The 64,190-nt window shown below is 43.4% G+C and overlaps 2 protein-coding genes and 1 pseudogene across 4 annotated transcripts; 2 read left to right on the forward strand and 1 right to left on the reverse strand.

The window, feature by feature from the left end:
- The first annotated feature begins 3,867 nt into the window (after positions 1 to 3,867).
- Positions 3,868 to 25,914, forward strand: SPATA5L1 (spermatogenesis associated 5 like 1). 3 transcript variants are annotated; one of them, XM_027572838.1, is made up of 8 exons: positions 3,868 to 5,304; positions 6,790 to 6,975; positions 12,538 to 12,696; positions 15,761 to 15,970; positions 16,690 to 16,882; positions 21,586 to 21,716; positions 22,919 to 23,044; positions 25,550 to 25,914. In XM_027572838.1, exons 1-8 carry the CDS (start codon positions 4,210 to 4,212, stop codon positions 25,715 to 25,717), a joined length of 2,268 nt encoding a protein of 755 aa, XP_027428639.1. In that variant the 5' UTR covers positions 3,868 to 4,209; the 3' UTR covers positions 25,718 to 25,914. The 3 variants fall into 3 exon arrangements, 2 of the variants coding, with proteins under 2 accessions (XP_027428639.1, XP_027428640.1); XM_027572839.2 differs by having other exon boundaries at positions 4,100 to 5,304; positions 15,761 to 15,868; positions 25,550 to 25,855; XR_003516088.1 differs by lacking the exon at positions 25,550 to 25,914 and having other exon boundaries at positions 4,083 to 5,304; positions 16,690 to 16,914.
- A 6,770-nt stretch (positions 25,915 to 32,684) lies between these two features.
- Positions 32,685 to 36,388, forward strand: C6H15orf48 (chromosome 6 C15orf48 homolog). Its single transcript, XM_027570906.1, has 5 exons — positions 32,685 to 32,776; positions 32,893 to 32,954; positions 33,127 to 33,212; positions 34,168 to 34,228; positions 35,983 to 36,388. The coding sequence occupies exons 2-5, from the start codon at positions 32,919 to 32,921 to the stop codon at positions 36,049 to 36,051; spliced, it is 252 nt and encodes an 83-aa protein (XP_027426707.1). The 5' UTR covers positions 32,685 to 32,776; positions 32,893 to 32,918; the 3' UTR covers positions 36,052 to 36,388.
- A 6,109-nt stretch (positions 36,389 to 42,497) lies between these two features.
- LOC113910514 lies at positions 42,498 to 43,180 on the reverse strand (annotated as a pseudogene).
- Positions 43,181 to 64,190: the final 21,010 nt, after the last annotated feature.

Genomic DNA, 64,190 nt, shown 5'->3' on the forward strand with positions numbered 1-64,190 from the left:
AGTCTGAGTTTGGAGTCTTTGTTCTCCAAAGAGAACAGAAGGAAATAAGATTGAGAGAAAGAAGAAAATGGTATGTAATGGGTGACTTACCCAGGTCAGAACCTCCCCCTACTATGCTATTTCCTGATTCCTTTTAAGATGTTCCAGCACTGGAGCTGGAAACATACAGCAGAAACCAGATTAAGTGAATGTGGAATCCAGAGGTCAGGCATAGTGTCTGCCCTGAGGTTTGAGTAGAGTAAGGGGAACTGGCATTGGTCTTAAGATCCCAGATCTCACAATACTTTCTATTGACTTAAGCACTCTGTCTGCAATCTCAATTTTGTAATCACATAAATTTGGGTTGCAATGAAGTGGGAAAAATAGAGGTAGAGAGATGTGCATAAGATAAAAACAAGGCATATTTTTTTTTAAAGACTTTATTTATTTATTTGACAGAGAGAGACACAGCGAGAGAGGGAACACAAGCAGGGGGAGTGGGAGAGGGAGAAGCAGGCTTCCTGCCGAGCAGGGAGCCCGATGCGGGGCTCGATGCAGGGCTCGATGTGGGGCTTGATGCGGGGCTCGATGTGGGGCTCGATTCCAGGGCCCTGGGATCATGACCTGAGCTTAAGGCAGATGCTTAATGACTGAGCCACCCAGGTGCCCCAACAAGGCACATTTTCTTGACTTTGAAGGTCTGGAACTCTTTTTGCTGAGCAGAATTAAAAAGGATAGGAAATGTATTCCAGCTGATACAGAGGAAGAGTAATCCTCTAGAACAAATATTGTTAAAATGTCTATACTACCCAAAGCAATCTACAGATTTAATGCAATTCCTATCAAAATACCAACAGCATTTTTTCACAGAACTAGACCAAACAATCCTAAAATTTGTATGGAACCACAAAAGACCCTTAGTAGCCAAAGCAACCTTAAAAAAGAAAAACAAAAGGGTGCATGGGTGGCTCATTCGGTTAAGCATCTGCCTTCAGCTCAGGTCATGATCCCGGAGTCCTGGAATCAAGTCCCACATAGGGTTCCCTGCTCAGTGGGGAGTCTGCTTCTCCCTCTACCCCTCCCCCCTACTAGGGATCTCTCTCTCTCTCATGCTCTCTCTCTCAAATAAATAAATAAAATCTTTAAAAAAAAAGAAAAAATAAAGATGGAGGCATCACAATTCCAGATTTCAAGTTATATTACAAAGCTATAGTAACCAAAACAGTATGGTACAGTCATAAAAATAGACACATAGATCAACAACAGAATAGAAAGCCCAGAAACAAAGGTACAATTATATGGTCAATTAATCTTCGACAAAGGAGGCAAGAATATGCAATGGGAAAAAGTATCTTCAACAAATGGTGTTGGGAAAACTGGACCACTTTCTTAAACCATACACAAAAATAAACTCAAAATGGATTAAGGACCTCAATGTGAGACCTGAAACCATAAAAATCCCTTAAGAGAGCACAGGTAGTAATTTCTCTGACACCTGCCATAACAACATCTTTCTTGTCTCCTGAGGCAAGGGAATTAAAAAGCAAAAATAGACTATTGGGACTACCTCAAAATAAAAACTTCTGCACAGCAAAGGAAATAATCAACAAAACTAAAAGACAACCTACTGAATGGGAGAAGATATTTGCTAGTAACGTTTCCAATAAGGGGTTAGTATCCCAAATATGTAAAGAACTTATACAACTCAACACACACAAAAAAACAACCCAAAAATCCAATTAAAAAATGGGCAGAAGACACGAACAGACATTTCTCCAAAGAAGACCTACAGATGGATACATGAAAAGATGCTCAGTATCACTCATCATCAGGGAAATGCAAATCAAAACCACAATGATCTATCACTCAGACCTGTCAGAATGGCTAAAATTAAAACCACAAGAAACAAGTATTAACAAGGATGAGAGGAAAAAGGAATCCTTGTGCACTCCTGGTGGGAATGCAAACTGGTGCAGCCACTGTGGAAAGCAGTATGAAGGCTCTTTAAAAAAATTAAAAAGAAAACTACCCTATGATCCTGTAATCATACTCCTGGATATTTACCCAAAGAATATGAAAACACTAATTTGAAAGGATATATGAAATATTGTAAATAATGCAACATTATTTTCAATAGACAAATTATGGAAGCAGCCCAAGTGTCCATCAACAGATGAATGGATAAAGAAGATATGGTATAGATACACAATGGAATATTATTCAGCCATAAAAAGTTAAAATCCTGCCATTTGCAACAACATGGATGAGCTAGAGAGTATAATGCTAAGCAAAATAAAAACAGCCACAGAAAGACAAATACCATATGATTTCACTCATATGTGGGATTTAAAAAACAAATGAACAAAAGAGAGAGAGAGAGAGAGACAACCCAAAATACAGACTCTTTTTTTTTAAAAGATTTTATTTATCTATTTGAGAGAGAGAATGAGAGAGAGCACGAGAGAGAAGAGGGTCAGAGGGAGAAGCAGACTCCCCGCTGAGCAGGGAGCCCGATGTGGGACTCGATCCCAGGACTCCAGGATCATGACCTGAGCCGAAGGCAGTCGCTTAACCAACTGAGCCACCCAGGCGCCCCCAAAATACAGACTCTTAACTATAGAGAACAAACAGATGGTTACCAGAGGGGGGGTAGGTGGGGGGATGGGTGACATAGATGAAGGGGATTAAGAGTACATTTATCATGATGAGCACTGAGTAATGTATAGAATTGTTGAATAACTATATTGTACACCTGAAACTAATATAACACTGTATGTTAACTATACTGGAATTAAAATAAACTTACAAAATTTTTTTAAGTTAAAAAAAAAAAAGTGTAATCCCCAGTGGGGAAGGGAGAAGAAAGGCAGAAAGAGAATAGCAGGCAGTAGTCTTAATAATGTCGTCAGGCATCGCCTCTGATACAGGCCTGTGTACCAAATAGGCAATAAGCACTTATCAGATGAACAGAAGAGGTTATGATTAAGTTGTTGTCAAAGAACATGCAGAGAAGTGTAGGGAAGGAAAAAGTCTCTCTCTGCCCTTCAAGGTCTCTCAGCTGGAGTAAGAATTAAATTTACACAAGACAGATTAAGAGGAAAACCCCAAAGTTGTATTATTAGGGGCTCAGAGGCCCAATAATGAAATTGAGACCAAAGAAATGACCAAGGCAGGCAGTTTTTACGCTTTTTAGACAAAAAGACAATAAATCTGTGAGGAATTGACAGGATAAAATAAAATAGATGTTTGGGAGCTTTAATTAGTAAGGATTAGTGGGAAAGAAAAGTGGAATTTGGGCCGAGGTAGTAGATTAGTAAAAAAGGCACAAGGTTTGTTTCTACAGCTGTCTCAGCTTTAAAGTTCCTATCTCTGGTGATAAGGACGTCTTCTTCTTACTTCTTAGTACAGAGAGGGTACCTTTCACATGGGAGGTTTCTTTCTTGCTTTCCGGGGACAGTGGAGAGTCTGAGTGCCCTTGAACCAGCTGTTCCCCAGGCAGCTTCAATTCCAAATAATATGCCATTGTGGTAGTTTGGCCCGCCTGCTAGTGGCCCCTACAGGAGTAAAGAATCTGAGCAGAATATATTGGTGTGCCACTAAATGTCAGATGGCCTGGTTTTCCTTCTCTTCTCTCTCCCAGGGATTGAAAATGCTACACTGTGCTTTTCTCTTGGCAATGCTGGTGATTTGCTATAGGAAAGGCATGCCTGGACCTTCTGAACATGTTAGAACCCAGATCCATGGGAGGCGCCAAGGCTGTATTTCTTAGCTACTCCAAGTCACCTTAGATATTAGCACCACAGCACTCCAAAATATTGTGCCCACAGAGACAGCTTAAATTCGTTCACAAAGCGCTGGTGGTGATGCTCAAGTCTGAGAGCCAGGGAGAGTATGCTATGCGGGGGACTCTCTATATCACCTATGTATATGCTTAATGACCTCCTGAAGCTCGTTTATGAGGCCTCCCAGACACCCGTAACTAAGGCCTTTACCATACAGCCCTGGAATGGGCCACTGGGTTTCGTCAAATCCGACACCACAACACCAACTGCCTGAGCATCATCTAACTTTCCGATTGGCCCTTTCAGCCTTCACTCCTGGGCTAGCAACTGAGTCATCCCTGGCGCATGCGCGTCACCTGCTTCCGGCCGGGGACCGCGGTGTACCTGATTTTCCCGCCCGGGTGGAATTCCTGCCCTACTTTCCTCGGCTTGGGCTTCTGTGTGTGCAATGGCTCCAGACTCGGGTTCCTTTCCCGAAGAGCCGCTCTTAAAGGTGCTACCCTTAGACGCTAGGGACCGGGGCACGCAGCGCTGTCGCCTGGGCCCGGCCGCCTTCCGCGCCTTGGGCGCACACTTGGGCTCGGCGGTGAAGATCTCTCTGCCCGACGGCGGCTCCTGTGTCTGCGCCGCCTGGCTGCGACGGGACGGAGCAGACGGCTTTGTGCAACTGGATCCGCAGTGTGCGAGCCCCGGGACGGCTGTGGGGGCTTCGGGGTTCCGGGGGAGTCTCAGTTTACGCAGCCTCCGCCTGGTGTCCTGCCCCTCCCTGCGGCTCCTCACCGTGTGGCCGGTGTTGCGGGAGCGGGCGGGCGCACCCGGTGCCCTGAATCCAGCCGCGGTGCTGGAGGCGGCGCAGGAGCTTCTGAGGAACCGACCGGTCTCCCGGGGCCACGTGGTGGCCGCTCCACCGGGGGCTCCCGGGCCCGTGGCCGCGCTGCACATCGTCAGCGGGGCGCCCAGCCCGGACCCGGCCGGGCTGGTCACCCCTCGCACCCGCATCAGTCTCAGCGGGGTGCCTCCGTCCGAAGCGGAGCCGCAGCCCGAGGTGCCCTTGGGGGGCCTTTCGGAGGCGGCCGACTCGCTGCGGGAGCTCCTCCGCCTCCCGCTCCGCTACCCCCGCACCTTGGCGGCCCTGGGGCTAGCAGTGCCTCGCGGGGTGCTCTTGGCGGGTCCCCCCGGCGTGGGCAAGACTCAGCTAGTGCGGGCCGTGGTCCGGGAAGCCGGCGCGGAGCTGCTGGCAGTGAGCGCCCCCGCGCTCCAGGGCGCGCGGCCCGGGGAGACCGAGGAGAACGTGAGGCAGGTCTTCGAGCGCGCGCGGGAGCTGGCCAGCCGCAGACCCACCCTCCTCTTCCTGGACGAGGTGGACGCACTGTGTCCCCGTCGGGGCGGCCCACACCGAGCCGCCGAGAGCCGCGCGGTGGCCCAGGTGTTGACGCTGCTGGACGGCATCAGTGGGGACCGCGAGGTGGTGGTTGTGGCGTCCACCAACCGGCCAGACGCTCTAGACCCAGCGCTGCGCCGACCGGGGAGATTTGACCGAGAGGTAAGTAGGCCCGGGCTGCCAGCCCCTTGTCCCTGGAACCAAGGCCTCTTCTGGCTTTGGCTGGCTGCCCTGAGGGTTTTGCCACTTAGGTTTGGCAGTCGGGCTGGAGTCAGGGGCTTTTTGTAATGCAGAGAACACGTTCTCTGCCCTTGTGCGATCTGTGAGCCAGGACCTGTTTTAGCCCAGAGTCAAATTGTCCCGAGAAGCAAGGTGGCCTTTAGGGATTAATTGTGTTGTGCAGGTCCTGAAGATGAGTACAGTCAGTGACGTTAGTTTTTAAGGGAACTAGGTCAGCTGTAAGCATAGTAATTAAACTCTTGTGGATTTGGAATAAGGATTTAAAGTAGGATAGCCTCAAGAAATAAGTTTATGGAAATAAAAAGAAGGACGGAAAGAACTAAATCAAAGCAGGCATTAACTGTTCTGAATTTATTCATTCCTTGTGGGGACACCAGCATCCTGTCCCACAAGTGAGAAATTACCCACAATTGCTCCCTGAGTTGCCGGGAAGATTGAGTATTCAAAGCTGCCCTCTATTTTATAAACTTTAGTCTCAAATTGATTCTTGATTAAATAGTTTGAATAGTGATTAATTTAAGTGATGTTTGAACTTTGTGTCAGGATTCTAAAGAGATGGATAATAATTGCACACTGTTAGCTTAATCTTTGCAGAACTTGAGCAGATTTCTTTTTTGCACTATCTGGTACTTGTCTCCTGAATAAAATCCTTAAGGGCAAGGATCTAGACTATCTGGTTTACTGTTGCATCCCTGGCTCGCAGAACTTGGTAGGTTCTAAAAAATAACAAAATGTTGTTAAATGAATTACAGAGGGCCCCCAATTTAAAATGATTCGACTTAATGGTTTTTCAACTTTATGATGATCTGAAAGCCATACGCATTCAGTAGAAAACAGGCTAGCGATATGCAGTAAGATGCTCTCTTATGCTGCTGGACAGCCACGAGATAATGAGGGTAAACAATCAACATATTGACCACCATTTTATACCCATACAAACATTCTGTTTTTCACTTTCAGTACAGTATTTAATAAGTTTTATGAAATATTCAAAACTGTTATAAAATAGGCTTTGTGCTAGATGATTTTGACCAACCGTAGGCTAATGTAAATACTCTGAGCGCATTTAAGTTGGCAAGGCTAAGCTGTGATATTTAGTAGGTTAGGTATATTAAATGCATTATCCACTTACTGTAATTCCAACTTAACGATGAATTTATTGGGACGTAACCCCATCTTAAGTTGAGGAAGATCTATATGTAATTTTCATCGTGCAACTGTCTAGCTATTGTTACTCGTCTGGAAAATTAGGATTTTAATATATTCAGAATCTGTGGTATGCTTAAGGGTACATAGTTCTGCTTCCAAATTTGTTTTCTAAGTTATACACATTTGAGAGGATAAAAATACTACATAATATTTTAAACTGTGGAAACTTTAATTTTTCTTTTTTTGCTTTGCATACAGGTTGTCATTGGGACTCCCACACTTAAACAAAGAAAGGCAATACTCCAAGTGATTACCTCAAAGATGCCCATTTCCAGTCAAGTCGATTTGAGCCTCCTTGCAGAAATGACAGTTGGCTATGTTGGTGCAGACCTGACTGCACTTTGTAGGGAGGCTGCCCTGCATGCGCTCCTTCATAGTGAGAAGGTAGGAAGTATTGATGTGTGACCCTGTATGTTGATCTTTTCATTACTATAACAGACTAATTTAGGGATTAAACAAGTGGTAAGTACATTTTCTTGGAACTTTAAATACCTTTCACAGCTGGTTCTTACATATATTTTTACATCTCATCTCCCCGGGACTAGCATATGACTGAAAGTGGGGATGGAGGGCTGAGTCTTCCAGGTCTACTAGGGCATGTTCCCTCATTCCCATAGTAACTCCCTAGTGCCAAAGCTCAGAGCAGCCAGGAAAAAGACAGTGTGGCCCCAGAAGAGTCAAACATATTTCTTTTTAATTTTTCTTTATTTTGAAGCAATTTCAGACTTAGAGAAAAGTGGCAAAAATAGTACAAAGAATTTCTGTATAACTTTACCCAGATTCTCCAAATGTAGCATTTTACCAGTTTTACTTTATCTTTTCCTCTTCATCTGTGTTTTTATATATATTTACATATAGGTATATTTCTCTTATATATATATACACACACACACACACACACATACATGTATATAATGTGAGACATTTGAGAATATACTGCAGCCATGATGGCCCATTAACCTTAAAATCTTATGTGTATATTTTCTACAAACAAAGACTTTAACCACAGTACAGTTATCAAGATGAGGAAATTAATACTGACATACTTTTACCTAATATCTATAGACCTTATCCAAATTTCACTATCTGTCCCATAATTTCCTTTATAGCAGAAATTTTAAAAGAAAATAGTAATCCAAGACTACACATTGTATCTAGTTATCATGATTTCTTAGTGTTTTTTTTTTTTTTTTTTAAGATTTTATTTATTTATTTTTGAAAGAGAGAGAGAGACAGCATGAGCAGGAGGGGCAGAGGGAGAAGGAGAGAGAGAATCTCAAGCAGATTCCCTGGAGTCTGACACGGGGCTCAATTCCAGGACCCTGAGATCATGACCTGAGCTGAAACCCAAGAGTCAGATGCTTAATCAGCTACACCACCCAGGCTCCCCAGTAATCTTTAATCTAGAAACACTCTTTAATCTTTCTTTTATGGCTACCTTTTTAATTTTAATTTTTAATTTTTTTAAAGATTTTATTTGTTTATTTGAGAGAGTGCGAGAGAGTGCGTGCGAGCTGGGGGAGGAGCAGAAGGAGAGGGACAAGCAGACTCTGTGCCTGGTGTGGGGCCCAGTGTGGGGCTGGATCCCACAACCTTGAGATCATGACCTGAGCTGAAACCAAGAGTTGGTTGTTTAATCGACTGAGCCACCCAGAGATACAGCTAATTTTTTAAGACTACAGGTCGTTTATTCTGTAAACTATTCCTTAGTTTGGGTTTGACTGATGTTTCCTCATGATTTGATTCAGCTTTGCATTTTGGGCAGGAGGATCACAGAAATACTGTGTTCTTGTTGCATCTGTTTTTCCTTTCTTATTAATAAATCAATATTTTGTGGGTAAGATAACCTTTTCTAACCCAGGAGAAGATTGGGCGCCTGGAATTTTTATTTAAATTTATCTTTGAGGGGCCCCTGGGTGGCTCAGTCGGTTAAGTGCCTGCCTTCAGCTCAGGTCATGATCCCAGCATCTTGGAATCGAGCCCCGTGTCGGGTTCCCCATGCTTCTCCGTCTCCTCCCTGCTCGTGCTCTTTCTTGCTATCTCTGTCGCTATCTCTGTCTCTCTCAAATAAATAAATAAAATCTTTAACTTTGTCCTTGATATTGAAATCTTTAATTCATGACTACCTTTCTTAGAAATATTTAGGATGTTAGCTTAAATATAATAGTTTTCAACACTATGCATTGGAAAATCTCTTCACCCTATATGTAATAAGTAATCCGTAATCCCTAAACCCCTTCAGAAAAAAATTAATTTCAGTACCCTGAGGATTCTGAGATGAAGTTTTCAATCTCTGTTGTAACTATTACAACATTAAAATTGTCCTTTGATCTTGTAATTTTAAAAACCAGTTTGAGTTTGTTTAAATTATAAAAGGATGATTTATCATCCAAAGTTTTAAGAACCTTTTTACCTACATAATTTACATCCTTCCTCATTTCCATTTATTTTTACACGTACAATGAAGGTGGGGAAGGAGTTATGTGAACTTGTAAGTTCTCTTCTGGGTTTAGAATCAAAGCTGCTTGAACATTGAATGACACTTCTCATGCGTAGAGGTGTGAGACTCTATGCCTTATGAAGGGAGGAGGAGAGTACCAGGGGCTGGGAAGGGAGATTTACATGTAGGATTCCCTCTGCTTTGAGGTTCCAGGTTTGACCTTAAGCACCCTGGCTTAGGTGGACCAGCCAGCTGCTACTTGAGGAGGGGCCTGCCCAGCCATATTTACAAGTGATGACTGAGTTCATAAACAACTAAGGGAAGTGGAAGGAAGAAGGGACAGGAATCTGGGAAGGTACTGGCTTCATCTTTTTCTTCTTTGCCCCTCAGGCAGATGAGGGGCTGTTGCTACCAGGGCAGACAAGGAATGTGTTCAAGAATTTGATATGAGAGTAAATCTTAAATATAATACAGATATTATAAATGTAAGCAGTTTTTAACAAAACATCTGCTTCACTAGAATGATCAAAGAAATTACAAGAAAGATTCTCTATAATCTTAAAGTGAAGATGACTTTTTTTTTTAAAGATTTATTTATTTATTTTAGAGAGAGTCTTAAGCAGACTCCATGCTGAGCTTGGAGCCCAAGGCGGGGCTGGATCTCACAACCCTGATTTCAAGACCTGAGCCAAAACCAAGAGTCCTGTGCTTAACCAACTGCGCCACCCAGGCGCCCCAAACACAGCCTTTCTAAGCATAACATAAAACCTATTGGTCAAAAAGGAAATGATTTATTAATTTGATCATTTGGGGATGGCAAAACAATACATAAACAAAGACGAGACAGACTGGGAAAAATACTTTTGGGCTATGACAAAAGGACCAATTACCTTGATATAGAAAGAATTCTCACAAATCAGTAAGACCAACAATCCAAGGAAAAATGGGTAATAAGATAAGAACAGGTAGTAGACAGTAAAAGGATTACAAATAGCCAGTAAACATGAAAATCCTCAACTTTACTTTCTTTAAAATATCTTTCAGGGGCACCTTGGTAGCAGAGTCGGTTTACCGTCCAACTCTTGGTATTGGCGCAGGTCTTAATCTCAGGGTCGTGAGATCAAGCCCCTCCTCGGGTGTGCTCAGTGCAGAGTATGCTTGAGATTCTCTCTCCCTCTCCGACATGCACTCTGTCTCACTCTCTCTCTAAAATAAATCAATAAACCTTAGTTATATGTGCTGCCAAAGTGAACAATAAATTTTTTTAAAAAATTAATCTTTTTTTTAACTCTTTATTTTGAAATAGTTAAAAAGTTTAGGGAAAGTTGCAAAATAGAGAAGTCCTGCTAAACCCTCCATCCAGATTCATCAATTTTTAACATTTTGCCAAATCAGCTTTATCATTCTCTCTCTCTGTCTCTAAATGTATATGTATACACATATTACTTACTTTTTCTGAATCAATTGAGGATGGGTTGCATACATCATAACCCATTCATTATCCATTTCCTAAGAAAAAATATGTCCCCATATGAGACCATAGTGTGGTTATGTATAATCATTATACTCAGGAAATTTAACACAGAAAACATCATCAGATCTACAGCCCGTACTCTGATTTTGGTAGTTGTCTTGGTCTTTTTAGCATTATTTTTCCCTCTAGTACAAGATCTAGTTCGTTGTGTTTAGTTTTTAGTTTCTTTTAATCTACAATTCTCCTTTAGCTTTTTTTTTTTTAAGAGGGAGAGAAAGTATGTGGGGTGGAGTGCAGAGGGGGAAGAGAATCCTAAGCAGGCTCCTGTCCAGCGTAGAGCCTGACACGGCTTGATCTCACAGCCCTGAGATTGTGACCTGAGCCGAAACCAAGAGTTGAAAGCTTAACTGACTGTGCCACCCAGGCGCCCCAGCTTTTTTTTTTAAGATTTTATTTATTCATGAGAGAGAGAGAGAGAGAGGCAGAGACAGAGGGAAAAGCAGGCTCCCCATGGAGCAGGGAGCCCAAAGTGGGACTCGATCCCAGGACCCTGGGATCATGACCTGAGCCAAAGGCAGCCGCTTAACCAACTGAGCCACCCAGGCACCCCAGCTTTTTTTTTTTTTTTAATGAGATATTTTACATTGACAGTTTTTAAGGATGCAGGTCAGTGATTTTATAAAATGTCTCTCAATTTGGGTTTGTCTAATATTTTTTCATAGATTCAGGTTACATATGCCAGTTTGGAATACTCCGTAAGTGATGGTGTGTCCTTCCTAAGGTATCACATGTGAAAGGACAAGATGTCTCCCTGCCTCTCATTGGTGATGTCCCTACTTAGTGATTGATATGATCAACCAGTCAGGGTTTTGTCCAGTTTCTCCACTGTATAGCTGCTATTTTTCCCTTTGCAACTAATAAGAAATCTATGAGGAGGCCCTTTGAGGTCACGTTCCTTGTCACACTTCCCCTTCCCTTGTTTTGCATCCATGAATTATTCTTGCCCCGATCAGTCTTTACTATATGTGATTGTAAAAACGCTGATTTTCTAATTCCATATTCCCTCTACCTCACTCTTCAGATTGAAGAAATTAACACAATAGTGAGTACCATTTCCTCTGTCACACTGGCAGAAATTTAAAAGTTTGGTAATGCTCTCAGTGCTGGAGAGGTATGGGAAGAAGAGCTTTATATTAGCGGTGCAGCTTTGAGGGCAGTGTGGTAATACCTGTCACAATTGTAAATGTGCATTCTACTTGGAGGAAATACTATATAAAATACTTGAACATGTGCACAAACATTTTCAGCTGTAGCTTTGTTTTTAATAACAAAAGACTGGAAACAATCTAATATTCAACAGAAGGATGCTGTTAAATTATGGTACCCTTATACAATGGTGTCTTTTGCAGTTGTCAAAAAGAGTGAGGTTGAACTGTATTAATTGATAAGAGAAGATTTCTAATATAAGTGAAAAATGCAGGATAGGGCGCCTGGGTGGCTCAGATGGTTAGGCGTCTGCCTTCAACTCAGGTCATGATCCCAGGGTCCTGGGATCAGGTCCCACATCGGGCTCCCTGCTCCTTGGGAGCCTGCTTCTCCCTCTGCCTCTCTCTCTCTCTCTCTCTGTCTCTCATGAATAAATAAATAAAATCTTAAAAAAAAAAAAAAAGAGTTGCAGGCTCTGCCACCAGAGCCAGAAAAAAAAAATGCAGGTTAATTGGTACAGTAGGGTCCCACTTATGTATCTGTTTGAAAGGATGTATATATCCGGACTGTCGTAAAACATACTGCTGGAGTACATAGGAAACGGTTGCCATCCTCTAGAGATGCACAGTGGAGAAAGCTGGGGGAGGAGACATTTAATTCTTTTGTCTTGTGTATGAAAGATTTTTTATAATGATAAAATAGATTTATAAATTCAAAGGAAGGTTTTTTGTGTTTTTTTTTTTTTTTTAAATTGTGCTCCTATACCACAAAAAAGGCCCACATAATTTTTGGTCTTGATTTTGTTTTTGGGGGCATATTTCTTCAGAACAAGGACAACCCAGCTGTTGATGAAGCAGACTTCCTTGAAGCTTTTAAAAAGATTCAACCCTCATCATTTCGAAGTATCGTTGGACTGATGGACATCAAGCCTGTTGGCTGGGAGCAGATTGGTGGCCTCGAAGATGTCAAACTGAAGTTAAAACAGGTGATCGAGAGAGATTGCTTACGCCAGTAGAATGGTAGGATTTAAGTGTGCCACTTTTGTGATGAAGACAAATCGCAGTTGCCGAGACTATCTTGGCTGCCATCAGTCATGCCATCCTAACGTCACAATGCAAGGGGCCCTTTTTAGTCCTGGTTTAACTGGCCTTCTATAGGCATCAAATACCATTTTTCATACTTTCCTACCTCACCTTCCTTCTGTTTGTTTTTGCTTTACAGGCTTTATCATCTGAATGGGATCAGCAGACTTCTCTGTAGAGGGCCAGAGAGTAAATATTTTAGGCTTTGTGGGCCATCCAGTCTCTATTGCAACCACTCAGCTCTGTCTTCATGGCACGGGGGCAGCGGCAGCCATAGATAATTCGTAATCATTACTTGTGTTCTGGTAACTTTATTTATGGACACTGAAATCATGTAATTTTCACGTCACGATATATTCTTTTGATTTTTTTTCCCGAGCATTTAAAAATATAAAAATGGTTCTTAGTTTGTGGGTGGTAAAATATAGATTTTTAGTTTGTAGGCCTGAGTTTGCCCTGGGACTGGTAAAAGCACAAAATTATAATACAAGTATGGCCTGGGGGCCTACTGGTTCTCACTGTGGATGCTGAGGGACACAGCTTTCCAGAGGCTCTCACTTGCATTTCAGTTTCAGAAGTTAATTTTGTTAATTTACCTTCAGGTGATCCTGCTATAAAGAACTAGGTTTCTCTAACTGCACATACAAAAGACTGACTTATAAATATCACTATAATTTATTCATCTTAACTAGAAGCTATTTCTGCATTGAATCGTAGAATCCTTGTGTCCGTGGATCAGTGCATTTATGATATTCCCTAATTTTTTACATGCATTGTCTCATTTACTCTTCATGAAGTACATGAGAGATTAGCTACACCTTCCTGTTGCAAACACTCTTTCTTTAGCTTTGAGATGGTAAGCTTTCCTGCCTTTCTGAACACTCCTTTCCCATACTTTAAATGTTAGTGTCCCAAGCTCCTGGGAGGCCTCTTGTTGCATTCTGTGAGTCCACGATCTCGATATCCAGGGCTTCAACTGTCCCCTGAAAACTGTTAACTCGAAAATCTTTATATCCAGTGCAGGTAGTTCTTTTGATCATCAGAATTGGTTAGGTGCTTGCCTACCAGGTAACTTACAGGGATCTCAAACTCAGCATGTCTAAAACTCAGCTAAGGAGTCCCACCACCATACCTGGATTCTCTACCTTTGTGAATACAGCCAGCCACCGATGTCATAAGTCAGAAACCCGTCTTCTAGGGGTGATTGGGTGGCTCAGTTGGTTGAGCGTCTGACTCTTCGTTTCAGCTCAGGTCATGATCTCAGGGTCATGGGATCGAGCCCCATGTTGGACTCTGTGCTCAGTGCAGAGTCTGCTTCAGATTTTTTCTCCCTCTCCCTCTGCTCTTTCTCCTCCCCGCTCATGCTCTCGCTCTCTCAAATAAATAAAAGCTTAAAAAAAAGAAAAACCCATCTTCTAAATGCCTGGGTCCTGTTATATGTATATGTAACTTCCCCTCTGGATTTAGAACATAGCCCCTACATAAAAGAGTTAACATTTTATGTTTCAGGTCCATCCCTTTGACACCATTGCCACTGCTTGTGACACATCAGGCTTTATTATTTTTGTAGTCTGGGTCATTCCAAGAGACTTCTAACTGGTCTCCCTCCTCTGGTTTTATTTCTTTCCAGTCCATTCCCCATACTGCTTCCTCAATGTTGACTGAAACTTTCAAGGTGCAGCACAGTCTGACTCCTTCCACTTCCAACTCTATTGTTCCTTGCTTCCCCTATTCTCCCCCTCTGTTCCTGCTTACTGATGAGATGAATTAGAGTTTCATGTGTCTCTGTGTGTACTGTTCTTCTCTGTGGAATGCCCTTTACTGGCCTCATTGTTAGTTTACCGGTCTGTCTCCGCAACTAAAATCTGGGTTCCCTTGGTACAGGGATCTCATCTTTTGTTGTAGAAAAGCAATACATCAGTAGTTAAGAGTTTGTACTTCTTGATCTACGCTGCCTGGGGTCAGTCTCAGTTCTGCTTGCCTCACTAGAAATAAGACCTGGGCAAGTTACTTAACTTTTGTAAGCCTGAGCTTCTGCATCTGTAAAATTATGATGATAATAAAATCACCTACCTCGGGCGCCTGGGTGGCTCAGTTGGTTAAGCGACTGCCTTCGGCTCAGGTCATGATCCAGGAGTCCCTGGATCGAGTCCCGCATCAGGCTCCCTGCTCCGCGGAGAGTCTGCTTCTCCCTCTGACCCTCCCCCCTCTCATGTGCTCTCTCTCTCTCTCTCTCATTCTCTCTGTCTCAAATAAATAAATAATAAATAAATAAATAAATAAATAAATAAATAAATAAAATAAAATCACCTACCTCAGAGGTAAAGGGGACTTGTTTACTATTTAGTTAACATTTGTGGAGTGCCAACTTTGTGAAGGTGTCATTCTATGTATGGCTATTTAGAGGTCAACTTTATTTACATTCTAGCAGGAGCAGAATGACAAAATCAACATGGAAAAATTGTTTCAGATAGTGAATGAGTAAGTGCTCTCAAAGTAAAAGATGGGCAGTAGCGTAGAGTGGCTGGGGGGTGGGGGTGGGTGTACTGCTTTAGAGTGGTTAGGGAAGACCTCTCCAAGGAAATGACATTTGAGCTGAGACTGAATGATGACGGATGGCCACATAGAGAACTTGAAGGAGTGTTCAGATAGAGAATAGCAAATAAAGGCCCTAAGATGGGAACAGAAAGGGTGTTTGGGAAATAGGCTATGTAAAGCCTTATAATGACTGGCAGGAAGGATTTGGATTTTATTCTAATTCTGTTGGGAGGTCATTGAAGAATTTTAAGCAGGAAATGATATGACCTGACTTAGGTTATAAGATCACTGGTTGGTGCATGGAGAATGGACTGCATTTCCAGCTTATAACAGATACCTAAGAATTATTGAGTGGACAAATGAATTTACTGAATTATTTGATGTTTTATCATTACACTAAAATAACTGTCTCTTTTTGTGTACCTACAGAGTATCGAGTGGCCTCTAAAATTCCCTCAGGAATTTGTCCGGATGGGCCTGACACAACCAAAGGGAGTTCTCCTGTACGGTCCCCCTGGATGTGCTAAAACCACCCTGGTGAGGGCGCTGGCCACAAGCTGTCATTGTTCTTTTGTTTCCGTGAGCGGTGCTGATCTCTTTTCTCCTTTTGTTGGAGACTCAGAAAAAGTCTTGTCTCAGGTTTGTTCATTTTCCCCCATGTAGTTAAGTGTCCTTTTGAATTTTCATGGCATGCTTTAAGGATAAACCTTAGTTATTAAAAATATTACTGGCCTTTTTATTAATTAGAAAAGTTATATAGATTATAGAAAATTTAGAAAATGTAGGAAAGTGTTAGATAAATTCTTTGTAAACTCTCTACCTACTGTTAACATTTTGGTGAATTTGCTTTATTTTTTTTGTTTTTCTTTTAGAATTGAGGGTAAATTATGTCTTTTTTTTTTCTTTTTTTAAAGATTTTATTTATTTATTTGAGAGAGAGAATGAGAGATAGAGAGCATGAGAGGGAAGAGGGTCAGAGGGAGAAGCAGACTCCCCACTGAGCAGGGAGCCCGATGTGGGACTCGATCCCGGGACTCCAGGATCATGACCTGAGCCCAAGGCAGTCGCTTAACCAACTGAGGCACCCAGGCGCCCTAAATTATGTCTTTATCATGATTTTTTGATCATTATCACTTTTAAAACTCCATAGTTTAAGTATTTTTTGAAAATATGATTTTTAATCTGTATGTAATACTGAGTTGTTTCTTGTTCTATGTATTCATTCCTCAATTCTTAGACACTTAGCATCTTTCTCTTTTTATATTTTAAAAGTTATAAGTAGTAATACAGAAAGCATATATTCACTGGAATATTAAATAATGTGTGGCTTTTCAATAATTTCATTTTCCTAAACAAAGGTATTTCGACAAGCAAGAGCAAATACTCCAGCAATTGTGTTTTTGGATGAGATTGATTCAATCTTGGGCTCTCGATCCATCAGCAAAACAGAATGTAATGTTCAAGAACGTGTTCTTTCTGTTCTTCTAAATGAATTAGATGGTGTGGGACTGAAGACTATAGAGAGAAGAGGAAGTAAATCCGATCAACAGGGTAAATACAAGGAGCTGAAAAAAAATGAAGAGGTATTTATTAGTCAGAATATACCAAAAACCCAGGCCAGCATTAAATACATTGCATATACACTAGCTTTTCCTATGCTGGATGCATCTCATAGAACGAATTATATAATTTCAGTTTGACTCTGTTAGGATTTCTGCAGGCCTGCTAAAAATTGTGATTTGGCTAGGAAGGAGGTAAATTTTATAATAAGTTATCTTAAATATATATGAATGTGAATTTTATTTTTCCTAAGATTTAGAAACATAACTTTACATATTGCTAATAGAAAAGGGAGTTTATTCTTATTTTTATATCCTGAAGAACCAGTGTTCATCCCTTTCTAAAAATTTTTATATGAAACAAAACAAAACATTGTAATTACTAATGATCTTAGTAATTTAAAAACTTCCAATTTTCTTGAGTAATGGGTTTCCTTAGTTATAATGAAATGAAAATGACCTTTGGAAGTCCCTTCCTCCCTTTCTGAGTCTCTTTCTAAATAGAGTTTGATATCCTTAAGTTATCCAATGGATAATTTTTCTTTTATTCTTTCATTGTTTTTAACCTTGTTTCCCATTTGAAAAATCATTCCATGGAAGGAGAGTCTTACAGCTCTTAAGAACATATGACACTAGAATTTGAGGGGACCCGTGAGGTATTCTAATGAAATTTTCTCATAATGCAGGAATTCCTTCTATAATATCTGACCAGTATTTAGTCAGCCTCTGCTAAAATACATGGAGATATAGGGAACTCACTACTTTGAGAGATCACATTACTGGGGAACCACTCTGATTATTCAGTTCAATTTAAAAGAAATTTTTTTTTAATTCCAGTGTAGTTAACATACAGTATTATATTAGTTTCAGGTGTACAATACAGTGATTCCACAATTCCATATATTACTCAGTGCTCATCGAGATAAGTGTACTCTTTAATCCCCATCACCTATTTCCCCCATCGCCCACCACCTCCCCTCCCCTCTGTTTGTTCTCTATAGTTAAGAGTCTGTTTTTTGTTTTGTCTCTCTTTTTTTTCCTTTGTCTGTTTGTTTTGTTTCTTAAATTCCACATATGAGTGAGATTATATGGTATTTGTCTTTCTCTGACTGGCTTATTTCACTTAGCATTATTCTACACTCTCTAGAGCCATCCATGTTGTTGCAAATGGCAGGACTTTATTCTTTTTTATGTTTGAATAATATTCCTGTGTGTGTGTACACCACATCTTCATTGATGGACACTTGGGCTGCTTCCATAATTTGGCTATTATAAATAATGCTGTAGTAAACATGGGTTTGCATATATCCCTTCGAATTAGTTTTCATAGTCTGGGTAAATACACAGTAGTATGAGTACTGGATCATAGGGTAGTTCTGTTTTTAATTTTTTGAGGACCCTCCATACTGTTTTCCACAGTAGCTGCACCAGTTTGCATTTCCACCAGCAGTGCACAAGGGTTCCTTTTTTTCTATAACGCTTGTTGTTTCTTGTGTTCTTGATTTTACCTATTCTTACAGGTGTGAGGTGAGATCTCATTGTGGTTTTGATTTGCATTTCCCTGATAATGAGTGATATTGAGCTTCTTTTCATGTATCTGTTAGCCATCTGTATATCTTTTTTTTTTTTTAAGATTTTATTTATTTGAGAGAGAGAGAATGAGAGACAGAGAGCACAAGAGGGAAGAGGGTCAGAGGGAGAAGCAGACTCCCCACTGAGCAGGGAGCCTGATATGGGACTCGATCCTGGGACTCCAGGATCATGACCTGAGCCGAAGGCAGTCACTTAACCAACTGAGCCACCCAGGTGCCCCGCCATCTGTTTGTCTTTAGAGAGATGGTCTGTTCATGTCTTTTGTCCATTTTTAAATTGGATTATTTGTGTGTATGTTATGTAAGTTCTTTATATATTTTGGGTAATAATCCTTTATTGAATATGTCATTTGTAAAAATCTTCTCCCATACAGTAGGTTGTCTTTTAGTTTTGTTGATTATTTCCTTTGCTGTGCAGAAGCTTTTTATTTTGATGTAGTCCCAATAGTTTATTTTCACTTTTAATTCCCTTGCATCAGGAGACAAGAAAGATGTTGCTATGGCTGGTGTCAGAGAAATTACTACCTGTGCTCTCTTCAAGGATTTTTATGGTTTCAGGTCTCACATTGAGGTCCTTAATCCATTTTGAGTTTATTTTTGTGTATGGTTTAAGAAAATGGTCCAGTTTCAGGGTGCCTGGGTGGCTCAGTCAGTTAGGCGTCCAACTCTTGATTTTGGCTCAGGTCATGGTGTCCGGGTCTTGAGATTGAGCCCTGCGTTGGGCTCTGAGCTCTGCTTAAGATTCTTTCCTTCTCCCTTTCCCTCTGCCTCTCTCCCTGCTCATATGCTCTCTCTCTCTCTCTTCCTCCCTTTCTCTCAAATAAATAAATACATCTTTTTTTAAAAGAGCAAGAAAGTGGTCCAGTTTCATTCTTTTCCATGTTGCTGTCTGGTTTTCCCAACACCATTTGTTGAAGAGCCTTTTTCTCACTGCATATTCTTACCTCCTTTGTCAAAGATTTGTTGGCCGTGTAATCATGGGCTGATTTCTGGCCTTATTTCTGGGCTTTCTGTTTTGTTCTATTGATTTATGTGTCTGTTTTTGTGCCAGTACCACACTGTTTTGATCACTACAGCTTTGTGTAATATAACTTGAAATCTGGAATTGTGATGCCTCCAGCTTTGTTTTTCTTTTTCAAGGTTGCTTTGGCTATTTGGGGTCTTTTCTGGTTCCATACAAATTTTAGGATTGTTTGTTCTAATTCTGTGAAAAAGGCTATTGGTATTTTTATATGGATTGTGTTAAATCTATAGATTGCTGTGGGTAGTATGGGCATGTTAACAATATTTGTTCTTCAAATCCATGAGCATGGACTCTCTCTCTATTTGTATCATCTTCAGTTTCTTTCATCACTGTTTTATAGTTTTCACAATACAGGTCTTTCACCTCCTTGGTTAAGTTTATTCCTAGGTATTTTATTATTATTGGTATAATTGTAAGTGGGATTATTTTCTTAATTTCTCTTTCTGCTGCTTCATTATTAATGTATAGAAATGCAACAGATTTCTGTACATTGATTTTGTATCCTGTGACCTGAATTCATTTCTCAGTTCTGGTAGTTTTTTGGTAGAGTCTTTAGGGTTTTCTATATAGAGTATCATCTCATCTGCAAATAGTGGAAGTTTGACTTCTTTCTTGCTGTTTTGGATGTCTTTATTTCTTTTTGTTGTCTGATTGCTGTGGCTAGGAGTTCCAGTACTATGTTGAATAAAAGCGGTGGGGTGGACATCCTTGTCTTGTTCCTGACCTTAGGGAAAAAGCTCTCAGTTTTTTTACCATCGACTATGATGTTACCTGTGGGGTTTTTTTTATATGGCCTCTATTATGCTGAGGTATGTTCCCTCTAAACCTACTTTGTTGAGGGCGCCTGGGTGGCTCAGTTGGTTAAGCGGCTGCCTTCGGCTCAGGTCATGATTCTGGAGTCCCTGGATTGGGTCCCGCATCGGGCTCCCTGCTCGGCAGGGAGTCTGCTTCTCCCTCTGACCCTCCCTCCCTCATGTGCTCTCTCTCTCTCTCTCTCATTCTCTCTCTCTCAAATAAATAAAATCTTAAAAATAAATAAATAAAAATAAACCTACTTTGTTGAGAGTTTTTATCATGAATGGATGTTGTACTTTGTTAAATGCTTTTCCTGCATCTGTTGAAATGATCATATGGTTCTTGTTCTTTCTCTTATTGATGTATCATGTTGATTGATCTGTGAATATTGAACCACGCTTGCATCCCAGGAATAAATCCCATTTGATCATGGTGAATGATTTTTATAATGTATTGTTGAATTTGGTTTGCTAGTATTTTGTTGAGGATTTTTGCATCTAATGTTCATCAGAGATACTGGCCTTTAGTTCTCTTTTTTCGTAGTATTTTTATCTGGTTTTGGGGTCAGGGTAATGCTGGCCTCATAGAATGATTTTGAAAGTTTTCCTTCCTCTTCTGTTTTTTGGGATAGGTTGAGAATAGGTTTTAACTCTTCTTTAAATGTTTGGTAGAATTCACCTAGAAGCCATCTGGTCCTGGACTTTTGTTCGTTGGTAGTTCAACAAACAATTTTGAATGCTTAGCATGTGTAAGGTTTTGCTCTGGCTGCTTTTCTGTATTTCTTATCTTTATCTAGGATTTATATATCTGCAGCTTATGTCATCATATTCCTACCTCTAGAAAGCAAAATAAAAAGCAAAGTAAATCTCTTGCAGGACATGAGAGCCAGAGTGATTCATAGCCATACGTCTTCACCTGTTAGTCACATGCTTTGTCTTTTCAAATCATCCACTTAGGTTATAATCATTCTTTGGGGCTCAGGTGCATTCAGTAGGTGTTCTCTGCTGTGGTATAAGGTTTTCCATTGGTTCTCATATCTCCCAGAGAGATGTCCCTCAGGACTGGCCAGTCCCTTCACCACACACAAAGTAGTTCTTTGATTAATAATTTGTTTTAGCATATGTTGATATCAAGAAGGTAGTCTGGATAGGAGATATAAACATTCCAGCCCCAAGGAAAGGATATGCTTATTTAAAAATAAATGGACCGTCTGATTTATAATTTCTTAAAAATTTAACAATTAACAGCTTACTGACATTAGTTTGTGTTGGTGTTTTCCCTCAGAGTTTCAAGAAGTTTTTAATAGAAATGTCATGATTGTTGCTGCAACAAATAGACCTGATGTATTAGATGATGCCTTGTTACGACCTGGAAGATTAGATAAGATTATCTATATACCACCTCCAGATGAAAAGGTAATCATTGTACGTGTTTAGTCTATGTGGGGATTCTTAACACATCAATGTCTGAGCTCTAAGGAGCCTAGCAGAATTGAATCCCAAACTAGATATATATGTATGTGGTACGTGTCTCATACCGAGTTCTGCAGTCTTCCCTTGCCTAGTGGGCCTTCATAAAAATCATAATTTTGATCTGCTTTTGCTGGATACTCTAGGCCTATTTTCAGAGAAACATAAGCCTATAAGTAAAGTAGTTCTACCTTATTTCATTGTTGTGGCAGACTCAAAATACCGAGTTTGTTAAGTATAATCACCATTGTTTTACAACTAGAATGGAGGAATCCTAAAGGGTTTAAAACATTTTGGAGATAATTTGCATCAGTATCCTTATTTTACAGTGGGAAAGTCTGAGATTAGAGAGATTACACAGTGTATCCATAGTCGAAGAATCAGTAAATCTTTGCCCTTAACATCCATAGCCACTGACAGGGAATGGTTAAAGACAAAGAATGAATTTTTTCCTTCCTTCCTTAAAAAAAAATTAAATGTCTATTTATTTTTAAATTGTGTCTAGATAATTCATGTTTTTGCTTTTTTTATAAAGATTTTATTTATTTGAGAGAGAATGCCTTAAAAAAATTAAATGTCTATTTATTTTTAAATTGTGTCTAGATAATTCATGTTTTTGCTTTTTTTATAAACATTTTATTTATTTATTTGAGAGAGAGAGAGAGAGAGAGAGCGCATGATGGGGGGAGGGTCAGAGGGAGAAGCAGACTCCCTGCCGAACAGGGAGCCCGCTGCGGGACTCGATCCCGGGACTCCAGGATCATGACCTGAGCCGAAGGCAGTTGCTTAACCAACTGAGCCACCCAGGCGCCCATGTTTCTTAAACCATGTCTGATAACACTGTTTGTACCCAGAACAGGGACTCATCATGTCTCTTAAAGAAATTTAGCTACAGTTGGCTATTTTAAAAATTATTATAAAAGTATTAAAAGTTTATCATGTCATTGTTTTTACCATCATCATATGAGCCATTGATGAGTTATTCTTTCTTACCTCTTCAGAAGTGATTCTTATTGTTTATTAAATAAATATATATACTTCCTCTGTAGTATGACAGGAAACACTAACTTAAGATATTTTAATAAAGTTTTGTGTGAGACGTAAATGTTATAAGATTATAAACATATTGTTTTTAATTTTTCTTCCAGGGCAGGCTTTCTATTTTGAAAGTCTGTACAAAAAACATGCCAGTGGGGCCTGATGTTTCCTTAGAAAACTTAGCAGCAGAAACCTGTTTTTTCTCTGGTGCTGATCTTGGAAACCTTTGCAAAGAAGTAAGTTAATTAGATCTTCATTCACTTGGCAGCATTTACTAAAAGATTCCTATGTGGCAAGCACTATGTAAGGTGAAACAGACAGCTAGGACCCCTCCCCTCCCCTCCCCTCCCCTCCCCTCCCCTCCCCTCCCCTCCCCTCCCCTCCCCGCCCCGCCCCGCCCCGCCCCGCCCCGCCCCGCCCCGCCCCGCCCCGCCTGGAGCACCTGGGAAGGACATCGACCCAGACTTGGGGACATCAGAGAAGGCTTTGTGAGAGAGGGCATGTGTAAAGTAAAATTGGAAGGATGATGAGAGAGTTGACAAGGCTAAGGGAGGGACGCGGAGGGTGGTGTTGAGGCGGAGGGAACAAAATGTGTGGACAACTGGAGTGAGAGATAACATGACATTGAAGAGCTGGACAGTGGCCAGATCACACAGGTCCTTGTAAGCCACTTTAAGGGATTTAGACTTTATTTTGAGAACAAAAGAAGCCATCATAGATGTTTCTCTTTCCATAAAATTTTATTAAATATACTATTCAGAAAAATGTACAGATCATTAGGATATAGTTCATTGAATTAAAATAAAATGAACACACTTGTATAACTAGAGAGAGAACATTATCAGTGCCCTGGAAGCTTCTCTTGGGGCTTTCCCAGTCTCCCTCCCAAAAGGGAACCACACTCCTGACTTCCAGCACTGGAGATTAGTTTTGTCTGCTTTTGAACTTTATATAAATAGGACCATATATACTTTTATGTTTGCTTCTTTTTTTTTAAGATTTTTATTTATTTATTTGACAGAGAGAGCGAGCGAGAGCAGGAACACAAGCAGTGGGAGTGAGAGAGGGAGAAGCAGGCTCCCCACTGAGCAGGGAGCCTGATGTGGGGCTCGATCCCAGGACCCCGGGATCATGACCTGAGCTGAAGGCAGACGCTTAACGACCAAGCCACCCAGGCGCCCTATGCTTGCTTTTTAATTCAAGATTATGTTTGTGAAATTCATCTATGGTTTTGCATATAGTGGTAGTTTTTGCATTTCCATCGCTTTGTAATATTCTGGTTTATGAATATACTGCATTTATTCATCCATCTTTTTGAACATTTGGGCTACTACTTTTTTGTTATAAATTATGCTGCTATGGGCCGCCATCATGAACAACACAGTAACTATTCGGACCAGGAAGTTCATGACTAACCGACTACTTCAGTGGAAACAGATGGTCATTGATGTTCTTCACCCTGGAAAGGCAACAGTACCTAAGACAGAAATTCGGGAAAAACTAGGCAAAATGTACAAGACCACACCAGATGTCATATTTGTGTTTGGATTCAGAACCCATTTTGGTGGTGGCAAGACAACCGGCTTTGGCATGATTTATGATTCCTTGGATTATGCAAAGAAAAATGAACCCAAACACAGACTTGCAAGACATGGCCTGTATGAGAAGAAAAAGACATCGAGGAAACAGCGAAAGGAACGCAAGAACAGAGTGAAGAAAGTCAGGGGGACTGCAAAAGCCAATGTTGGTGCTGGCAAAAAGTGAGCTGGAGATTGGACAGCAGAAGGAGTAAAGATGCTGCAGTGGCTTTATCTGTGGTGGTTGTGCAGATTTTTCATGAGAGGATCAATAAACTAAGAATGTTAAAAAAAAAAAAAATTATTCTGCTATGGCGCCTGGGTGGCTCAGTTGGTAAGCAACTGCCTTCGGCTCAGGTCATGATACTGGAGTCCTGGGATGGAGTCCTGCATCAGGCTCCCTGCTCATCGGGGAATCTGCTTCTCCCTCTGACCCTCCCCCACTCTCCTGTGCTCTCTCATTCTTTTTCTCTCAAATAAATAAAATCTTTAAAAAAAAATTATGCTGCTATGAACAATCTTGCATGTGTCTGTTAGTACATACGTGTAGATATGTCTGTTTTATATATGTATATACCTACAAAGAAAATTGCTGTGTCATAGAGTATATGTTTGATCTTTTCCTTTATGATTAGTGCTGTGTCCTGTTTAAAAACTCCCTACTGTGAGACCAGGAAGATAGTCTCTCATCTTTAAATATGTAAATGGGCTCACAGTTTATATATTTTGCTGCAACTTGCTTTTTCTTTTTTTCCATTTAAGGCTAGAATTTAACGTAGAAGAAATAATGGTCTGTTAAGACAACTTTTAATCATCTTATTTAACTTTTTAATATTTTTAATGTCATGAATATTGGAATTCTAAGAAATGGGACTGAGGTTTTTACCCTCAGATTTTGAACTATTACCATAAATTGTGGGAGCGCCTAGGTGGCTCAGTCAGTTAAGCCTCTGCCTTCGGCTCAGGTCATGATCTCAGGGTCCTGGGATGGAGCCCCATGTTGGGGATCCCTGCTTCTCCCTCTGCCTCAGCCCCTCCTCCCTGTTTGTGCTCTCTCTCTCAAATAAATAAAATCTTTAAAAAAAATTTCTTTAAAGTGTTACCATAATTTGTAAAAAAAAAAATGAAGCGTATTAATTATTTCCTATTGTTTGTTTCTTATAGGCTGCCTTGCTGGCTCTGCAAGAAAATGGACTAGAAGCAACCACCGTGAAACAAGAGCACTTTCTAAAATCACTGAAGACTGTAAAGCCATCCTTAAGTCACAAGGACTTGACTTTATATGAGAACTTATTTCAGGAACAAGGATTTTCTAACTTAGAGGATATTTAAAAACTATGTTACATCCCTGACCAAGGATTAATTTAAGTGTAAATTTGCCCTGTAGTTTGCAGCTTCGCACTTTTAGAGTTTGTGTGTTATTTCATGTAAATAAAAAACTTCGTACCTGATAAGCTAAAGTTCATCTTATTTCTAAAAAGTATATTAAAATACCATAATTTGGGAAGAAAGTATATGTAGACTTTTTTTTAAAGACTTTATTTGTCAGAGAGAGCACAAGCAAGGGGAGCGGCAGGCGGAGGGAGAAGCAGGCTCCCCGCTGAGCAGGGAGCCTGATGCGGGGCTCGATCCTAGGACCCTGGGATCATGACCTGAACCGAAGGCAGATGCTTAACTGTCTGAGCCACCCAGGTGCCCCTGATTTTTTTTTTTTTAAGATTTTATTTTTAAGTAATCTCTACACCCGATGTGGAGCTCAAATTTATAACCCCGAGATCAAGAGTGCATATTCTACCAACTGAGCCAGCCAGGCACCCCTGTATGTTGATTTTTATAGTGGGAATGGTGGTTGCTTTTGTTTGTTTTGGGTTGATTGCTTTTTTTAACTGTATTTTGAAATAATTTCATACTTACAGAAAAGTCGCCAAGAATAATACAAAGAACTCTTATGTGCTCTTAAACCAGGTTCACCAATTTTTAACCTTTTGCCATATTTGCTTTCTCTCTCCTTTTTTATATATACATACACACACATATACATATACACACATGGTATTTTTCAGAACTATTTTTTTTTTAAAGATTTATTTATTTATTTATTTGAGAGAGAGAGAATGAGAGGTAGCACGAGAGGGAAAGAGGGTCAGAGGGAGAAGCAGGCTTCCCGCCGAGCAAGAAGCCTGATGTGGGGCTCGATCCCAGAACCCCCGGGATCATGACCCGAGCCGAAGGCAGTCGCTTAACCAACTGAGCCACCCAGGCGCCCCAGAACTATTTAAGAATAGATTTTATGCATCATGCCCCTTTACCCCTCAATACTTCAGGGTTTATTTCTTTTCTTTTTCCCTTGAGATGTTATTTTTAAGTAATCTCTACATCCATTGTGGGGCTTGAACTCACAACCCTGAGAAAAAGAGTTGCATGCTCCACTAACTGAGCCAGCCAGGCACCCCTTCCGTATATATTTCTTATAAGGGTGGTTATTTTCTTATATAACCATGGTACATTAAACTCAGGAAATTTAACATTGGTAGAATATTTTAATCTATCCAATGAATTTCATCTATTGTCCCAACAGCAATTTTTGTCCAGTTATGGGATCCAGTCTAGGATCATACATTGCATTTAGTTCTCATGTGTCTTTAGATTTGAAATGGTTCCTCAGTCTTGACCTTGACATTTTTTAAAGAGGACAGACCAAATGTCTACAATAGCCAAACTGGAAAGAGCTCAGATGTCCATTGACAGACGAATGGATAAAGAAGATGTGGTACATATACAATGGAATATTACTCAGCCATCAGAAAGGATGAATACTTACCATTTATATTGATGTGGTTGGAACTAGAGGGTATTATGCTAAATGAAATAAGCCAATCAGAGAAAGACAATTATATGATCTCACTGATACGTGGAATTTAAGAAACAAGGTAGAGGACCATAAGGGAAGAGAAGAAAAAATGAAACGATGAAATCAGAGAAGGAGACAAACCGTAAGAGACTCTTAATCTTAGGAAACAAACTAAGGGTTTCTGGAGGGGAGGGGGTGGGGGGATGAGGTGGGGCTGGGTGATGGACTCTGGGGAGGGTATATACTGTAATGAGCACTGGGTATTATGTAAGACTGATGAATCACAGGTCTGTACCCCTGAAACAAATAATACATTATAGGTTAATTAATAGAATTTAAATTAAAAAAAATAAAGAGTACAGACCCAACTATTTTATAGAACGACTGGCTTCTGATTTGTGTTTGTCTGATTCTGCATCATGATGGATTCAGGTTATGCATGACCAGTGGAGCACTACATAAGTGCCATGTTCTCAGAGATCACTGCTGGGGACACATGAGGCTACCCATATCGATGATGCTAATTTTGATCACTTCTTCACAGGATTGTCCAATTCCTCTACATATAGCTATTATTTTTCCTTTTGTAATTATATGCAACTTTTAAGGAGATAGATTATATGTATGTTTTTATTTCCTTTTAAAACAAAAGTAATTAAAATGTTAGAAAATACAGATAAACACAAAGAAAATACTTAGGTATATCATCTTTTAGTCCCTTATGCACGTATAGATCATTTTCTAAAAACCAGAAATGCATGGCACTATGGAGCTCTTGACTTGTTTTTCTCACCTAACCAAGTCTGGTAAGCACCTTACTGAGCCTTTCTTCGCTCAAGAGGCACCATACTAGGTGCTGGGCTGTAAATGGAGGAGACAAAGTACCCTACAGGCCACCTGGGAGCACAGACCTCAGACAAATCATGGTGAATTACATAAAACAAAGATATGTGCTTCAAAAGAAACGCGGGGTACTATGAGAGCATAGTGAACAACATATATGGAATTATAAATATTACACGGTTGTTGGAAAGTTTCCTATTTCTGACTGGAGCCAGGGCTGTTGATTATTTTGCTTGTTTATTTTTTATTTTTTATTATGTTATGTTAATCACCATACATTGCATCATTACCACCCTGAACGTGCCCGATCTTGTCTGATCTCCGAAGCTACGCAGGGTCGGGCCTGGTTAGTACTTGGATGGGAGGGCTGTTGATTAAGCAAAACCTCACTATTTGGGTGATAATTAAAGAAAAGACCTGTTTTACTTATAGGGATAAAATATAATTCAATTAAAATTTTTCTAACAAACTGACCCTTTTTGAATAGTAGGGAAAACACCTAGAAACCCGATTAGAATTCTGACAATTTTTATTCATGTTCTCTATCAATTATTGATCTTATAGGACAAGGCGGCCATTAGGGCTTCACCACCCCTAGCCCTGCAGCACGCTGGCCTGAACCCTTTAACTCAGACTCTGGCTGTGGACCTGTTGTTTTTCCCCAGAAAAATTTTCTAGTGCTCAGACTGGAAATTTAGTACCCGCACTTTGTTTAGAGGCTGAAAATGTCTTTTTAAATTGTAATGATAACTTTTTTTTATCATGTTCAGTTAGCCACTGTATAGTACATCATCAGTTTTTGATGTAGTGTTCAATGATGTAATGATAACTTCTCAACAAAACTTTGGAAGCCCCCTGAGAACAAAAACCATGTGTCTCCTCTCATTGAAAAACAATAAATAATGTAGTCAGATCAAGGATATCTTTGGCTCAGTTTTAGCCTGGTGATGGGTATTAAAGAGGGCACATTCTGCGTGGAGCACTGGGTGTTATGCACAAACAATGAATCATGGAACACTACATCAAAAACTAATGATGTAATGTGTGGTGATTAACATAACAATAAAAATTATTTTAAAAAAAGGATATCTTTGGCTCAGTTTTAATGGGATATAGAGACGCTCTGGGCAACTTGTGAAACCGGTGTTCTTAATCAGTGACAAAAGAACACTTCAGCTGCTAAGCACCTTAGAAATGCGAACAGCTTTCCCTATTCACTGTGCTCAAACTCCTTTCTGGGCCACATTGGCAGCCATAAGCAATATAGTGCACCCCAGACATTCCAAAATTTAACAAATCCAGTTTTTGCCAAACCTGATAACTAGGTAGTCACTGAAGGCTGGGCAGAAAGAATTTCAACAAAAAAATAGTATTTTATTGTATTTTATTTTATTTTATTATTTAGTGGTGGGCAGCAAAGCAAAGTTTGAGTAATAATAGTACAAAGCTCCCAAAGAGGGAGGGGATCTGAGAGGGTTGCCCCCAAAATAGTATTTTAAAGAATATTTTTCTTATAAAAATTGAGCTGGATTTTTAAAATCTAAGGTGAAATTCTTAGAGTGGGGGCCAAACAGCCATAGTTCGATGCCCCTGCAAGCCTGGCTGGCAGCAGCTAGAGAAGGTTCTAGGGTTACCAGCAATTGGAGTGGGATGGGGAGGCTCCCCCAGTGGATTATAGGCTTTGGAGCAGACGAGGAGAGTGATGCTGGTGAGTATTCTGAGTGGGTTCTTTAAAAAGGTTGCCAGAGTTTGAAGAGTGGGAGCTGTGCCTACAAATAATCCTGGGAAAAAACAAACTACATATTGACCTTGCATCTCCCACAAGGTCAGTAAACGTGGGCATTAACTTAAAGAAAGGAAAGTGTGGCTGTCTGGGTCTAATTCTCATTTCTGTGAGGAGAAATAAGCAGATCTTAAAGGTTATATGGGCACATTATATCTGTATATATAATTTGTGAATTTTTAAAACATTTTATTCTGAACATTTTCAAGCGTAAAATAGAGTACTGTAACAAATTCCCACATACTTATCACCTAGGCTGAATAATCATTAATATTTTGCTTCATTTACTTCTTTTGTTTTTTAGCAGAAGGTTGTTTTTTCTGTTTTTGTTTTTTGTTCTTTTTGTTTGTTGTTTTTTAGCAGAAGTATTTTAAAGTAAATCTCAGTCATCATATTTCTTCCTTAAGGGGCACCTGGTTGGCTCAGCTGGAAAAGCATGCAACTGTTGATCTCGGGGTTGTGAATTCAGGTCCCATGTTGGGCCTAGAGCTAACTTTAAAAAAAATTTCCCCCTTAAATATTCCCATATACAATCTCTAAAAGGGGGGGGGAATTTTTTCCATAAATATAATACCATTATCACACCTAACAAAATGAACAACACTTCTTTAATATTCTCTCATGTCTGGTCTGCATTTGGTTTCCCTAATTGCCCCCCAATAAATACCCTTACCTTTTGTAAGTTTTCTCAGACTCCCTTAGTCAGAATTAATCACCTGTCTTTGGTGCCAGATCATGCCTGGGGTTATTCACAGGCACTAAATTGTATGAATCTTGAAGTAAGGGACTCCTATCTTATTAATCTTTTAAATTTACTGTGCCCTGTCTCCAGGTTAAGGCCTAGACTACTACAAAACTGTACTGCATTTTGAAAAGAAAGGACATTGGCAAAACAGGGCTCTGAGTTTAAAGTCATCAGTGTGCAAGGGCTACACATTCATTTTAATCTGGGGACATGATAGAGTCCTGAAAATGTCTTTCTTCCTTCCTCTTTCCCCTTCTCTCTCCCTTCCTTTTTTCCTCCCTTCCTTCCTGGAAACATTTATCTTTGATTGTTAAAAAAAATGAGGCCTTTAAAAGAAACTTCTGACAAAAGTAGTTTTAGAAATCCTGCAGAAGGAGCATTAAAAGGCTCCTTTGATTCTATACAATATAAATCACAGAGAATTAATGTTGAGTTTTCTTTGATGTACTGATTAATGAACCTAACCAACCAGAAAATGTCTCCAGTTACAGCTCTGAGGTTACACAGTAAAGAATGCTTATCAGAATAAGTGGGTGTGAAGCTACATTTATGATCTGCCTTACATAAAACAAAACAAATCTTTGCAAATAATAATTACTATTTATCGAATGTCTACTACAAGCAAGGCAGAATGCCACTCACTTTACATACATTCTAACATTTTTTCCAAACCCCTCCTATGCTAGGTTTGTCCCCATCTTACAGATTTATAAACAGACTCACAAGGTTAAGTAGTTTCCTCGAAGTCATTCAGCTGATAAAGTGTGGCAGGGTAGGCTCCGAACTCAGGTCTGTTTCCCTGCAAAGCCCATGACTAGAACTAAAATGGGGTTGAAAACAGATCTGGGACTGGTCCTCTCCAGAGGACATGAAGATGTTTCCCTTTTTTTGGTTTTGTTTTTAAGATTTTTTAATCTATTTATTTGTCAGAGAGACAGCACAAGCAGGGGAAGGTGCGGGCGGATGGAGAAGCAGGCTCCCTGCTGAGCAGGAAGCCCAATGCAGGAGCCGAAGGCAGACGCTCAACGGAATGAGCCGCACTGAGCCTCATCCCACGTTTCCGTTTTAACCTTAACTCATAGCTTGAACTTCAAACAGTTTTAAATTAATTGTTTTTAAATAACTATTTTAAAATAACCGAGCTAGTGCTTTTGGGTTAATTGCAGTAGCTAAGAGCGTGGTGCAGGAAGAACAGCGGTGTTGGGGCCAGACAGACCTGGGTTCTAATGACATCTCCGCCACTTACCAGTTTCATGACTTGAACATCTCTGAGCCTAAATAACATGCTCACCTTGCAAAAACGCCGGGAAGATTCCGACACAGAGTCTGACACATGGCCCTGGTTTAATGGAAGAGTTAGCATTATTTCCGTGCTTTTGCAGCCTCCTGCATGCTCTGTGCACGGCAAGGCTGCTAGTTTAGGGGCAAGAGAAAAGGAGACCTCAAAACGAAGGCAAAGACTGTGTCGTCTCCGAGATGGAAACCTTTCCAAAGCTGATTGTTTCTTCTCCCCTCACCTCCTGATTTTTTCCATTTAAAGAATGGGGGAAGGGGGAGAATGGAAATTAAAATCTTTTAATGGAACAAATCAGGACACCATGGGAGTCCTTCTGAAATGAATTTTACAATTTAATTTTAATTATCTCCATATGTGCGCTGCATCACATTTTGGAACTTTTAATGTGATTGGATTGATTTCAATTTACCTGCCTGCACCCGGGAGCCCCACCGTCCCCCCGCCCCCCCGGCTCTGCGGCTCCTTTTCTGGACCGCCTTTTAGACGGCTCGGTTTTCACCCAGGCTTTGGCCATAGGGGCTCCGCTTTTTCTAGCGCCGACCCCCTTGCAGGCGCTGGGCCTGGTCCCGAGCGCCAACGGCCAGCCTCAGCTCTCGGCGGGCGGCAGGTAGGGACCACGCCCGGCGACAGGGGGCGCCAGTGCCCGCGTTCGGCTGCTTCGCGTCCGCGGGCAGGACCTCCTGCAGGGGGCGCCCGGGAGCCCGGCTCCGAGCCGGGAAAGCGGCCCCGCACGCCCCCGGCCCGGTCCGCGTGACCAGAGTGCTTTGGCCCGGCCCATCGTTTGTGATCCGTATATAAGTGCGGACACCGGGACCCCATTCGGTTCTGGGCGTTTGCATCGTCCGCGCGTGTCGCCCGGCCCCGCCTCCCAGGTGAGCCGCCGGAGGCTGTCTTGGGGAGTACGTTGGCCGGTTGGTCCTCACCAGGTTGGGTCCTAGTGACTGAAGTTTTGATCAATATCTTGGATTTTTTTTTTTTTTAATTCTAGATTTGGCATTCTACAGTGAAGTCATCATGAACATTTTCCAACTCCTGAGGAAAAAGAAGGAAGTAAGTTTTTAAGACCGTTGAAATTCTTGACTTAGAATAACTACTTTTTTAAAGATGAAAAGGTGGTGCGTATTTTGAAGAAAGTATAAAATGATATCTAGCTCTTCTGTTATATTTCATATGTTTCACTTGGAAACATCGGAATATTTACCCTCAACCTGTTCTTTGTTAGCTTATTCCTTTGGTGCTGATCATGACCGCAGCAGCGGGTGGAGCTTCGTCCTTTGCTGTATACTCCCTTCAAAAAAGTGATGTGATGTAAGTAGGCATCGTTTGTAGAAACGTTTTTAGCAGTGTTAGGTTAACCTCAGTAATGAACTGCATGGTATCAGTTTCCTAGTTTCACCCCAGGGTAAGAATATCAAATTGTGAAGTTGGAGTTGGGACTAGAAAGCTCCCTGATACCAGGAGACTGTTAAATTATGATACTAATAAAATGAGTTTGTTCTTTGTATCTCAATATCCTTTCATCCATTGGCCTTCTTCCACTTCTGCAGCAAAGTTTAATTTTTTTTAACTTAAGTTTTGAAACTTAAAGTTTTTAAATGATCTTTTGGGATATTTGTCATCAAACTTAAATCATTAGTTTAACGAAATTTTAAAATTCCAATTTATTAGAAAGATCTCTCCTAATGCGGTAGAGTTTATAGATTCAGTTGTCTACAGTGAACCTAATCTCAGCTCTAGGTAAGAAGATAAAATACCACAGTTGTGAGAAGATAAAATACCATGTGTCCTGGAATATGAGGAAGAGAAAAACTTGAAACCGATCTTGGCCTAGGGCAGGGCTGGAAAGGGGGGTAAAGCCAGGCTCTGGCAGAGGGGACTCGCTTGGTGCAGTTCACCACCTGCAGGGTTCAAGCCCAGCCCTCTGCCTGTCCCAGAAACCAGAGCAAGAATATATTTTGCTTGCTCATACCCTTTCACTTCCACCCCCATTTCTATTCAGTTTATGGGAGCATTCTCCCATCCAGGCCAACAAAGGGAACACAGAGCTTCTACCCTGCAGAGGAATTAATTGGTCCTCAATGTTTGAGCCAAACCCTGGGGTTCCCTTACCTAACCTTCCATGAGTGTCAGTGAACTAATAGATGAATGCCTGTTTATCAGTCTGGATCTGTCCCATGATGTCCCAGCATGTTTATAGACCCAATGTCAGAGTAGGTTTAAATTCACTTACTTTAGTGTTTAATCAGCTTTCTTTTATTTCTAGCATTGATCGGAAAAGAAATCCAGAACCTTGGGAAACTGTGGATCCTAATGTACCTAGAAAGGTATTACTACATTAAAAAGTGGTTTACGGGGCGCCTGGGTGGCTCAGTGGTTAAGTGTCTGACTTTTGATTTTGCTAAGGTCATGATCTCAGGGTCGTGAGATCAAGCCCCCATGTTGGGCTCCGTGCTCAGCACAGAGTCTGCTTGAATTTCTCTCCCTCTGCCCCTTCCCCAGCTTGTACTCTCTCTAAAATATTAAAAAAAAAAAAAAAAGTGGTTTACATTTAACCTGAGCTTGAGCATCCTAGTCAGCAAAACGGATTTAATACCTTTCACATTACCTTACACTAATGTAGTGGAAAAGGGAGTGCTATGGAGTTCTGGAGGTCTAGTTCAAATCCCTGTTCCATTATTCACAGGTGATTTGGGACAATCTGGCCTTTCTGAGGCTGTCAGAACCTCTAAAATGGGCTCAATAATAGGGCTGTACCTCAGAGTGAAGAGGATCAAAGAATGTGAAATACATAGAACCCTTTAGCATAGTGGCTGGCCCAGAGTACCTACTCAAATATTAACTTTCATCATTATTGTAATATATTATCTCCTTGTATCCATTATTTATCTAAAGTTTACATAAGGTCTGTTGGGATAAATAACAGAAGCTCTGGGAAACAGGAGTGGCCTTTTCTTTAAGCAAAATCAGCAAATAATCACTCATTCTTTGAAGACTATAGCAAAGATTTTTTAACATTTTAAATATTTTGGAAGTAAGAAACATTGAGTCTGTTGGAACTAACACTACTTAGGTCTGTCAGGAAATCTTTTTTTTTTTTTAACAAAACTTTCAAATAGCAGAGTTTGACCTAATGAAGGACATTTAGAGTCTTTAAAACTACCTGCGTCTCTAAGCAAAATAAGTCAGAGCAAGACAAATTCCATATGATTTCACTCATGTGGAATTTAAGAAACAAAACAATGAGCAAAGGAGAAAAAAGAGGCGAACCAAGAAACAGACTCTTAACTATAGAGAACAAACTGGTGGTTACCAGAGGGAACTGGGTGGGGGATGGGGGAAATAGGTGATGGGGATTAAGGAGTGAACTTGTCGTAAGTACTGAGTAATGAATAGAGTTGCTGAATCATGAGCACCGAGTAATGTATGGAATTGTTGTACGCCTGAAACTACTGTAACGTTGTATGTTAATGATACTGTAATTCAATTAAAAAAATTTTTTTTAATTGAAAAAAAAAAGAAAAAAACCTACCTATATATCCTAGATCCTGGGGCAGTAGAAAACTTGTGAGGATAAAGGAGAATCTCTCAATTTGAGTTTTTTGGAAGTCAAGGACTGTCCACAGCTCTGCCCCTTTTCCCTGATTGCATAACTTAGATCATTTGTACCTTTGTTGAGTATTACAATGAGGAAGTTTGTTTAAGAGCCTACTCTGTACCAAGCCCCTGTGCTAGAGCATTATACATCGACTCACTGGGGGCAGACACACTTTTTGAACTTAGAGTTCACATAAAACTGTGGGAAACTTAGAAATCTAGAACCTGTTACATGAAAATGGGCAAATATATATGACCTTTCTTTCTGATCCTATAACACTCAGGAACCCAAAGGCTCTTTAGAGCCCATATTACTGTTTTGTCCATGTTTTTAGAGACGGGGAGAGATGGTTCTTTGACTACAAATATTATGGTGATGCTCTTTCCAAAGGGGAGTGTGGACAAATCCCAAAAAGGGACGTGAGGATGAAGGACAGATCTTAAAAAACATTTGTGTTTTCCTTCTTTTTTTTTTTTCCCCAAGCTTCTAACAATCAACCAACAGTGGAAGCCCATTGAAGAGTTGCAGAAAGTCCAAAGGGCCACCAAATGAACAGCCCTTGTTTCTTTCTTCCAAAGAATACTCTATGAATCTAGTGGAAACATTGCTGCACAAACTAGATTATGGATACCAGTGTGCGGAAATGCTTCTGCTACATTTTTAGGGCTTGACTACATTTTCGGACTCTGGATAGGAATTATAAAGGTAGTGTAGCAGTAACCACATAGTGCAAAAATAAGTTCGTGCTTATTTTCTCGTTGTAACTTTAATTTTGCATATTGAAATTTTTATGTTTATGATGCCGGATTGTTTTCCTTAAAGTGTATAAAGATTTGTAAACTAAACTGTCTATAATAAAATACTATGTGTGTGAGATTTCTTAAAAATACATATTTAAAGTCTTTTTATGGGAGAAAAACACATTTTGAAGCATGGAGCTTCATTTTTAAAATAATACACAGTACAAATTTCTGTGTAAACTCTTCTTGCAAGTGTACTCATTCACCAGAAATTTATTGGGTCCCTGCTGTTAGCTGTGCACCGTTCTTGGGCCGATGAGATAAAGCAATGAATAAAACCAAATTTTGAAGGGAGATGAATAAAAAGTGGTGAGCACAATGAGGAAAATGAAGAAGCGATAGGGGCTGAGACTTGCATGACAGTTGGTCTTGGAAGGAAGCGCTGGGATTATGGTGATGAGTAGGAATGTGGGGCATGCTGAAATGGGCCCTGCAGATGCCAGGGCTAACAGAGGTGCTCCCTCGAGGGCTGGGGAGGGGGGAATGGAGAGCTTTGCCCGAACTCTGTAGGATGGGGGCCACTTCACTCTGGCCAATGGTGACTTGAAAACTGAAGGTGCAACCACACCCAGCATGCCCTTGGGCTCCCCGTTGACTGTTCTTAAAAATGGGACCAAGTAGGAATTGCTTTCCATTACTTTTTTTTTAATTAAGATATAATTCACATGCCATAGTATTCATCGATGTAAAGTACACACTTTAGTGGTTTTTAGTAGTTTTACAATCATCTCCACCATCTGACTCCAGAATATTTTCATTCCCCCAAAGAGAACCCTGTACCCATTGGGGTCATTCCCCCATTCCTGACCCCCCTGCTCTCAGCCCCAGGCAAACTCTGATAAACTTAGTTTTTATGGATTCGCCCATTCTGGACATTTCATATAAATGAAATCATATATTACATAACCTTTGTGTCTAGCTCCTTTGATTAGTGTAATGTTTTCAAGATTCATCCATGTTGTGCCATGTATGCATATTTTGTTCCTTTTTATGACTAATTTTCCACTGTATGGCTATACCACATTTTGTTTACCCATCCAGTTGATGGACATTTGGACTGTTTCCACTTTTTGGCTGTAACATGGGTAATATTGCTGTGAATCGCCATGTCCAAGTTTTTGTGGAGCCATATATTTTCAGTTCTCTTAGGTATATACCTAAGTTCATCAACTCTTTTAAGATTTTTTTTTTTTTTTTTTTGACAGAGAGAGACAGCAAGAGAGGGAACACAGCAGGGGGAGTGGGAGAGGGAGAAGCAGGCTTCCCGCGGAGCAGGGAGCCCGATGCGGGGCTCGATCCCAGGACCCTGGGATTGTGACCTGAGCCGGAGGCAGACGGTTAACAACTGAGCCACCCAGGCGCCCCAACTCTTTTAGATAAAGATGATAAATACCTTTTAAAAATTTCTGTCTGAATATAATAGAAATTTAAGAGAAGGGCTACCGTATACCCTTCTTGGCAATAAAAAATAACTAGTTCTTACTAGAGACTTTAATCCTCTGGAGGATTAAAGCAAGACTACTCCTTCAACCTTAGTGATTCCTTATCACTTCAAGTTTTCCCAGATCAAAAGCTCCCACGGTTGATCTCAAGGTATTACATGCACCGGTTAGGAAGCACAGTTTTATTTGCTTAGGTTTTTAAAGTGCAATATGGTGCCATTTAGGCAAATAAAAATGAACAGCCTTGTGAAGGCCAACAAGGAGAGCAAACTGTAGAGTGTTTTGTGAGGGGTAACAGTGCCTTGCAACTAAAACACAAACTTGATTGAAATGCAGTGGCTTTAAGGGGTGAGCATGGCAATGGAAGGTACCAGGCAACAGATTTGGGCGGGAGAAACCCCAAGAGCAATATTAATACTTAAATTTCAGAAGATTTATTGATTTTATTTTTGTCTGTGTTCTTAGCATTTGCCCCAAATGTTTTATTTTGAAAATTTTCAGGTATGCAGAGAAGTTGGCAAATTAGTACAAAGAATACTCATACTTTTTATTGAACATTTTGCCACATTTGCTGTATCTCTCTGTATATTCTCCTTTAAAATGAACTCTTTGAGAGGCACCTGGGTGGCTCAGTCAGTTAAGCATCCAACTCTTGATTTTGGCTCAGGTCATGAGATCGAGTCCCATGTCGGGCTCCGTGCTGGGCGTGGAGCCTGCTTGAGAGTCTCTCTCTCCCTCCCCCTCTGCCCCCCTCCTCGTGTGTGCATGCTCTCTCCCTCTCTCAAAAATAAATAAAAATAAAATGAACTCCTAAAAAATAAGTACAGACCTCATAAAGCTTTTTATGCGTAGGGAAAGGACATTCTAGCTGACTGTAATACCATTATCATTACTAAAAAGATTGACATTAATTCAATAATATCACCTAACATACAATCCATTTCCGTTTTCTCTAATTGTAATGACCTTTATAGCTGTATTTTTATGTCCAGAATCTAATCCAAGATTCCCTTGTTGCGTTTGGTTGCTAGGTTGTAGTACTGAGTACTTGAAAAATACGTGGTCATAAACATGGCTCCAGAGGAGCTTGTGTAGAATGGCTATCCCAACAGAGTTTGATAGGGATAAGATTCTCTTGGATGTGGCCTTTGAATTTTTTAAATTTGAGATATAATAATAATTTTATACAGTTTAAATATTTAAGAAATTGCACCATTATTGAGCATTCACTGTGTGGTAGGCATTGTGCCGACTTCAAGAATCTGACGTAGGAAAGGCAGACACACCTCTGAACAATCAGAGCAATAGAGTGACAATAAAGCCGGGAGAAAAATAAGCACAAGGTACAAAAGAAAGCTTCCCAAAGAAGGTGGATTCTTGAAAAACCAGTCATTGGAAACCAGCAGTTCAAAGAGCTAAAAGTGCATATTTACCAGGGCATAGAGGGCTAAAATAGCATATCTTCTGGAAACTTAAAGTTGTTTAATACATGAAATTTAATATCGGAGTGTAGAGTGGGGTAGATGGAATGTGTAGGGCCTCTTATGCTGTTAGCCTGCAGGCTCAAAGGAACCAGAAAAGGGTTTTAAGTTGTGGCAGGAGGGAACACAGTTTACTGACCGGAGTGTTGGCTACAGCAAGCAGGGGTGGACACGCACACTAGCAGGGACTTTTTGGTTGGAGGCCGGAGGCCAGCTGCTGCGGGGCGTGGTCCAGGGAACAGGTAATGAGGGTCATGAGTGAACAAGGCAAGGGCAGAAGGAATAGAAAGAAAGAGGTTGCGTTTGAGAGTCGGTGATGAGAAGACCTCAAGGCTTGTGGAAGATAGATGGAGGATGTCCAGAATGACGCCCCGGTTTCTCACCTGCGTAAGTGGGTGGGTGGTGGTGCCAAGGTGGAGAATATAGGAGGAAAAAAGTGGAATGTTCCAGGGAAGGGTAGATAAGGAAGAAAATGAGTTAGACTTTGGAATTGGTGTGTTTGAAAGTCCTGTGAGCTATCTAGGTCGATTACTTCTGGAGAAATGCAAGAAGGCGTGAGCTGGAGAGAGTTCCGGGGGCGGTGAGACCAAGGGCGTGGATGAGACGGCCTGCGGAGGGCAGAGGGGGAGGATGTGGTCCCTGATGGGGACTGAGAGAAACGGTTAGGGGAGGAGACCCCGGAGATGCGTCCTGGAGCCCAGAGAGGAAGGAGCGCTCTCCCGGGTCAGATTTTTCCAGTTTGCAATTCAGCTAAAGCCCCGAGTCCTTTCAAATTTATGGCCTTCAGCCTTAAGCAAACATCTATAATTCTCTCTTACGTGAAAATAAGATGTGAAGAAAGCTTTCGGAATAAAGTTAAAATCACATTCATATGACTGAAAACTGGTGTGAGGGCTAATGAAATACTCATTCATCATTTTTTCCCCCCTTGGGAAGATTGTCTCACACTTGAGACTTTCTGGTAGACTTTGAAGTGAAGTGACAGGTTCTGAAATCAGACTGCTCTGCCACTTCCTTATGTTGCTTTGGACAAGCCTCAGATTCCTCAACTATAGAGCTGGGTTAATTTGTATCTGCTTAGGTTAGTTGTGAAAATTATGTGAGACAGTAAAGTACCAGCCTGGTGTTTCATATGGACAGCACTAGTTGCTCAAAAAGTGCTCCCCCCCCTTTTTTTTTAATTCTTATCTCTATAAAGCAGATGGGTCTTAATATATTTAAAATTATATTCTCGTGGCACCTGGGTGGCTCAGTCGTTAAGCGTCTGCCTTCAGCTCAGGTCATGATCCCAGGGTCCTAGGATCGAGTCCCACATCGGGCTCCCTGCTCAGCGGGAGGTCTGCTTCTCCCTCTCCCTCTGCTGCTCCCCCTGCTTGTGTTCCCTCTCTCGCTGTGTCTCTCTCTATCAAATAAATAAATAAAAATGTTTTTTAAAAAAAAAATAAATAATAAAATTATATTCTCCCGTGAGTGGGAACATTGCCTGTTTGAAATTCACACATCCCTACCTCTAGTGACTCGTCCACCTTGGGTGCACAACGCCCCAATTATAAACTTTTGTGAGAGCGCAAACACACCCATAGATAAATACATCTCACCTTGGCTCTCTCCTACATAAATACCTAGCTAGAGATAAAAACCCCTACACATATGCCCACATGGATGACCTCACATCCAGAAAACACATACGAACAAAAATATTTATATTTTTATAATATAAAGACACATCCTTAGAGACAAATGTGTGTCTTTTAGTAATCACTCTATTCACACAAGTACATTACGTATATTTTCACACTCAAAAGTGATGAAATGTAGTTTGAATAAGAAGGCAGGTGAAGGGGTGCCTGGGTGGCTTAGTCGTTCAGCATCTGCCTTCGGCTCAGGTCATGATCCCAGGGTCCTGGGATCGAGCCCCGCATCGGGCTCCCTGCTCTGCAGGAAGCCTGCTCCTCCCTCTCCCCCTGCTTGTGTTCCCTCTCTCCCTGTGTCTCTCTCTGTCAAATAAATAAAATCTTTAAAAAAAAAAAAAGAAGAAGAAGAAGGCAGGTGAAGCTAAGTGCATGTACCCAAGAGAGCTACAGAAATCAAATTAGTTTTTCTGGTCATCGGCCCTTAAAATGTTTTCTCCCCATGCTTAGAAAGTTGCCTCAGGTAATTATGCCATTTTTCTCTAGAAACTAAAGCTTTTGTGTTTGGTTTTGGTGGTGTTTTATTCCATCATTTGCCCATGTGCATACTACTTAGCTTTAAAATAAAAATTAGAATAAAATTAAGGAAAACCCCCAATTTAAAACTCTTGCAGACATGCTAAAACCAACTTTCTCATTCCCTTGGCATGACATAATACATATATAATAAAGTACTACTTATTTGGAGAGTGGGCATACTATTTAAAAAATTAAAATCCACTTTTTTGTATTTACATCAAGTAAATGTATGTGATTTTTCCTTTACATAGCTGTGTGTAATCGTGAAGTTGATAGTTTTCCTTGGTGTCTGTTAAGGCTATATTGCCTCAGGCAAGTTAGCCTGACTTATTTTATAATACCGTTGCTTATCTGAATTTTCCTTATCAACATAAATGAGAAATGGATTTGTACCACAGGCAAGTGTGACCTGTTGTTTACTTCTTATTTGGAGACAAGTTCATTGAGTCAACCACTGAACATTTCTCAGATTTTAAGTGTTTCAGATTTTTTTGAAGTAGCACCATTTACTTTAAAAAAAAAACGATTTTATTTGTTTGTCAGAGAGAGAGAGCACACAAGCAGGGGGAGTGGCAGGTAGAGGGAGAAGCAGTCTCCCCACTGAGCAAGGAGCCCGATGCGGGGCTTGATCCCAGGACCCCAAAATTATGACCTGAGCCAAAGGCAGATGCTTAACCGACTGAGCCACTCAGGTGTCCCGGCAACATTTACTTTTAGAATTATTTGTTAAATTAAGGTATAGTTTAGATATAATAAAATGAATAGGTCTTAATGGTTCAGTTAGGAGTTTTGATAATTATATACATCCATGAAGGCATCATGCGAAACAAGCTATTGAACATTTCTATCACCCCAGAAAGTACTCTTGTGGCACTTATTTATTTATTTATACATATTAATTGTTATTTTATTTTCTATTTTTTTATTAACAAGCAAAATAATAATTAAAGAACAACAACACAAGAACTACCACCTTAAAGTTGTTGGAACAGCAATGAGTCAAATTGCTGCTGAAGTTTCTGGATGTACCAGGGTCCACGCTCTCTCCCTGCAGCGCAGGACCTAGGCACGTGACTGTGCATTTAGGTATATATATGACCAAGACAAGTCAGAGAGATGGAAACCACTGGTGAACCGAAAGCAGGAAGAGCTTTTCGTCAGGCAATCCCACAGCGCTGCCCTTTGCCTGTGTATCCTCTGTGGTTTCTGTTCCAGCTGAGCTTGTGACAATCCCAAATCACTCCCTCCTCTTTTCCAGCTTCTCATCATCTTTAGACTTTCTGGAGATTATTCAAACCAAATCTTTGAGCTCTTTTCTGTAGTTTATCCAGGTTAACCACAGTCTTGGCGTCAGATGACAGGCCTTTGAATGGAACTGAAGAAATCCCAAATCTCGCTGCCCGGGCAGCTTTCTTACTCTCCAAGCTCAGAGGTACGCTGACTCATTCAGCTCTCTTCTGCATTCTCTCCGCCTGTGGCATCTCAGAAGTAGTTTTTACCACTTTCTTCTCTGCTGCCACATCAACAGTTTTCTCAGAGGGTTCTTCCTCTTTGACAGGTTCTTCCTCCTCTGTTTTCATCTCCAGTACATCTTTATTTGCCTCCTCTTCAGCATGCTCTTCAAGATATGCCTGGAGCCCATTGATGAGATCTTGTTTTATTCCCTTGGTCTCAAAACCATGAGCAAGACCTTCCTGTTTTAGTTCAGCAAACTTCAGCTGATGGAGCTCCACCGTCTCTGCCGCCATCTGGTTACCCCCCTGGTCCACTCTCTTGTGGCACTTTTTAAATTAAAAACCACCGAACTGGGGCACCTGGGTGGCTCAGTTGGTAAAGCATCTGTGTCTTGATTTTGGCTCAGGTCCTGATCTCAGGGTTATGGATCGGGCTCCATGTTCAGCAGGGAGTCTGCTTGAGATTCTCTCTCTTTCTCCCTCTGCCCCTCCACCTGTTTGCTCTGTCTCTCTCTCTCTCTCTAGATATATAAAATAAATCTTTTAAAACACCCCACCAAACTGTACACTTAAAAAGGGTGAATTTTATGATATGTGAATTATCGCCCCCCCTTCAAAAAAAAAAAAAAAAAAGAATCTGCTCCACATTTACTTGCGATCTTAGCCAAGAAATAAGACAGGTTGGCATATTTTTTTCCCACCATATGAAGTAATCCCCTACCCTATATATTACATTTGATTTGCTTTTTTTTCCTGAAAACAGGAAATTGGACATTGCTAAAGATTGTAAGAAACACGCTAACGATCACTTGGACCAGGGCTTCTCGTTCAGTCAGTCCCTGCAGTGACAACAAATAGGCTTCCCTACGTGCAGAGACCTGGGAGCAGAATCCGGACACTGGGTTTACCTAGTGTCTAAGCGACACAAATATTACCCCCCACAGAGGAAGGGCCCCCGCCGGGTACACAGTTACCACAGCAACAAGACTATGCTGGCAGTAAATTCTCTCCAGGGCAAGGCTGTAACCAAGTGAAGCAAGAGAAGTTACAGTTGACTTCACAGCTGGGTTAGCATATGCTTCACCAGCCACTCTGCCACTGGTGTCCGTGAGAGCTTGCCCAGGGAGCCCGGAACCAGCCATGTCACCAGAGAAGTCCTCCACAGCAACCTGCCTAATTCTCTAGTAGAACAGTGGTTCTCAGCTGTACGTCAGGCTCTCCTGGAAGGCATGTTAAAATGTGAATTGCTGGGCCCTAAACCCCAAATTTCTGCTTTGGTATGTTGGGGTGGGACCCAAGTACCTGGGTGTCTTAACACGTTCCCAGGTGAGGCTGATGATGCTGGTCCGGGTGCTACACTTCGAGCATGCTGTTGAAGCTCTCTGCTCCTTGTAACATTCCGTAACTAGTGGGGACTTCTGCCAGGTGCTGAGCCATCAGTGGCTATCGGGAGAGCAGGTCAGGCCTGGCCTGGAAGACTCAGGGGTGGGAACGCCTCTCCCAGCCGGGCTGCCCTGGTCTGGCACCCTAACCTGAGAAGCAGTGGCTTTATCAGGCGCATGGGTAGATGCTTGTGCTCTTGAGAACATCTTCATTTCTCTGCAGAGGTGACACAGCTGACCACCCTTATCAGGACAGATGATAGCAGTTCTTCGAGGGACAATCAAATAGTATGTTAATGCAGCTTCCCAGCTAACACAGTGAGCCAGGAGCAAGCAGACAGGTCAGTACCTGACTCCAGGCCCCGCCAATCAAGAGCTGGGTGACTAGGGCAAGTTTCCTAACTTCTTAGAACCTTGCTTTGCAAAGGGGGATTCATCTCAGGAGGAGGCCGGTGGGGTAGGTTAATATTTAGAAACGTTTTCACTACGATACTACATGCCTGCATCGTTTCCTCATTGCTCTACTTCCCTCCAGTTGTAAGTGGGGAGCATTCCTTGCCTCAGGGTGAGGGCTGCAGGTGCGAGCCCCCCCCACTACTCCCCAGGCAGTCGCTTCCACCCACAGCAACGGCATCACCTGGGACAGTTCCCCAGGCCGACTCAGTCTGCATCTTTGGGGCGGGGGAGGCCCAGGATTCTGTGTTTTAATACAGAACCTCTTCAGGTTATTATACACAGCTAAAGTTGGAGAAGCTCTGGTCTAGAACAAAGAAGTTTCAATGAAGAGGCTTCAAAATCCATAGCTGAGGGGCACCTGGGTGGCGTAGTTGGCTAAGCCTCCGACTCTTGGTTTTGGCTCAGATCATGATCTCAGGGGCGTGAGATCGAGCCCTGTGTTGGGCTCCACGCTCAGTGAGGCGTCTGCTTGAGATTCTCTCTCTCCCTCTGCCCCTCCCACCCATGAATGAATGAATGAATGAATGAATGAATAAATCTTTAAAAAAAAAATCCATAGCTGAGACCATGGCCATGGGTGCATATGTACGCAGCATGCTAGGAGAGAAAGGGTGTTTCCGTGGAGGGACAAAGCTTGAAAAACAGCACAGAGTTTACGTTCTCAGCCACGGAGTCAGGAAGAATTTGAGGCTATAGTAGCTATCTGTACATCCAAAAGGAAAACCAATTTGATCGGCGGGAAGGAGAGATGATGAGAGGGGGTGAGATTGGATCTTCGAGGGTATTCCCAGCCGCCTTCTCAAAGACCCCAGGAGGCCCGGCTTGCAAAGGCTTACGAGGCTGGTCAGACCCTCTCCGGAGCTTAAAGGAAGAGACAGACAGGAGTTACGGTCAGAGGCGCACAACCTGGGGAGAAAAGCCGAGACTGAGAAACCAGCATAGGGCCACTGGCACCCCAAGTTACTGAGGGAGTAGACATGGAGAGAAGCCAGTCAGGAGAGAGAAAGCGAGCTGAGCAGAAAGCCAGAAAGAAGCCAAGCACCTGTCCAGGGCCGTAGGATCAGTAGCACGAGCTAAGAGCCCTGAAAAGGCATGAGGGCGGCTCAGAAGCAAAGCATCAGAGGGAACAGGGTCCTCAGCCATCTCCTGATGGTTGACGACACACAGTTTGGTCTCTGAGCCTCGACTGGCCTGTCTGAGGGTCACTTCTCCAGGCCCGGTCTTGCCCTCACCCTGCGCTGCCCCTGGCGAAGTTTCGGTCTGGGGTCGCCCCCTGTGGAGCTTTGGCTCTAGAGGAGCTGGCCCTGAGGAGGGCATCCCTCAGGGTCGTGCGGCTGGAGAAGGGGCCTGGGAGGTGTCTGGCTTGCACTGCCCTGCACTGTTGGGCAATCTGGGTGTGTCCCGAGGTTCCTGGAAAGTTGGCTCATTTCCTCCTCAGTCACCGAAAACTACCTCAGACGCCCATGGTGAGGTCAGTTTCAGTTTAAGCTGCTTTGCATAAAAAAACAAAAATCCTCTTTCCTCTTGACCGGAAAACTTAAAGCTTCAGGTGGCATGGAGTAAGGACGGGGCAGGCAGAAGACTCGGGTTTTCGTCTTGTTCTTCAGGACCGGGGGTGGGGGGGTGGGGGGGTGGGGGGGGTGGGGGGGTGGGGGGTGGGGGGGTGGGGGGGTGGGGGAGGGGGGGGAAATCACTCAAGCAGCCAAGGTGTGCCTGGCATCTTGCTGAGCAAACTCTGGAACATGGTCCATAATGGTTGGTGGATTAATGTGGAAACCTCTCCCTCAAACCTTCTCTGACTCCTGTGCAGGCCCTCCTCCCTGTACTTCCACAGCCCTGTGGCCCTTTTCTTTAGCAACTTCATCTCAGTGCCATTTTATGTGGATTTGGGAAATGAATTTCTTCCCCCACAAAATTGGAGCTCCATGAGGAGCTATTATTATTATTATTTATTATTTATTTTTTTTGCTTGCCATTGGGTCACTAGCAGCTGACGCATGCCTGATGCACGGCTGGCACTCGTCGTATATGTTCATTGAATAAATGAATACTTAAAATGCCTAAGACTGGGGCACCTGGGTGGCTCAGATGGTTAAGCAACTGCCTTCGGCTCAGGTCATGATCCCAGAGTCTGGGATCGAGTCCCGCATCGGGCTCCTGCTCAGCGGGAGCCTGCTTCTCCCTCTGACCCTCTCCCCTCTCATGCTGTTTCTCTCTCTCTCTCTCTCTCTCTCTCTCTCAAATAAATAAATAAATAAATAAATAAATATCTTTAAAAAAAATAAAACGCCTAAGACTAAGTATGCCAAAGGTCAGTTATGGCATGAGTCTTTGCAAAAAGATTCGTCACTGGGTTTCATCATTCAGAAAACACCTGAGGAGCCTCTGCCACGTGCTGTATCCTGTGCTAGCGGGTAATACGGGGGCAGGGGGCGCTTACACAGGGTAAAGGTAACAGGGTCTCTACCCTTAAGAATAAGCACAGGCTGGGGGTGAGACCCACCTCGTAGTGCAGCTGCTCTGGTACCTTAGTCTGTTGTTCTCCTGTAAAGAAAGCTATTTCCCGTGTGGTCATGGTGGGGTGCAGCCATGACGCACATCCTAGCCCCCAAGATTAGAAGAACGGACACTAAATGATGGCTCCTTATGGTCAAGCAGTGGTGAATCCTGACTTAGAACTAGAGAGGCAGGAAGTTCAGCATCGGGAGAGATCTGAGTGATGGTCTAAGTCCGTTCTCCCAGACCCTCCAGGTAGGAGCCCAGCACTGCTGCCCAAGGGACTGTGGGAATCCAGGAACCTCCAAGCTCGTTGGATTGAAAAGCTGCACCCCTCGCCCCCGCCAAGTGCTGTGGTGCAGATCAAATGAAATTGTGCTCCCAGCACCTCTGTGAGGAGCAAGGGGCTCAGGGCACCCAGCAAATGAGGACAGCATCCTGTGGACTCCATACGCCTACACCATGCTGCCAGTTTCCATCCCACTGGACCCTGGGCCCCTAAGAGGGCTCTGGGGCAAGGTCACACTCCCCGTTGGGCAAGGATGCCGAGGTCACTGTCTGCTTTCGGTATTTGTTTCCTGAGTCACTGCCTGGGCTTGAGAAGGGAAAACCCAGCCTTGCTGTCTGCAACCACGTGGCCTGGCAACGCTAGCTCTGGGGACCCTCACGGTCCCTCGGAGCCTACCAGTGCAGGGGGTGCAGGGGACGCAGTGGCTGCTGAGTCTGACAGTCGTTAGACGGTGGGCCCAGGAGCCCTCTCCCCACTCTCCTGGGACGTGTGGGGGGGTGTTTCCATCCCTCTGGCCTGCAGCCCACTCGCCATCCACCCTGGGTGCCCCCATCAGCTGTCTTCGCTGTGACCCAGAGATTTTGGCTCCTTCATACTGAAGGCTGGATGGCGGGCAGCCCGGAGAACCCCCGCCCCGCCGCCTCGCATGGAAACCATGGAAGTTCCCCAGTAAGTTGTCTTTGGCAACTCCAATGCTACAGGAAGGTCAGAACTGGTGAGACATGGGGGGGGGAGGGGAGTGCCAGGGAGGAGGTGCTAGCCCTGCCTACACCGTCTGGGGCCACTCCCATGGGGACAAGAAAGCTCCGTGTCTGCAGAACAGGACCCTGGCCCAGAAGCACCTCGGCTGCAGGTGGGTCTCCCCTTACACACTGGACGCTGCACTCCCTCATTTCAGCAGGGGTTCCCAGCCCTGGCTGCACATCAGAACCCCCGGTGCTCAAGCTGCACCCCACATCAATTACATCAGAATCGCTCGGTGGGACCAGGCTGGGCACCCCCGTGCTCTTCAAAGCTCTCCAGGTGCTTGCGGTATGCAGATGGTGTGGAGTTCATGAATTAAGAACATAAAACACTTATACCAGAGCTTTCTGTTTGGGCATGTCGTCTTGGGGTTCAGATCCTGCCCCATGACTTACCAGTCCACTCCAGCTTTTGAGTTTCTACTACTTTGTTCAGTGCTTTGCACATAACGGTCCTCTATAAATATGTGTTGAATCAATGAGCTGGAAGGGAATTCTTGTGTAACATTAAGACCTGCTTCCAAATTTAGCTCTGGAATAAATCCAGGATCCATATACTGATTTTGTTTAGCCATTTATTCCTTTTTTTTTTTTTTTGGAGTGCCTACTCAAAAAAGTGCCAGGCTCTAAGAATTGGAAGATAAAGACAAAAGTGCTGTCACTGAGGAGTTGAGAGTCTAGTGAGGACACAGATTCATGAGCTTGTATCTTTATTATGCTATAAAGATGGCACAGAAGCACTCCCAGCACATGGGGTGGGGGAACGGGATGCGTCTGCACAGAGGATGGGAGATGACCTTTAAGCTGGGTCTAATGAGAAGGAGCTTGCTCTATGGAGATGCAGGGAAGGGCATTAGAGACAGAGGGAACAGCACTGACAAAGCCAGAGAGGCCTGGAGGGCGTGGTGCAGCCTGAAGATGGTTTACTGTGAGGGGAAAGAGCTTGGGGTCAGGAGTGGTGGGAGATGAGGCAGGACGAGCAGGTTGTGGCCCGAATGGCAGAGGCTTGAGGGCTGGGCTCCGAGGACGGAGCTTTTCCCTGTCAGGCAGGGAGGGCCCAGCCCTGTTTGTGAGCCAGGGAGGTAAACAGAGCACACCTGTGCTAGTTTCCTTCTGTAAAGCCGTTTGGCAGCCACTCCTTCCTCCGGTGAGGCCTGACACTGGGTGTCCGGGGCTGGGAGAGGCCTGCGGGGTAAGAGCGAGCTTTGCCCCCACTTCTGGGTCGGAAGGTCAGATGAAGGAGAGTGGGTGTGCAAGAGGGTGTAAGGTGGGGGCGGCGATGATTCCTGAGAATTTCTCTCTGGTAGAGGAAAACTGTCGGGTTCAGACCAGCTGGAAAAGCCAGGGCAGCCTCGTGGAAGGGGCCCTGGGCTGGCTGTGGAGTCGGGATGCTGCCCTTTGTTTTAAAACACAACTCTGCCCTTACCAGCTCTGAGACCTTGGGCACTTGATGCCCTTCAGCGTCATCAGCTGTAAAACATAGGGCGTGCACCAGGTGATCTTCCAACTCTGACTCCATGGGAAGAGGAAGCTCAGGGGAGCAGCTTGGGATTTGGAGGCTAAGCAGCTGCAGGTGGGGGCTTTGGGACAGAACGAAGCCTCCTCCAGAGGGGGCAAGAGGCTTTTGAGAGTGGGTGGGAGACAAGGCTCACCAGTGCTGCTGGGAGACCTGGCCTCAGCCCCAAGGCCCGGACTGGACGTGGGGGAGTGGAGTTCCTGGCCAGGCCCAGCAGATCGGAGTCCACACGCCTGGTGAGGCTGCCCAGGGTAGAGTGCTACAGTGCAGCTGGAGTCCAGCTGCTCCAGCCCCCATGGGGGTTCCCCTCCTTTCCCAGTTGCCCGTCGGTCCCCCAGCATAGTGTAGCTCAGGGGGTCAAGCCCAGGGGCAGGTACCAGGCTCCAGGGGGCAGGGTGGTGGGTGATAGTGGAAGGTCAGCTGGGCCCCTGGGCTGTGAGCCTGAGGAAAGCGGGGCTGGGCACCTCACTGGGCCTCCCGGGGGACCAGCCCTGCCTCCTGCTTAGTCATAGTCACCCTGAAGTCCTCAAGTTCACACACATCCTTGTTTTGAGAAATATTTCCTTGTACCTTTACCAGCATGAAGATCCACCATTTTTCTGAATATATGGTAGATACTAAGATAAATATTATATTACTTTTTTTAAATGCAAACACTTTTTTTTAAAGATTTTTTATTTATTTATTTGACGGAGAGATAGAAGGACTAGTAGGCAGAGAGGCATGCAGCGGGAGAAGCCGGCTCCCCACTGAGCAGGGAGCCCGATGCGGGGCTCAATCCCAGGACCCCGGGATCGTGACCTGAGCCGAAGGCAGCCGCTTAACCGACTGAGCCACCCAGGCACCCCTGCAAACGCTTTTTTAAGGCATGGATGGATTAAAAGACCTGGCAGGCATTCACACAGCAAGCACTTACTGAGAGTTGACAGCGCTGAGCCCCATGCTCACTCTGTACAGGAGTGAGAGCAGGATCCCATGGAACCACCTGGAAGGTTCAGGGAAGACTCCCACGAGGGAGGACCCTGAGCTGAGACCTGGACAGCTAGAGAGATTGGCCAACTGAAGGAGAGAGGCATTTCAGGAAAAGGAACAGCCTAGGCAGAAGGCAGAGATGCTGATTGTGGTGAGCAGACAGCTGACTCCCAACAACTGCATTCAATTATCCCTATACATCTCTGTTTACTCTCTGTCCCCCCTGCTAGACCACAAGCTGCAGGAGAGGGAATGGTGTGCGTTATCTTCTCTGCAGAATCCCCATGTTCTGCACAAAGCCTAGCACATAACAAGTGTTCAATGAAACTGGTATTAAGTGAACAAGTAAATGGGAAATGATTCTCATGTCAATGTGAGGTCAAGTCAGAAAGAGCTGTGAAGCTGTGCTATTGAGTTTGGATGTTATCTTCGGATAATCGGGAGCCACTGAAGGTTTCTTTTATTTTTCCTAAAGAGTAATGTTTTGTTTTTGTTTTTTTTTAAGATTTTATTGACTTGACAGAGAGAGAGACACAGCGAGAGAGGGAACACAAGCAGGGGGAGTGGGAGAGGGAGAAGCAGGCTTCCCGCGGAGCAGGGAGCCCTGTGTGGGGCTCGATCCGAGGACGCTGGGATCATGACCTGAGCCGAAGGCAGATGCTTAATGACTGAGCCACCCAGGCGCCCCGCCACTGAAGGTTTTAAATAGGAGAACAACTTGGTCAGCTTTGTGCTCTAGAAATCCCTTTTTGGCTTTGTCTGGAGAATGGCTGGAGCCAGAGTCCAGGTGGCAGAGGCTGGTGATCTAAACCCAGCCACGGCTGTGGAGGTGAGGGGACTGCACAAGACTTGAGAGTTCAGGGAGATGTGCTCTAGGGGCCGGGGAGCACTTGGGCATTAGGAGTGAGGGAGACTGAGGTGGCCAGCAGGATGCCCAGGCTGGTGGGTTTGGCAGGTTTACCCACCAAAGTCCTACAGCACCCTCCATCACTGTCCTTACCTCGGGGCCTTGTCATGATTTATGATCTCTTTATGTGACTCTCCCAGGGCCGGGCCCTATTCACCTTCACATCCCTGGTGCCTGGCACGGTGCCCAGCACGCAGTGCTCCTCAGTGGCTGTTTACTGGATGAAATTCTGATTGGATGTTGTATGTACAACTTTAAGGGTGGGTGGTATTACTCTTTAATAAATGCAATGTGATATGCATCTTTTAAAACATAGGGCACATGCAAGAAAAAGACATTTAAGTTTGGGGAGCAGTGGTCAGAGGCCTGGGAGGTGGGCTGGGGAAGGGAGAGGGGGACCTCCCTGGGCGGTGAGGACTGCTGAGCAAAGGAGGCCCCCTAGGTTTGGCAGCTGACGCTCAGCGCTGCCTCCTCCCGAGGCGGGAGCCTGTGGGGGGCAGCGGGTTCGGAGGACTAGGTTTGGTTTGGGTATCTATGGGACCTCCGGTGCGTGACAGAAATGGGCGGGTGGGGGAGGCCTGGGCCCCAGGGTGGCTCAGTCAGTTAAGCACCCAACTCTTGATCTCAGCTCCGCTCTTGATCTCAGGTTCATGAGCTCCACGCTGGGTGAGGAGCCTACTTTAAAAAAACAAAACAAAACAAAACAAAAAACAAAAAAAGAGAAATTAGAGTGTCTGCAGCAACAGCAGGCTCTGGAAAGAACAAGAGTGTGGCAAGATGTGGAACGGAGGGCGGAGATGCCCCAGAGAAAAGGACTTTTAAGGAAGGGGCTGGGGGCGCCTGGGTGGCTCAGTGGGTTAAGCATCTGCCTCCGGCTCAGGTCATGATCCCAGGGTCCTGCGATCGAGCCCCTTATTGGGCTCCCTGCTCGGCTGGGAGCCTGCTTCTCCCTCTCCTTCTGCCTGCCGCTCCCCCTGCCTGTGCTCTCTCTCTATCTCTCTGTCAAAAAAAAAAAACAAACCCAACTCTTAAGGAGCGGGGGCTGAGAGGTGAGGGAGGGCTGGAGAAGCACCAGCAGCTCCTACCTCTGCACTGAGGGGCTCCTGTGACTTCCTCTCACCCCCATCACCCTCCTCATTATTATCACCGCACTGTTACCGCCAGGGAGAGCCACCAGCTCTGTAGATGTCTAACGGGCACGTGGAGCAAAAAGCCCTGATGGGTGGCATTTATTGATTTCTGTGGTGTAACTATTCCCGCTGTGACCAATTTCAGGCTACCAACACGACAGGGCTGAATGCAGAATGGGGACGAGGCGTGCAGTACACAGTACGTAGTATTTACACTTTCCTGTAACACTCCCGCCATGTAGACATGATAGGTGGGCAGCCTCAAGAGCGTGTATAATTACAACCTGTAATTAAGTAGGAAATGAGTTTTGAGTCTTTATTGTTTTTTAAAAGTATAGCTTATGTTCTTGTAAGTTTTTATCATTTAATTTTTTAAAATAATGGCTGTTTAACAGCTGGTCTGCCAAATTCCTGGAAATTTAACAGTTAGCTCTTGCAAGCAGGGCAGGACTGGCCCCAGCAACCACTGAGGGCTTCCTGGGTCAGGAGAAAAGGGGGAGACTCCAAACCCCAAATTTTAGGGAAGGACATTTCCACCAATGTGGATCTCCTCTCGCATCCTCCCCTATCAGGGCCGTGGGCACCGTCCGTCTGGGTGGCAGGTGATGGGCAGTGAGCCTCAGCATCCCTGTTTAGAGTAAGACCCAGAGGAAGCAGAGCCTGGGCACCCCTCCCACCTGCAAACATGTGCTTTCCTGGTACTGGACCCCTGGGCCCTGTGCTTACCCAGACCCCAGTCTCTGGACACCTACCCTGACAGCCCAGAGCTAGGAAGTTTGAGTGACGCAATGCCCTTTGTCTTTGAAGGTGTGAAATCTTGTGAGGGTTGGAACTTCCACATTGAGGATGATGGGGCAAGCCTGCTTTCTGAGCAATGAAGAAAACAAAAGGGAATAGAGCCTCTTTTGTTTGTTTATTATGGGCTGCAATGCGAGACGGGTAGTGCTGGGTCTGACTGGACGTGGGGAATGAAGAGAGCTTCAAGGCTGCTAACTCAACCTGGGCTCACTTCTCAACAGAGAGAATGAAAAGCGCTGATGAGTTCATTGGACACATTCTAAATGTGTGAGTCTTTGCGCTAGGTCTTGGTGACATCAGAGGTGATGACACACAGCAGTGAAAACTTAGTCTTGGCTACCCCCAGGAAATGAGTTGAATCTCTAGCTTGATGCTCCTTGTTCCTGTCAATGACCAGTGGGAAGGCTGGAGGAAAGCGGTCACCTTCCACCACATCCCAAATATGTCTCCGTCCCTGGTTGATGTCTTTCCCTCAGCCAAAGATACCTTTCCCTTGTCCATAATCACAGCTCATCACAAGGCAACCTGTTACACCAGGCTCCCTGCTAGCTCCCACTCAGAAGAGCTACCTCTACTTACTTGTAGGCCTTCTTCATTCTCTCTGGGGTCTTCCTTTGAGTGTGGGGTTTATATGCTCTGCTTTCTAAGCTCAGGAAGGCTTGGACCTTGTCATTCACCCATTCATTCATTCATTCCCTTATTCATTCATTGGGGAGGGGTGTTGAGGAGGAGAAAGAAGATGTGGGGCTGCTCGAGGGGAGCATCCACTCTGAGTGGAGGCAGAGTGGACAGGCCGCTCATCACTTAATGAGGCCTCACAGTTCAAACATGTTCGTTCACTCTTCAAATGCCATTTCCATCCCAGCGCATGGACTGGTTTCCTGCTAGGGTTCTGAGACCCACCACGGCAGTTTTCAGCAACCATAAGATATAACTAATGAAAAAAAAAAAAAAGGAAGAAGGGAGACGAGGTGGAAAACTCTCTCTAGCCCTTCACCAACCCCAGTTCTGCTGTCCTCTCAGACCCGGAGCTAGTGGGTACCTGCCTTCTGTAAAGAGTGAAACAGTACCCCAATGCCATGCATGGTACTTATTCTCTCTCTCTCTCTCTCTCTCTTTTTTTTCTGCCTGCAGGTTACTCTCAGAGGATATTTCCATGGATTCTGCTTGGTGCCCCCCTGCCTGAGGACAGCCTCACCCCTGCTTTTCCTCCTTCTGGTAAAGACCTTTTTATTCCTTTATTCTGAGCAAAAGATTAACGTGTTGTTCCCTTTAAGAAACCCACTCCTATCTGTATTCTATGTAGCTGCATAATGATTTAAAGTTTGATTTCTTACCCTTTAATGTTGCTTACTTGTAAAATATCTTGGGAGATTTAGCTGAAATTCGGGCATAGCCCGTGGAAGGCTCAGATGTGGGACTAGGTTGCCATCTACCGGTCACTTCTGAGTATGACAAATTGAACTTGGCGTTGAGCCGCCGGTTCCTTCATACAGGTGAAAATGAGTTGATTTGAAAATTAAAAGGTGGAAAAGGTGTGTGCAACAACAGGCGTAACTAACAAAGGATTTGTGTCAGAATCCATAAAGAACTCTTAAAAATTAATATAAAGAATGCAATAGAAAAATGAGCAAGAGGGGCCCCTGGGTGCCTCAGTTGTTTAAGCATCTGACTCTTGGTTTCTTCTCAGAGAGTGATCTCGGGGTCCTGAGATCCAGCCCCGCAGCAGACTCCGTGCTCAGCACAGGCTCTGCTTGTCCCTCTCCCCCCGCTTCCCCGCCCCCGTCTCTGTCTGTCTCTCTCTCTCAAGTAAATAAATAAGTATCTTAAAAAAAGAAAATTGAGCAAGAGACTTTTAAGTGGGCACTTCATGAAAGAGGATATCCAATGGGCAATGAATTTATAAAAAATGGTCAACTTCTTATTCTTAGAGTCTTGGGGGAGGAAGAGAGGTGGAGAAAGGCCCAAGTATAGTGGAAGACTGAATACTTAAACAGCCAAAAGAGTCTCCCAAGTAATTCAGATTTTACCCACTAGGGGGAGAAAGTTCACCTCACTTTGCATCAGGGAGATGCAAATTAAAACCACAATGAACTACCACCACATACCCTCCAGAATGGTTAAAACTGAAGGTTAACAATGCCGAATTGGCATAAACGTGGGGCAACAGGTACTCCTACTGCTGGAGAAAATTAAACTGACACAACTTTGAAAAAAGTGTTCAACATTATCTAAAAAAAGTTGAACATTGACATACCCTAGAACATAGCAACCGGACTCCTTGGTATACACCCAACACAAACGTGTGCACATGGACACAAAGAGGTGTACGGGATTGTTTATAACAGCATTATTGGTAGTAGCCAAGAGCTGGAAACCCCAAAGGCCCATGAAAAATAGGCTGGATAAATAAATTGTAATATATTCATGCAATGGAATTCCTAACAGCAAAACAGTAACAACAAAAGCAAAAACAAAAAACAAAAACAAAAACAAAACTGGCTCCAAAGGAAGTGAGGCATAAACTAATGCATACTATATGATAATAAGTGTATAAAGGTACAAAGCAGCTTATACTGTTAGATATCAGGATAATCGTGACCACTGGCGTGGAAGATGGAAGCCAGGATTGGACCCCGGCTTGAGAAGGCCTTCTGGGGTTGGTAATGTTAGGTTTCTTCACCTGCATGCCTATAGGAGATGTGTTGACTTTGTGATAATTTATCTTTGATTGGAGCACTTAAAAATATATTTAACACTTCAGTTATAAAGTCAAAAAGTCAAAATTTTAAAGTGGAAGTGTGTGTTGGGGCGGTGCCCCACCAGGAGCGTCGAGGCAAGAGTGTGGAAGGGAGACACCAGCAACTCAAGACAGGATAGAAGTAGGTGCTGGCCCTAAAAAATCCCCAGGCAATTCCGATTCTACCCTCTGGGCGGGGGTCTGCCCCCCTCTTCCAGTCCTTTCCCTCTGAGAGTTCTGGCCTTAGGCAAACATTCTGTTTTGACTTTTTTTTCTTTTGAAATCTTTCTGTAGGGAAAATGTCCACAAGTGGAATAATTTGGTCAAAGGGTACAGCTATTTTAATGTCTTGTTTCATAAACTTTGCCAGACTGTCCTCCTGAACAACCTAGAGCAACCCAACATGGCCCCAAGGACATGTTTCCTCAGGCCTTCCAACAGTAGATTTTTAAAACAGGGTCCTTCCGTAGGTGAATGGATAAAGAAACTGTGGTACCTCAAGACACAGGAATGTCTTTGGTGCTAAAAAGAAATGAGCTCTCAAGCCATGAGAAGACATAGAGGAACCTTAAGAACACATTACTCAAGGAGAGAAACCAAGCTGAGAAGTCTACACGCTGTATGACTCCGATTGTGTGACATTCTGGCAAAGGCTAAACTAGGGAGACAGTAGGAGGATCCATGGTTGAGGAGGGTTAGGGAGGAGGGCTGGGTGAAGAGGTGGAGCACAACAGATTTCTGTGGCAGTGACCCCACTCTGTATGCTATGATAATGGAGGATACATATCAGTATAAATTAGTCCAAACCCATAGAAGATACAACATAAAGAGTGAAGCCTCATACAAACTATGGACTTTGGACGACAATGATGTGTCAATGGAGGCTCATCAACTGCAACAAGCTGTAACCACCGTGATGGGATGTTGACACTGGTTGTGCGTTGGGGATGGGGGGAGGGGTGCGGCAGCGTCTATGGGAAATCTGTACCTTCCACTCAGTTTTGCTGTGAACCTAAAACTGCTCTGGAAAAAATAAAGCCTTAAGAAAAACGCTGGCAGATCCAGTGAGAAGTCAGCTAAGCAAAAGCCGGAGGAAGCACTCTCAGGGGCAGGAAAGATCAGAGACAGAGCAGTTCCCGGATGAAGAGAGCACTGAGGGTGTGCGGGGTGGGGGTAGGGGGACGATGGGGCGTTTGGGGGAGGGGGTGAGTTCTGGCAGAAGACGCCCAACAGCTGATAGGTGGTTTCTTATTGGGAGATGGACAGTGAGAACAGTAAGAACCAGAAGAGTGAGATGTTTGCCGAGACGCTTCTATATGGCTTTAATTTTTGAACCTTAGGACAGTTTATGTACTGAAATTAGAGAAAGCTTGAAACCTAGTAACTTCAAGGGCTGAAATACGTCCAGTGGTGTTGTCACTGGGAAGAGCACTGGGGGAGAGATTTGGTCAAGAGGAGGCAGTAAGGGGCGCCTGGGTGGCTCAGTCGTTAAGTGTCTGCCTTCGGCTCAGGTCATGATCCCAGGGTCCTGGGATCAAGCCCCACATCGGGCTCCCTGCTCAGTGGGAAGCCTGCTTCTCCCTCTCCTTCTCCCGCTGCTTCTGTTCCCTCTCTCTCTGTGTCTCTCACATGTGTCTCTCACATGCCTTTGTAATCCTTCCCTCTCACCCTTTGCTGGTCTTTTTTTTTATATATATATTTTTTATTTATTTATTTGAGAGGAGAGAGAGGGAGAGCACAAGCAGGGGGAGGGGCAGAGGGAGAAGGAGAAGCAGGTTCCCCGCTGAGCAGGAGCCGGATGCAGGACTCAGTCCCAGGACCCTGAGATCGTGACCCGAGCTGAAGGCCGATGTCTAACTGACTGAGCCACCCAGGCACCGCCTTGTGCTGTTCTATCCATCCCCAGGCAACCGCTGACCTGCTTTCAGTCAGTATAGTTTGAATTTTATATAAGTGGAATTATACAATATTTATTTTTTGTCAACTTTACTTGCTTGGCATAATTAGTCAACGATTCATCCATGTTGTGTGTGTGTGTTTTTTAAGATTTTATTTATTTATTTGACAGAGAGATAAAGAGCACAAGTAGGCAGAGTGGCAGGCAGAGGGAGGGGGAGAAGCAGGCTTCCCGCGGAGCAGGGAGCCCGATGTGGGGCTCGATCCCAGGACCCTGAGATCATGACCTGAGCCGAAGGCAGACGCTTAACCCACTGAGCTACCCAGGTGCCCCGATGTTGTGTGTATTGATAGTTCATTCCTTTTTATCACTCAGTAGTAGTCTGTTGTATGGATGTACTACAGTTTTTTTTCATCTGTAGAGGAACATTTGCTGCTTTTCTCCAGTTTTGAGCCAATGCAAATAAAGTTACTATGTACATCATTATACGAGTCTGTGTGTAGACATATGCTGTCATTTTTCTTAGGTATGTATCTAGAAATGGAATGGCTGGAGCATATCGTAGGTGTAACTTGACAGTGTTATTTAATTTTAATTAATTACAATTAAAATTTAAATGGTCAAATGTAGCTAGTGGCTACCACATTGGGCAGCACAGTTCTAGAAGGTATTTATTACTCCCATGATTTTGTACTGGGGAGAGACTTTCACTCCTTCTCTAATTCAGGATTTATTCATTCATCATTCGTTCAGTGAAGATCTATTGAGACCTACTTTGTGCCACTCATAGTGCTAGACACTAAGGATGGGATGGGGCAAGATGGAGTGGACCCTGTCGCTGAGGTGCTTACAGTCTAGTGGACTCCGTTTGGCTGGGTTATGGGCGTATGAAGTCCACAGAGGAGTGAGAGGAAGAATCCAGTGTGATTATAAAGTTCAAGTCTGCTTAGGCTGCTGGGATGGCCCCAGGTGGGGTGTGGGGTTAGGATGAAGGATGAAGCCTCCTCCTCTTCTACTGGTGTAGCCTGTGAGAATCAGAAGCAAGTGCAGGGATGATGGTGTGTTTGGAGAATAGCAGGGCGGTTGGTGAATTTGGTGTTTCAGGTAGTGGGGGACATGGCCTGCGTGGGGGATGGAGGGAGGAACGTGCTGTGCTAGGACTAATTGTGCCTGTCCTAGGGACATGGTGGGGGCCCTACAGGGAGTGATCAGCTCATGGGAACTCCCCAGAACCCGAGCCTTCACTCTGTCACTGCGACACCATATAGACACATCTCTGCTGATGTTTCCCACTAGAGAAAAACTATTTTTAGGTCCTGATTTAGTGGGTGTGTGTGTATTAAACCAAGAATCTTCCTAAGAATTTTTAGGTCCTTGTGCTCATGACTCAAACTTTCTGCTTGTGGAGGCTTTGCCCAGAAGCAGCCCGGTGCCCAGGATTTTGGCGGAAGTAAGTGCAGTGCAGTGAGATGTCCTGCTTGAACTGAGGCCATGATCTGTGCTGGCGTGGTTACGACTCACTCACTTGGGGAGCAGATCCTGCATCTCAACTGTGTATTGAAGTCAAACAACTTTGAAGTTGTTTGTAGGGCATCAGGAAAGCTTCTAGTGAGGCCAGGGAAGCTCAGGAAACCAAAATGGGAATAACGGCAGCTTCAGCCGCTGTTCAGTGAGCACCCAGCATGAGCCAGACGCTCTGTGCGTGTCATTACCTCATGGAGTTCTCACAACAGTCCTGAGACCAGCTAATGCTATGACCCCCACTTTAACAAGGAAAAAAACAGAGCCCAAAGAGGTCAAGTAATTTACCCAAGTTCATACTGACGGAACCGGAATGTAAATTCGGGGTTACTTCCGCCCCGGTGAGAAGAGGCTGATGGGTATGAAATGGCCTGACATAAAACCTCAGATAACAGTTGCTTTCCATCCTTAGATGAATCCCTGGTGTGAGAGTCTACCTGAATTATACTAAGTAGCTATGTCTAGGACGGACGCTTGCGATTTCTCACGGAGGGAGTAGGGAGCGGGGAAGGAGAGGACAATTTATTGAACAGCAAGCATCGTGCTAGACATTTTATGGACATCATAATAGTTCACCCCTAAGCAAGCCTGTGACATCCAGGGTGTTACCTTGTACAGCTGGGAGGTCTAGGTGCTTGCTAAGATCACCCAGTGATTAAGCTCACGGAGCTGAATTTGAACCACCACAGGCTGCCTCCAAACCTTCTCCTTGCCCTCACACCTCTCCTTAACTTCTCACCAACAAAGTACACAAAAGAGGCAGTAAGAGCATAGCCCCTTGGGGTCTCCATTTGCAAAAATGTTGGTCAGCCTCGGGTAGTTCTGGGAGAGATGAGGTCAGAGTCCAGGGAACCTGTCCATCCCGTGGCGCACTTCCGGATGAAGCAGGCACGTTCCTGCTGTGGGCCTCGTCACATGCGTCCTCATTCAGAAGGTCGGTCCCTGCTCCCACCCATCTCGCCAGAAAGGCGGAGAGCATGGATGCTGGAGCCAGCCTGCCTGGATTTGAATCCCAGCTCGGCCACCTATTGGCTGTCCTTGGGCAAGTTTCTTAAACTCTCCTTGTCTCTGTTTCCTCATCAGCCAAACCGGGGCGATAATAACTCATGGGGTTGTTCGGTAGGATTCCCGAATACCGGAAAAGCGTTTAGAGCCAGTGCCTGGCATATACAGTGCTAAGCATTCAATCAGGGTTTTATTATTGTTGTTGATATTATTATTCAAACAGCCAGACCGAAGCCCTGCAAAACAGAGTAACTTGTCCAATGAGACACGCCTAGCAAAGCTGAGACCAGAGTCCCTTCTTCTGTCTCTTACTCCAGTGGACTCATGTATAGTTGGTTATCCGTTTTAACAGTGAGAATAAAGATCGATTTAAACTCCTTCAATACTTTCAAAGTAGTGTGAGCTGTTCCCCGATTTCGAGCTGAAAATAGTTCCTGTTCATCTTCTAAGAATAAAGCATCTTTGTAAAAGGAACAAGCTGTCACCAGCAAGACTGGAATTGACAGGAGCTAGCTCGGGGCTCCCACGGGGCTCCCAGAGATGATCAGGTTCTGTAAGTGCTAATAACTGCTAGCTGTTAACAGCAATTTAGTTGCAGTTAATTGTGTAATTGTCTGGGGTGTTTCAGAAGAGTGTCTCGTTTCTATTGTAATCTTAAAGAGACACGGAAAATAACCAGAAATTCTTGAATAGCTGTGCTGTAATTATACATACCCTAAGAATAAAGAAACCAATTCTTTGTTATTGGGAGATGGCCCATCTGGAACATTTTTTTTCAGAGGAGCTGTTTTAGGCTAGGGTTTCAGTTACATCATGGGAAAGAGATTATAGCATTGACAATGGGGGTTCTTAGGGCTCCTTAAAAAATTTGCATGCAAAAATAGGTATTTACTGGATGTGTAATTTCCAACTGTGGGACCATTCACACAGGCCTCCTGCGTCTCCAACACTAGAAATTCAAAGAGAAGACCTAGGTCCCTCCCCAAGGGGCTTGTGGGTCATCAGACAGCAACGGCTCCCACAGGGACCAAATGGGGGAGGCGGGCACAGACCTAATTCACATAGGGAGAGCAAGGAAGGCTTTCTGGAGAAGATGCCCGAGGAGAGTCTTTAAGGATGAGCTGGGTTTCGTGAGGTCAAGAACTTGGGGAATTGATCTTCCAGATAAAGAAGGGGCAAAGGGGCAGAAGCTAAGAAAATTTGCCTTGTTCTATGAGCTGCAAGACTGGCGCTGCTCAGTTAGTCAAGTAAAAATAAATAATAGGCAATGCATTTTTTTTTTGAGATTTTATTTATTTATTTATGAGAGACAGAGAGGCAGAGGCAGGGAGCCCAATGCAGGACTCAATCCCAAGACCCTGGGATTATGACCCAAGCCAAAGGCTGACGTTCAACAGACTAAGCCACCCAGGCACCCAAGGCAGTGCATCTGTGAAGGGATAAAGTTGTAGTAATAATGATGTGTTCTCAGCGCTTTCACTATCTAGCTCATTTAATCCTCATAAAAGTCACATGAGGTAGGGAGAGTTAATATTACTATTTTTCAGACAGAGACACTGAGGCACAGAGAAGTTCAATAAGTTCCCAAAATCTCACTGTTGGGAAGGGAGGGCCAGGATGGAAATCTAAACAGTCTGCTCTGAGTCCATACCTCTGTGTGAGCTCACAGAGAAAGCATCTGTTGGGTTTGGAGCTACCTAGTAACTAACCCAAGATATCTACTAGATCTTACTCCCTCCCAACCCAGATGAGATCAGCTTTAACCCAAAATTCCATGGCTTGTGGGAAGTTCACTGACTTCCTGGAAATTTCTGTGAATTACTGGAGGCTTGTGTTTTTGTTGTTTCCCATGGTTCACATTCTCAATGTAGAATTTCTGAGCTGTTTCTCGGTCTTAATCGTGTCTCGGTGACAGTCCGGGGGTGGGCATAACCTCTTCTTGATTTAGCCACCTTTCCCTCTCCCCAAGCAATGTAAGCATTGACTTAAGATTTGGGGGCTGGCTGTGACCAGCGGGTCCCAATGTATATTGACTGTAATGTGAAACAGCCCCTCCCCTCACAAACAAGACCAAGTGCGGACACAGAAGTGCACTGTCCTGGGAGCAAAACAGTGGCAGGCTATCCAGGGAAGGCCAGAAGGAGCCCAGCCCCTGTGGTTTGGGTCGCAGCCCTTCCCAGTCATGGCTGTGAGGGCTGAGGAATGAAGAGAGGAAAGGCTAGTGAGACCAACATGCTGAGACCTGATTTAGTACCATTCTGGTGCCTCAAAAAACAAGAACTCAATTAAGAAATAGAGTAAACTTCTGGCTACTTTTTTTGCCAAGCATGCATATAAATTATAGAAAGTTGAGTGTTCCTGAACTATTATACTTCCATTATTTTTATACATCTATTATCTAAAACTTGGTTGTGATTTTGACTACATTAGTCTACACTGGATCCCTTTTGTATCACTTGTTTACTAGTTATAACTACTATATTTAAGAGTTGTCCGTGACCTTCTATTCCTGCATTATGACTCTACCTACGTGACTTTCATCAAGGCACTTAACTTCTCCTGGTCTCAGTTTCTTCATTTGTAAAATGATTATAACATTCATCAAAATTTCACCACGAGACTTACCTAATCTAGTGCACAGTACAGTGTCTGAAATGCTGGAAAGCCTCAAAAAAATGTTAGCAAATATTTCCCCCATTAACCAAAAGTTGACTGTAGTTTAGTATGGCTGACGCATGGAGGATAGGGTAGTGGTTGTAGAAAGGATGGAACTATCGGTGAAGTAAGCTGTCACCAGATCAAAAGGATTTTGTAGGTCCTTACCAAGAGGATGGATTTTATCCTACTGGCCACAGTTTCTCAAGCCATCCCTAATGCGAGTTTGATCTTCTATTTGTAGGAGTGAGGGTATGACCCAAGATGCTCTCCAAAAACATAATATTGTTTCATTTCCTGTTTAATTTGAAAAATCCATAGGAATTTCGTGTTCTAGTCCATAACATGTTCAGTAGGAGGGATGTGAAGACTTCAAAGATCAATTCTTGGTTGAATGATTATAAAATGAATGGCATCTGGAAGTAGTCTCAATATACCTTACAAAAAAAATTCCAACCAGTTGAACCAACTTTTTAAGATGTCCCAATTTCAGTATCATGGTATCTTAGGGAATGCTTCTTAAAACCAGATATATACATACATACATACATATATATATATATTATTTATATACAGAATCAATGGCTAAAACACTGTGAATTATATAATACTTTGTCTTAGAGCTTTAAAAAAAATGCTGGACTTTGGAAAACATTCTTACACAAAAAAGCAAAGAGAGGATGGAATGGGCTTGTGTTCAGATAATGCTGAAACTCTAGCCAAACTGTAAAGTGATTAAGAGCCTGTTGGAACTAGGATTGGTCCATAGCCTTCCCAGGTGACTATGATTTAGTGAA

This window comes from Zalophus californianus, chromosome 6 (assembly GCF_009762305.2).
Source record: "Zalophus californianus isolate mZalCal1 chromosome 6, mZalCal1.pri.v2, whole genome shotgun sequence".
NCBI lineage: Eukaryota > Metazoa > Chordata > Mammalia > Carnivora > Otariidae > Zalophus > Zalophus californianus.

What these genes read in the sequence shown, in the direction of transcription:
- C6H15orf48 (XM_027570906.1), top strand. Translation starts at nt 32,919, where the DNA reads ATGAACATTTTCCAACTCCTGAGGAAAAAGAAGGAA. An exon ending in TCCTGAGGAAAAAGAAGGAA is followed by an intron (nt 32,955 to 33,126) that starts GTAAGTTTTTAA and finishes GTTCTTTGTTAG; the next exon opens with CTTATTCCTTTGGTGCTGAT. An exon ending in ATCCTAATGTACCTAGAAAG is followed by an intron (nt 34,229 to 35,982) that starts GTATTACTACAT and finishes TTTTTCCCCAAG; the next exon opens with CTTCTAACAATCAACCAACA.
- SPATA5L1 (XM_027572838.1), top strand. Translation starts at nt 4,210, where the DNA reads ATGGCTCCAGACTCGGGTTCCTTTCCCGAAGAGCCGCTCTTAAAGGTG. An exon ending in CAGAAAAAGTCTTGTCTCAG is followed by an intron (nt 15,971 to 16,689) that starts GTTTGTTCATTT and finishes TCCTAAACAAAG; the next exon opens with GTATTTCGACAAGCAAGAGC. An exon ending in TTGGAAACCTTTGCAAAGAA is followed by an intron (nt 23,045 to 25,549) that starts GTAAGTTAATTA and finishes TGTTTCTTATAG; the next exon opens with GCTGCCTTGCTGGCTCTGCA.